This window comes from Mus musculus, chromosome 1 (genome assembly GCF_000001635.26).
Source record: "Mus musculus strain C57BL/6J chromosome 1, GRCm38.p6 C57BL/6J".
Classification (NCBI taxonomy): domain Eukaryota; kingdom Metazoa; phylum Chordata; class Mammalia; order Rodentia; family Muridae; genus Mus; species Mus musculus.
Genome location: NC_000067.6, coordinates 141,916,960 through 141,989,048, shown reverse-complemented (window position 1 = coordinate 141,989,048; position 72,089 = coordinate 141,916,960).

Sequence of the window (72,089 nt, the reverse complement as noted above, 5' to 3'; positions counted from 1 at the left end):
CCACTGATAGCCGACTAGGCCATCTTCTGATACATATGCAGCTAGAGACACGAGCTCCGGGGGGTACTGGTTAGTTCATTTTGTTGTTCCACCTATAGGGTTGCAGATCCCTTTAGCTCCTTGGGTACTTTCTCTAGCTCCTCCATTGGGGACCCTGTGATCCATCCAATAGCTGACTGTGAGCATCCACTTCTGTGTTTGATAGGCCCAAGAATAGCCTCACAAGAGACAGCTAGACAGTTCTTTCAGCAAAATCTTGCTAGTGTATGAAATGGTGTCAGCGTTTGGAGGCTGATTGTGTGATGGACCCCAGATATGACAGTCTCTAGATGGTCCATCCTCTTATCTCAGCTCCAAACTTTGTCTCTGTAACTCCTTTCATGGGTGTTTTGTTCCCAATTGTAAGAAGGGGCAAAGTGTCCTCACTTTGGTCTTTGTTCTTCTTGAGTTTCATGTGTTTTACAAATTGTATCTTATATCTTGGGTATTCTAAGTTTCTGGAAAATATGTCCACTTATTAGTGAGTACATATTATGTGAGTTCTTTTGTGATTGGGTTACCTCACTCAGGATAATGCCCCCCAGGTCCATCCATTTGCCTAGGAACTTCATAAATCTTTTTAATAGCTGAGTAGTACTCCATTGTGTAAATGTACCACATTTTCTGTATCCATTCCTCTGTTGAGGGGCATCTGGGTTCTTTCCAGCTTCTGGCTATTAAAAATAAGGCTGCTATGAACATAGTGGAGCATGTGCCCTTCTTACCGGTTGGAACATCTTCTGGATATATGCCCAGGAGTGGTATTGCCGGATCATCCGGTAGTACTATGTCGAATTTTCTAAGGAACCACCAGACTGATTTTCACTTTCTATCTTGATAGACTTAAGAACAAGGATCTGCCACATATGTCAGTGGAACATGAACTATAAGGAAATGATAAAAATGTGGGTAACTTCTCCAGATTCTCCTGTTTTAACACTTACCCATCCCATTTGGTAAGGTAATTCTCCTTTAGAAAAGAGAGGCTAACATATACAATGTGTTCTTTCACACATAAATGTTGTCAATATTCTGGCCAAATGATCTTAGCATTGAAAGAATCTGCAATATAACTTTTAAAGTGAAGAATGTCCGTAATGAAGATTTAAATGGATTCTATCTGATAGGATGTAACCTATACTCCACTCCTTTTCTGCCTCCACTGAAGCTTCATTTCCTATATAACATTATAACACTACAATTATTACTACAGCTACTAATAATAGTAATTATATTAATAATAATTAATAATATAAATACTTCTGAGTCAGGATCTGCATTATTATTCCTCTTCTTACATGAACACTTTTGAGCATCTTGTTTCATATGGTCTTAGAGTATCATGGACACAGGCAGGTGTTCCAAGACATTCAGAAATCCTGCCAGAATCACTTGCCTTGCACATCATCTTTTTTGTTGTTTTTATTTTATTTAGTTACATTTCAAATATTTTTCCCCTTCCCCCTTTCCCATATGCACCACCACATCCCATCCTGCCTCTCCCTTGCCTCTATGAGGGTTCTTCCCCACCCTCTCACCAATTCTCCCCATAGCTGCCCTAGCATCCCCCTATGCTAGGGCACTGAGCTTTCACAGGCCCAAGGCCCTCTCCTCCACTAATGCCAGATGAGGCCATCCTCTGCTACATATGCAGCTGGAACCATGGCTTCCTCCATCTGTACTCTTTGATTGGTGGTTTAGTCCCTGACAGCTCTGGAGGGTCTGCTTAGTTGATATTGTTGTTCTTCCTATGGTGTTGCAAACCCCTTCAGCTCCTTCAGTCCTTCCCCCAACTCTTCCATTGGGGTCTCTGGGCTCATTCCAATGGTTGGCTGCAAGCATCTGCATCTGTATTGATCAGAGCCTGGCAGAGACTCTCAAGGTCAACTATATCAGGTTCCTGTCAATAAGTGCTTCTTGGCATCAGCAATATTCTGGGGCTTTGGTGTCTGCAGATGGGATGGATCCCTGGGTGGGGAAGTCTCTGGATGGCCTTTCCTTTAGTCTCTGCTTCACTCTTTGCCGCTGTATTTCCTTTAGACCAAAACAATTCTGGGTTAGTTTTTTTTTTTTTTTAGATGAGGAAGCCATGTCAGGCTCCTTTCAGCATGCAATTTTTGTCATCTACAATAGTGTCTGGGTTTGGTAACTGTTTATGGGATGAATCCCCAGATGGGACAGTCTCTGGGTGGCCTTTCCTTCAGTTTCTGCTGTATATCTCCATATTTGCTCCTGTGAGTATTTTGTTCTCTTTCTAAGAAAAACTGGAGCACTCAAAACTTAAGTCTTCCTTCCTCTTGAGCTTCACGTGGTCTGTGTATTTTATCTTGGTTATTTGGAGCTTTTGGGTTAGTATCCACATATCAGTGAGTGCATACCATGTGCATTCTTTTTCTATTGGGATACCTCACTCAGGATGATATTTTCTACTTCCATCCATTTGCCTGGGTGTTTCATGAAGTCATTGTTTTTAATCACCACATAGTACTCCATTGTGTAAATGCACCACATTTTCTGTATCCATTCCTTTGTTGAAGGAGCCTTACAAATACTGAGGTGGATGCATGCCATTGAACTGAGTGTGGGGTCCTCAGTAGAGGAGTTAGAGAAAGTACTGAAATAGTTGAAGGGGTTTGCAACCCCATAGGAAAATCAATAGTAGCAACCTACCAGACCCCCCAGTACTCCCAGGGACTAAGCCATCAACAAAGGACTTCCAGCTGCATAAGTTGTAGAGGACGACCTTGTCATGCATCAATGGGAAGAGAGGTCCTTGTTCTTATGAAGGCTTGATAGATGCCCCACTGTAGGGGAATCGAGGGCAGGGAGGTGGGAGTGGGTGTGTGGGTGGAGGAATACCCTCATAGAAGCAGGGGAGGGAGGATGGAATAGGAGGTTTCCGGGAAGAGGGGAAAACTGGAAAGGAGGTAATATTTGCAATATAAATAAAGAAAATATCCAAGAAAAAGAAAAGAAAAAAGAAAACTTATAGAGCAAAAAAAAAAAAAAAAATTGAGATGGTTTGGTGGTCCCATCCTTCAGTCTATTCACTGGATATAGTCTCTACTGGTTCTATCTCCCCTTTATTGGCTCTTTTGGCTAATGACATCCTACTGGATTCTGGGAACTTCTTGCTTCTCTTGCTTCTGGAAGTTTCTAGTGGCTATCCCCAGTTCCCCATCTCACACTGTTCAATTTCCTGAACCTCTGTACTTTTCCCGAGTATCCTCCCACACTTGATCCTATCAGTTCCTATAGACTTTTTATTGAGAACTGATTTAAAAGTTTTTTTGGCTGTCCTGGAACTCATTCTGTAGACCAGGCTGGCCTCGAACTCAGAAATCCACCTGCCTCTGCCTCCCAAGCGCTGGGATTAAAGGCGTGCGCCACCACGTCCGGCAATTTAATACTTTTAATGTACTTCTGGTATAGTAGCAAAGTAAACAAGGCCGAATAATCCCAGAATGTAATAACTCTTTGTTAAATAACCTCATGTTGAAATTTAGTTAAAAAACTCAGAGGGCAGTGTATTTGCTAGCTACTTTTAGTTTTCTTGGCACAGAGCAATGAAACTATGTACAGCATTTACCCTATAAACAGAGGTACACATTTTGCTTAAAGATTTTATCGATAAATTGTATATCAACTAAGCATGAATTGAGGCATGGATTTATGTATTTTCATTTTTGAAAACATAACGATGAGGTAGAATCATAATATGGTATACAACATATGCATATATATTTATATACAGAGACAAAAATAGAGTGACAAATTTAAAAAAAAAGAGAGAGAACTTTGCATTTTCCTTCCATTATTTCTCAGTGAGTTTTACCCATAATGAAGAGTCAGTCATGTAAGTATTCAACTTTTGACTCCTAACTGATTTAAACAGCAAAATAAATGTCACTGAGCATTGAATTCAGAGTTCAACAGCTAAGCTCAAGATTTATCATAATTTTTTCTTTTGTATGACTACTACTTTGTTTTATTCAAGGTAACCTCTGAATTTAGATGGAAACATGAGAACTAAATAAGACATATCCTTTATTTAAGGAGTTTGACTTTGTTTCCATGGAAACATTTTAGCAATAGGTTTTGAAAAAGAAAATGACTAAGCATTTGCTTCCTTGTTTAATTGTTTTTTAACGTTTCCAGTTTAAATGATTGAAATCTCAATTGTTTGGCTGAACTTCCTACCAACCTAGTACTTCTGCATGAAACGTATGAACAAAGTCCTATGTGGTTAACTAAAGTTTCATTTTAGGAAGCTTTAAGATTAATCACAGGAAATTAATCCAAGGGAGTTCTTTTAGTGTTATTGTATGATTTATATTTTAGTCAAATCTAACTATTTGTACTCATAAATAATACCATTTAGAATTTCATGGACATCCATTCTGTTTAATTTTCTTTTGATTTAACATTTTGAAAAGAATATATTGACATTACAACTATTTCTACATCATATAAAATAGTTTGATCCCAATAATTTATATTGAAGGATCTTTGGGAATTAAGATTTATTTTGAATTTACATTTCTCCTTTCGATATAACAAAGGCTAATATATACTTAAGTCAACATGATGGACCTTGGGGATAAGTTACTTATGTCAAGTTTGAGAAAATGAAATGTCATGAAGTCTGTAGGAAAATAATCTTTGTAATATGATAACAGTGGACACAAGCCCAAAGATGAGTATAATTCAGGTTCCTAGAAGGTTTGAATTATTATTTTATTGCAAAATCACCATTAACCAATTATACAGGTTTTGTATGCTATAATAAAAAGTAATGTATAGTAAAAATATTCTTGTTGCAGTAAACAGTGTGAATTAAAAAGTAGTTCCTTTTAGGTGCAATAAGGCTTTGTAAGTACAACAGTGTAGATGATTTAGAGAGGGGTCAGAGCTGATGCTATGATTGTAGATAATGAGGTCAGAGGACAGCTTTCGAGTTCTGTCTCTTGCTTTCCATCTTGATTAAAAGTGTATTGTGTTGTTTCTGTCTTTGTACCCCACACTTTAGTGGTCTTGGTAACTCAATGTTCTTCAACTGATTCTTTTATCTTAGCAACAACTTTCTCGCGGAATGAAGAGATTACACAGCATATTATTATATTCAGCTTTTCATGTGTATTCTATGGATCTGATCTAATGTCATCTGTTGTAGAAAGCAAGTGATTTTATCTTATGAGTCATTTTCCATGGTGTAAGAGAAAATTTCTCACTGATTGAATTTATATCTTCGATCATTTTAGATCTTTACTAACATATGAAAAATAATGAATTTTATATTTCTCCAGTAAAACAATCAGGTTTTTTTTTTTTTTGGTCTTTCAGGACAGGGTTTCTCTTGTAGTTCTGGCTGTCCTGGAACTCACTCAATAAACCCGGCTGATCTTGAACACAGAAGTCCTTCTTCCTCTGCTTCCCAAGTGCTGGGATTAAAGTTGTGTGCCACCATTGCAGAGCAACTTGTCATTTTAAAAATATCAAATATTATGTTTTTATAATTAGTATTTCAAAGCATGCATCCCCATTTATAGATTCATCATATCAGATTGTAATGATGGCTTTACATATTAAGTCAAAATACTGGCTATGTCTAATGCTATTGAAACTCTACATGTTATTCTCCAACAATAATGTGAAAATATTTATCATAAAACAAACTTCAGATATATTATATAAAATGTAACCTATATTTACTATTATAAGTAATTATAAATAGTTAATAAATGCTAAAAATACAGCACAGCTTATACTGTGAATTTTGCATTACATCCTTTGTATTTTAGAGAGGATTTTCAAATTATTTACATGATACATTTCTAAATCTTAGTTTCAAAACAGCATTACATGATTTCAGAATTAATTGAATTATTCTCTACTTATTCAAAACAATGTCCCTCAGACGCCTTTCACTTCTACCTGCCTCTACCTTCTTTCCTTACTCCTCCATCTCTCTACTCTCTCCTCTTAATTCAGTCCCCCTTCACCCTTCTCACATTTCTCTCATTTTTCTCCCACAACTGGTTCTTGTCAAGCAATAAAATATATTTTATTTCTTCCCTGCCCCAGAGAGATCCATGTTTCCCTCTGGTCCCGTCCTCTACACCTACCCTCTCTGGATCTATGGACTTTATCTTTGTTATCATTTATTTAGCAGCTAATATCCATATACAAGTGAATGAACACCATATTTATCTTTCCTGTTGTGGGCTAACTTTCTCAGGATGACTTTCTTCTAGTTCAATTCATTTGACTGTAAGTTGGAAATAACACCATATTTTAAAAGGTAAGTAATACTCCATTGTGTAAACATAGCATCCTGTTGAGGGATATCAAGGTTGTTTCCAATTAATGACTATTATAAATGGAGCAGCATGAAACATGATTGAGCAACTGCCTTGTAGTAGGACACAACGGTTTTATGTATCCATGAGGGGTATCACTGGATCTTGAGGTATTTTGATTCTAATCCTTCTAAGGAAACACCATACTGATATTTATAGTGGCTATAGAAGTTTCCAATCCCACCAGCAATGGAGAAGTGTCCGTATTAATCCATATCCTTGCTAGCACGAGATGTCACTTTTATGACTGACCTTAGCCATTCTTACAGTAAGAAGATAGAATTTCAAAATAATTCTGATTTTCATTTCCTTAATGGTTATGAGTGTTGAACATAAAGCCAAATACTACTGAGCAAAACCAAAATGACAAAAAGTGATCACTGATGATATTCTGCTATATTCATACATCAGTGTCTTATTCAACCGTGGTCAGAGAAGCTTCCTTCTAGAGCAGACTTGTACAGATACAGAAACTCACAGCCAGACATTATCCAGAGAGAAAGAGAAATACCTTGGAACACACAGCTTTAAAGATGATTCCATCAACTATGTCCCCTCAGAGCTCAGGGAAACACTGTTAAGGATACAGAGAACAAATGAGAGCCATAGGAGCCAAAGAATAGAAAACATAAGGAGAATAAGGCACTCTGAATCAACTGAGCAACACTATTATGAATCTATAGAGACTGATAGAGCATGCATAGGGGTTATACTGGCCTGCACCAGTTCCTCTGTATATATATTATACCTTTTAATTTAGTAGTTATATGGAATTCCTAAATACATAAATGAGATGGGCTCTGATATGTGTGGCTGCTTTTATGTTCATTTTCCAAGTTCTATATGATTTCTTTATCTTATTATACTTTACTTTGTTATGTTCTGCTGTGATCTCTTAGAAGCCTCTTATTTTCTTTTGAGACATAAAAGGAGTTGATCTGAATGGGGAGAGGAGATAGAGAGGAACTGGAAGGAGTAACAGGATGGAAGTTGTATTCAAATTATAGTGTATGAGAAAGGAGTCTATATTAAATAATGAACAAGTAAGTAAATAAAGAAATAAATTGAAATCATATTAGCTTACACCAGAGTTATTTTTCCCCCAGGGTTGCTGCTTGGAAGTACATAACATAGCATAAAGATGTATTCGATAAATGAGAATATATCTACAAGACAGACTATCTTCTCATTTATACTGTCCAGAAGTAAAATGCAAATTTATTTAAGTATTCCTCAGCTTCTCCTGTCTAGCAATAAGGATGAAGGCTAATCATTTGTGATGACTTTGAAACTTATCAGTCTGCCGCTGTTACCTAAGGAATCCACTTACCATATTTTCCCATTTCTTCTCCATTTATTTAACTTCCATATCTTGCTTTATTATTTCTGTAAAATTGTGCTTTCTTCTTTAAGATGTTATGTGAACCAGCACTCTAGGCCACCTCTGAGCATTATACATTTTTACTTCTATACGTTTATATAATACTGATTTTAGTAAAATGTTTCTGATTAATCTGTTACTTTAGCATTCTCAGAAGGAACTTAGATGTATGTAGGAGACACAATGACTGTCCCTCATATGACTGTCATGATGCTATTCATAATAAGACAATGAAGCAGACTTTTGGCATTTTAACAGAATATGATAATGAATTAAATTCTTAAGTGTTTGCTGACAGAGCAAGAGAACTTCAATTCTGATTTTGGGTATCCACGTAAAAGCCAGGTCAAGTGGCAAGCATTTGAAATCCCAGGGCAGGAGAACAGAGAAGATCCTCAGAGCTCACAGGTCAGCCTGCTTAGCCCAAACATTAAACTACAAATTCAGTAATAAATGATGTCTGAAAAAAATGAGAGAAAGCATGAAAAAGGAAGTCACCTATCATTGATCTTTGCCTTACATCCCTGGATAAAAACATACATGCCAGCACCTATACCATTGGGACTTCAAATTAGGCTCAAACCACTCAAAGGCCAAGTTGTCAGCAAAAAAGAGACTTATTTTCCCTAAAGGGACAAAGGGCAGGGAAAAAGTGACCAAGATAGGAGTTGGAAAATGAGGGAAAAAGGAACAGGAACAAGGGAAAGGAGTAAGGGATTTTGTCCAAGAGGAACAAAAGATTGCCTCTGGATGGAGAGAAGACAGATATGGCCCTATAGGCAAGTGGCAATTTATAAAAGTAAAATGGGACACCCCTTGATAATGTAAGTTGGATAGTTTTGATTGGGTATGTTGGTTAATGTGAACAATAGGGGACTTTGTTGTTGGATTTCAATATTTTAATATCGGAACCCTGGGAGTCAGCCTCAGGGGATGGGAAATTGCTAAGAAAATAACATACTTTAGCAAGGGAAAGGAAAATGAGTAAATTGGCAAAACCTGTCCTCCATGTTAGCCATGTTCACGCCTATTAACAGAGGATGTCCTAGTAGGCCATCAATGGGAGGAGTGGCCCTTGGTCTTGTGAAGATCATATGCCCCAGTACAGGGGAAATGCCAGGGCCAGTAAGCGGGAATGAGTGGGTTGGGGAGCAAGGCAGGGGGAGGGTATAGGGGGTTTTGGGGATAGCATTTAAAATGTAAATGAAGAAAATATCTAATAAAAAAAAGAAGAAAAAGTTTCATTGATACTCTCCTTGTACACAGAAATAAATAATTTACATTGAGTAATGTTACAAAGAAACAATGAGATAAGACTTTTGAGACCTCAACATCTTGTAGAAGTAGTGTACTAATAAAGTATGGCATGCTAAGAAGACTAGCAGACTTTGAGGGGACTGGAGACAGAAAGCTCCTTTAAAATAGTAAAACTCATGACTGAAACTGTGGAGCCCATATTGCTGGTGAAAAGAATGATAGTCAATTCTTCTTTCTGGCCCTGGGTGAAAGCATGAGATTCTGAATTGTCTACAAGAGCATTAATGGATACCTATCCAAACTTTGTAAGAATAACTCTCTAGATGGATGTTTTCAGGTAAAAAACAAAGATATACCCTTGTCCTCTCCTGTAAGGTTCAATCCAAATAGGCCTGTCAATCACCTGAACAAAACACCCCTGAGGAAAAGCTGTCTGTTCTACAGGCTTTAGAAATAATTAAAGTCCGTGTAAAATATAGACGAACACAATGGTCCCCTTGGCCACTGCCAACTCTCAGACCTTGAGCGAGCTTGCTTATGCTCGATAATAAACTACTTTCTACACTAGGCTGTAGATATTGCCTTTGAATTATTGAATGGAAATCAAAAGGATCAGGAATCCAGAGTGAGAGTCCAATGACAGTAGATAGTACAGGATTTAGGTTAACTCTCTTTTACTCTTTTGGGATCATTATTTGCCTTTTCACTCTGAATTCTAAGCAGTTGGTCTGTACCTGGCAAACACAAAATATTCAAAATTATTTAAGGTTTTCTAATATATAATTTGAGTAACATAAATCATGTTATTTGTGTACAAGTTACTTTGGAAATATTTCTAAAGAATAGTAAAGACAAAAAGTAATATTTTATGCTAACATAAGTGAAACTAACTGAATTATTTGTATAAGAAATGAAGATGTCATGTTGAGTGAAAGATACAATTTTGGCACTTGTTCTTTGATTTGAATATCTACAAAGTAATTATTATATTTATTATAACCTCCAATATTGTATTAAAATTAATTTTGAGATACATTGTATCATGATCTATTATATTATATCTATTGTTATATTAACTATTGCTTAATAACATATGAAACTGATGAAGTTTTTCTCTCAATGTCATTCTTGTCACATGTATTAATTTGATTGTTTAATTTCTGTTGTATATATATAGTGCAAATTTTAGTTGGCATATTTATACTGAATTTTAGTTTGGTATCCTTATACATAGGTTGCATTAAGATTATAATTCAAACTTTTAAATCATACTATATTTTCTTGTGATTTACTTAATATCCCATTTAATGAGTTACAATATTAAATTCTCTTCACAATTATTTCTACTCAAAAATTTTGCCAATTAAGTAAGTAAAACTAAGTGTAGCTAATATGTATCAACAGAGGATCTTGTGCAAACACTAAATAGTAATGTATAAACCTTAATAATAAGGACAACTCCATGAAACTTAAACCCACACACCGTCTACTTTCAATTGCCTCGTTTAAATTAAAATCATATAAAGATTTTAGCCTTTTATTATCTCCGTGTTCTTAAAAATATAATTTTCAGTAGTAAATTAAGTAAATATTGAAGACATGGCAACTCCTCTCTAGAGTATAGATAAGTGGATCAATGGCGTGTTGTGGAAGTTTGAAAATCATATTTAATTTCATTCCCTCATATGCAGAAACATGAAGTCACCTATTCATAGATCAGTCCTACTTAGGCAACCGTTTTGTAATTCCTTAGTCAGAAAGGTTAATCACAGCATGGGAATATTTATCAGTCATAATTAAAGCATTGTACATTGGGGACAGTTTACTGTAGGCTTTCAAACAGGTGTCCTCACAAAGCTATCAGTACATAAAGTCCAGTCATATTGTCATTTTCTTTATTTTGTCTTCCAGTCATCAAATACTTTTAAATAAACATCTTTACTTTGGAACACAATTCAACAACAAAGTCTATTATCAACCTGCCAACTGCTAACTACATTTTACATTATTTGGTTATTTTTATAACAATTCAAAAATATATCAACCAGATGGGTGGATAAATTACACATGCATATCTCTTCATACTGCTGTAAACACATATAAAATATATATGTCTATAAAGGCAGGGAAACACACGGTGCTGAGGAAATATCTTTGGGTTTTGCTCAGCTTCCACAGTCACTTCCCAGGAGGTATTAGCTGCAGTAATCACTTTTCAAAGTTTGATAAGAGTACTTTCTCTATAGAACATCATCAGATTCATTGGCATGGTATTTTCATAATTGTCAGTATATTAATAATTCAGAATATTCAGAGCACTAAAGGCCAGAATTAGTAAAATATTTAGGGGATATCTATGTCCTACTGAAAGATTTATATAGAATTTACTTTTATCAACAGTAGATATCTGTAAAAATATATGCTGTGATTGCAGACAACTGTTTCAAAGGAGGAAGGTTTGTGTATGTGCTTAGCTTATCAGATAGTTTTGCTTATCAGCTAATTTTGGTTCACAATTTAGCATTAAATTTATCAATGTTGCCTCTGTGATGCAGGTAGAGGTCAGTTGCCATAAAGGTGATTCTAGTCATCGTCCCATTAATACCACATTTAAGAATCAGTTTCCCTTGGCCATGTCTACATAGAGAACCTATCCTAACATGGTATAAATAATTTTCAGTATGAACTGGTGATGCATTCACCTATCTTCAGGATCAGCCTGAAATTTAAATATCTACCTCGAGAAACAGAATTATTTGGTAAATGATAAAGTTTCATTTAATGTCTATAATTAGTCTGTATTAAATATTCCATTAATCCCACCTATAAGTTGGAGGAAATGACTTCTGGTAAGTGTTTGAATCTACTTAAGACCTGCTTCTGACTTTATAAGAATTAAAAATAACATGTTTAATAAATATGTAGTTTTCATAAATAGAAGTTATGGAAATTTAGCTGTTAGAATGAAATACCAGAAGACACTCCAAACTGTCGATGTTTATGCAACACAGGGAATCAAACCTAGGGCAACTCATAAGACCCTGTACACATGCTAGGCCAGGACTGAGTTCTAGCCTATGCCTCATTACAAGCTTAAATGTTAGAACACTGGGAAATGGATAATGACATAGGGGATATGTTCCATATGTGTAGTTCTTATCTATGCTCTATATTTTTCTGAAAAGTATCCCCTGTGAAGTGTGTTAAGGATGTCCACTGTTAACTATTATCAGACTTCCTTCTTTTGTATATACTCTCAGTAGGTTCCTTTTTGTCCTGCATCATATTTCGATGTAGTCTTTGTGTCAGTTTTCACATAACAAAGGAAAACATACAAAATATGTCTATATTAGAACCCTTTGTTTTGTGGACCCTCCTTGCTTCTTTTGATTCTTTTTATCATTATTGTCTCTGCACTGGCTCATAGGTAATTTTTTTGGAATCAGTAAAGATTTAGAAATATATCATTTAGTCTATTTTAAATTTCAAATATGATAGCATAATACTTGCTCCAAGTTGTTTCCTCTTCTATTTTTTTTTATTATCAAGCATATTGGACATTGTAGGAAAAGATCTTTAAAAGCAAATGAACAATGGATGGGGAGAGGATGAGGAGAGAAAGAGATTGATATTCCAGCATAAAGACTGTATTCACTTCTAGAACACAGATACAAAGAAAGCTGTAATATTAAATATTTGTTATGTTCGTCCTGGTGGAGGACAGAGGATGGATTTCCAGAGCTTGCTCACTAGCCAATCTTGCCTACCTAGTGAGCTTGTCTTAAATTTGAGTAAACAACAACAACAAAAAAGATGGTTTGTGAGTTTATTTTTTATGTATATGTGTGTATGTATGTCTATGATATGTGTTTATGTGTGTGAGTAGACATGAATGCATGCATGTGCTTCAAGACCAGAGGACAATATCTGGTGTCCTGCTTTAACACACTCTATCTTAATTCCCGAGAAACAAGGATTCTCACTGAACATGGAGATTGCTCTTTTGAGATGGACTGGTATCAATAAGCCCCAGTGATACTCCCACCTGCCCCCTAATGAAGTTCATTTATAGGAAGAGATGCTAATACCCAGCTTTTTATTCATGAACTGATATTTGAACTTAGGACCTCATTTGTTTTGAGTAAATGGTGTTTTCCTCTGAGTTACCACTTTAGTTCCATAATCTCACTTTCAGATCTACAGCTAATTGATGTTATAGTAAAATATTGATAAAGATTGGTAAAAATACAACAACTATAAGGTTTTAGTTACCCCAATATTTTGTTAGGATAATATTTGTGAACTAGAAACATACATAGAAAATTGAAACCAAGTAAAATAACAATTCAGTTTATTAGATAAAGAAAAACTATGAAAAATTTCTGGCTAATAAAGAGAAACATATCTCAAAGGCTAGTTCATTTTTATTTCACCATAAGCATATCATAACAACTGCATTTTTAAATGGTCAGTCACTAAGTTTTTCTATGAATATAAATTATAAATTATTTATAAGTTAATGATTGATGATTCTAATGCAAATACCTCATTTAACATTTAGAATTATCTTTAAGAGTTTCAAGTGTCCAAAATATTTTAAATTTTTTTCAAAAGCCACCATTTTCATATCTTCATTTAGAAGTTGTTACATGCAAAGCTATAGACCCATATCTCCATGGAAACTGAGCAACAGCACTGAGCCTGGAGTTCATTCTGAACTTGGTAGAATGCATGGTTATTCTATCCACAGTGGATGATGGCATCTGCTTGTTAGCATCAAGCCAAGTTCACACACTTCTCTCTCCAACAGAAGTGATCCACTACGTTTGGTAGAAGCTTATTATTTGCTTAATGCATATTTTTTTATTTCTTCATTATGAATGCTTTAATTACACTCGCTAATCCAGTTCTTGCCCATCATATACAATGGTGCACTATTCTCCAGTTACTACTTATCACACTATATATTTTGTTTTTGTTCTCTTTACTTTTTCACTGATTGATGAATTACTGATTTTTTTCTTTCACTGTTTTACATCACAACAAGATTATTTAAAGCCAAGAAATTCTACTCTATCTTCAGGACCATTAGTGATGTGTGGAGCACACATAGGCATGAAACATTGAGTAGATCCTGATTGATGCAAACCCCACAGCAGTTTGGCTAAACACTGTAAGAGAATAGCCAAGATTGCTAGGAATGGAGAGATAGCATCTGTTGTTAAGGATCAAATATGAGAAGTAGATAAAGGGAAGGTTCTTGTAGTTAACCATATGCAATGTTTAGGTTGTGTCACTGGGGAAGCATGTTGTTTTTAAAAAGGTCCTGCTGATCTTGAGGAGGAATAATTCCTGGTTTAATATTGACCTACATATGCCAGAGTTTTAGGCTTCTGGCTTCACTATACCATATCCCAGTTACATTTGTCTTTGAAACTATAAAATGACTTTCACACATTTAAAAAAATCTTCAGGAAGGAAGTGTAGGTTGAAAAGCATTGAGCTTTTCCAAAGACATTTAACAACTGTGGGATTTATGATGGGAATGGTGAGTGGCAGGAAGTGGTATATAACTGAAGAAGCAGAAGAATAAGGTTAAATATATAATGTCCTTCATGTGCATGATAAGTTTGCTGTTGTTGTTAAGAGATTTTTAACATCTTATATATATTTTTAAACTTTTTAATACTCATCAAGATTGGTTTGAAGTTCTCTTTTTTGGTTGGATCCTTGTGTGGTTTAGGTATCAGAGTAATTGTGGCTTCATAGACTGAATTAGGTAGTGTTCCTTCTGTTTCTATTTTATGGAGTAGTTTGAGGAATATTGGTATCAGGTCTTCTTTGAAGGTCTGGTAGAATTCTGCACTAAATCCATCTGGCCCTGGCTTTTTGTTTGTTTGTTTGTTTGGAGGGTTTTAATGAATCAATGACTAAAATTAGCTTTGCAAATATATATTTATTTCATGCTTAGAAAATAATATCTGTAAAATAACGTCCTATCTTTCTAAATCAAGTATTGAAGAAAGGTATATTTAAGAGAAATGTTAAGGAATTTTATATAGTTTTTGAAGAGAAGCAAAAAATGAATTTAGGATATATTGCCACTGAAAGATATTAAGAAAATAGCAACAATTTTAGTATACAAAAATGAATTAGCAAGGTTAAAATTGTGAAGTTGCCCATCGTCTCAAAATGCAACAGATTCAAGAAACCTCCACCAAAGTAGCAAGTAATAAAACAAGAGTACATGATTTTACAGAGAGCAATGATAAGTACATGGGAGCATTTTGGGGGAGGAAAAGAAATGGAAAATGTTGTAAATATATTATTATCTCAAAGATATCTCAATATAATTTTCAGAGATAGAAAAAATACAAAATATTCAAGATAGACAAAGAGATACTGAAAAATAATAATAAATAATTTTTAAAAACTGTGTGTTTTATCATCTTATGTGTCAAGTAACACTGTAGTTTTAAGAACAAATTTTTGAAACAGTATGATACTAATGTAAAAAACAGGCTCATTATTAAATGAATAGAATTTAAGACACATATACACACTTCTACACTTCTACAACAACCAGATTTTTAACAACAAAACCAACAATATACATTGAAGAAGAGATAGCATTTGTTTTTTATTTACATCCCAAATGCTACCTACTCTTTTGTGCCCACGCACAGAGCCCCTGTTCATACCCACTCTCCCCTTCTACTCTGAGAGGGTGGGGACTTCTAGGTATCACATTACTCTGGCCCATCAAGTTACTGAAGAGTCCAGACAAGGCAGCCCTGTTGGGGAACAGACACTACAATCAGGCTACAACTTTAGGGGAGAAGACATCTTTAATAAGAGGTCTGTTACATAAGCAACTAGTTGCATGTGTAACAGAGGATGGCCTAGTCACATATCAATGGGAGGAGAAGCCCTTGGTCTTGCAAAGATCATATGCCCCAGTAAAGGGAATGCAAGTGCCAGGAAGCAGGAGTGGGTGGATTGGGGAGCAGGGCAGGGGGAGCATATAGGGGGCTTTGGGGATAGCACTTGAAATGTAAATCAAGAAAATATCTAATAAAATTAAAAAAAAAAAAAAGAGGTTCCGGTCATTCTGGATAGGATCTAGAAGAATGATAATGACTCTTTTTGTTGTTGTTGTTGTTTTTGTTTTTGTTTTTTGGGTTTTTTTTTCAATTTTTTATTAGGTATTTTCTTCATTTACATTTCAAATGCTTTCCCAAAAGTCCCATATCCCTCCTCCTGACCCTGGTCCTCTACCCACTCACTCCCACTTCTTGGCCCTGGTGTTCCCCTGTACTGGGGCATATAAAGTTTGCAAGATCAAGGGGCCTCTCTTCCCAGTGATGGCCGACTAGGCCATCTTCTGGTACATATGCAGCTAGAGTCATGAACTCTGGGGGTACTGGTTAGTTCATATTGTTGTTCAACCTATAGGGTTGCAGACCCCTTCAGCTCCTTGTGTACTTTCTCTAGCTCCTCCATTGGGGGCCCTGTGTTCCATCCAGTAGCTGACTATGAGCATCAACTTCTATGTTTGCCAGGCACTGGCATAGCCTCCCAAGAGACAGCTATATCAGGGTCCTTTCAGCAAAATCTTGCTGGCATATGCAATAGTGTTTGTGTTTGGTGGAAGTTTATGGGATGGACCCCTGGGTGGGGCAGTCTCTGAATGGTCCATACTTTCATCTCAGCTCTAAACTTTGTCAGTGAAACTCTTTCCATGGGTATTTGGTTCCCAATTCTAAAAAGGGGCGAAGTGTCCACACTTTGGTCTTCGTTCTTCTTGAGTTTCATGTGTTTTGCAAATTGTATCTTGGGTATTTTAAGATTCTTGGATAATATCCACTTATCAGTGAGTGCATATCATGTATGTTCTTTTGTGATTGGGTTACGTCACTCACTCAGGATGATACCCTCCAGATCCATCCATTTGCCTAGAAATTTCATAAATTCATTGTTTTTAATAGCTGAGTAGTACTCCATTATGTAAATGTTTCACATTTTCTGTATCCATTCCTCTGTTGAGGGACATCTGGGGTCTTTCCAGCTTCTTGCTATTATAAATAAGGCTGCTATGACTCTTCATTTCTCATGCTTCCAAAATATTTAGCTCTTAATAGATCAAGGTCCTCAACATGAGATAAGATACCCTGACTCTGTTTTAGAAGTAGGCATAGAATATTTTTGAACCCATTGGCACAGAAAAATAAAACAAATAAATTAAAACATACATACAAATAAAAAAATCAAAAGAAATCTTTGTAAACAGAGCCTTCTTAATTCAAATATTAATACTAATTATTAATAAATTGGACCAAATTAAACCTTTAAAATGGTTGAATAGCAGAAAACTCCATCTTTTTAGCCAGTACACAGAATGGAAAAAAATATGTTTACCAGCTAGACATACGACAGAGCATTAGTATGTAGAGAAAATAGAAATTAAAAATTAAATAACAAAACAAACAACTATATTAAAATATAAGTATAGAGTTATACAGACATCTCTCAAAATGTGAAATACAAATAGATAAAAAGCACCTTCAAAAAGATTCACCATCTTAGCCACTAGGAAATACAAATTAAATTTTCCCTGGGTTTTCATCCCCTTGTTCCAGTCAAAATGGCTAACATTAAAAACATGAATGACAACAAAGTTTGGCTTGGGATGAGGAAAAGTGGATGATTATTCCCTGCTGGTCAGTATGCAAATTGGAAGAGTCTCTATGTAAATCAGTATGGCAGCTCTTCAAAAAGCTGAAAGTAGATTTGCCATAAGACACAGCTATACTTCTCCTGAGTATACTGTACCTCTCCATATCACCTAAATATCTCCATATCCTTCTTTACATGTACCTGACCATCCATATTCATTGTTGCTTTGTTCTATAATCGCCAGAACAAATAAACAGCTAGGATGTTTATTAACTAATGAATGGATAATAAAAAGGTGGTTTATTTTCACAAACGGGTATTACCCAGCTCTTCAGAAAAATGAAATTATATAATTTGCAAGTAAATGGATAGAAATGCTAATTATCTTATTTTATAGGCTAACACAGATGCAGAAAGATAAACGAACATCACCTTTTATTTCATTTGTAGATATTAGTTTTCTTTCTTTTTTACTCTTTTTATGTTTTATTTACTTTGTGAATTTCACTTTACATCATGCACCCCAGTCCCACTCTTCTCCATATTTCATATTTGCCCTCTGCCCTTTGCAAGCTTTCCTTCAAAATAAAATAAGATAAGATAGAATTTAAACACAAAAGCTTGTGGAAATTATAATGTGTCACAGTGAGTCACACTATCGCTTTTGTCCCCACACCTTTTTTTTTTGCAAATGTTCATTACAATGAGTCCTTGGTCTCTGTAGTGGCTATTCCTGGTTGTCAACTTCACTATATTTGGAATGAGCTACAATCCAGAAGGTTAAGACAGGGGAGATCTCCAAGTTCAAGGTCATCTGGGATTAAAGGTGTGGTGGACCACACCTCTAATCTGGGCTACACCTTCTGCTAGAGACCATATAAGGACATTGGAAGAAGGGAGCCTTGCTTTTGCTCCTTAGCCTGCTTGCCTTGTGGGACTGAGTAACTGCTAGATCCTTGGACTCCCATTCATAGCTACTACTGAAACATTGTTGGGAATTGGACTGCAGACTGTTAGTCATCAATAAATTTCTTTACTATATAGATATTATTCATAAGTTCTGTGACTCTAGAGAACCCTAACTAATACAGTCTCTTTCAAGTCCTCTAGCTTCTGCTACACTATCAACAATAGATCCTCAGTTGTGGTTACTCTGCATCATGGAGCTCATAAAGCTTCTGATCTGTGGGACCAGTTTTTTCATGTGTTTCAGGAGTTCATGGATAGGGTAGATGTTGACGTGGTCCAATTCAAAGCCTCAGATAGCTGAGGTGGTCAGCCCACCAGCTCTCCTGCACAGGCCACACCTGCCTGAGCTGTCCAGCACTGCCTCATCTGGTATACCCAGTGCTGTAGCCTGCAAGTGGCAGGATCTGCTCTCTTGCTCTCATGTTCTCAGGGACAGTTCTCCCATGCCCATGCCCCCAAGAGCCAGCTCTACTGTACTGCCCATGTGAGGTGAGGGCCATGTCTCCTTAGTGCTGCAGCAGGTAAGGGGCAGGGGCAGCTCTACTACTTTCATGACTTCTTGACCTACACTTCGACGTTCTTTAGGCTATCTGGTCCTGGGCTTCAGTCTGGACAAGTTCTGACTTTTCTAAACCTACTAATGTTGCTCAGCAATCTGTGCAGAAACCTATGATATCAACACACCACTAGACATAAAAAAAAAAAAAAAAAGTTTAGCTCTCAGTATTTGTTCTTGTGGAAATAGGACTTGTGATATTTTCATATTGGACTGCATACAAAAGCAGTGAATTTTATACAAAAGCAGTAACTTTGATTGGTAAGGAATGGTGGCACATGCCTTTAATCCCAGCACTCAGGAGGCAGAGGCAGGCGGATTTCTGACTTCAAGGCCAGCCTGGTCTACAAAGTGAGTACCAGGACAGCCAGGGCTATACAGAGAAACCCTGTCTCAAAAAAAAAAAAAAAAAAAAAAAAAACAGAAATAAATAAATAAAAATAAAGAAAGAAAAAGGAAAAAGGAATATACCTCCATGAATGACACCCAAGCCATTGTTAATCAGCATGGAAAAAAAATACAAAACAAACCAAGACAAGACAAAACAAAACAAAACAAACAAAGGAAACAACCAAAGATGGCAGGAGCAGCTCTCAGTCCATGGACAAAAGACAACTTTACAGGAATCACATTGAAACCTGACATTAAACATATACACATGAGTGTAATTTATAAACATTTAAAATTTGGAAGTTATTTTTGAGGTGTTAGCACTGATCTACTTTGAGATCATGAGGGACTTCTGACCAAACATAATGGAGACAAAGCATCTCTAGGATGGTCTTTGCCTTCTTCACTCTGATATTTATAACAGGAAATTAAGCATATAAAGAAATATCCATTGTTTGGAAAACAGCCAACAATGTTGGGCACCTGGCAAACAATCTTTAAATCCAGATCTGTGTAAGTAGAAATATGTCACTGGCTTTGTTAGTACATCCATTTTTTGTCATAAAAGAATATGGATATGTATGCATTAAAATAAAGCAATTATGCTTTACTTTTTATGTTTGTATGTGTATGGATTTTTAAAGCTCACTATAAAAGGAAGTCTGCTACACTAGACAAAAAAAAAAAATGTATGTTGATTAAACTTCCCAATTAATTCCAAAGCCAGAGATGAATTGTGATTAATCAGCATTACTATGTAGAAGAGAGAGGCATTATTCATGTGGAAGGCACTCACGTGTTTTATATGTGAGTTCAAATACTTTCCCTTGAGTTACAAATTCTCTAGTTCCTCTCATTTCTCCTACAAATTTTCTTTAAAATATTAGCTTCAATTGACTTCTGTTTCCACTATCTAATTTTTTCTTGGGAAGAAATGTCAGAATTCTAGTTTTGGATGGTTTGCCATCTGTCTGAAAAAATTCACGATGACAGTTAAAATTCTTAGTCACAAGATTAGCTGGATCTGGCTTCTTTCAACAGATGAGTTCGTTAAAAAGAATATTGTTAGTTTACACAGAGGGCTGACAATGAAATCATGGTACAAAGAGCCAGAAGTACTATCTAAAGCACCACAAAAAACTTGACTGGCATAAAATGCTTCTCGTCTCTAAGTTCTAAAATGTGTATTTTCTACACTGACAATTCTGGGCTAGAGCCTCCTGAAATTCGCAGCAACAATTCACATAACTGTGGCTGAAATGCAAATTAAACTCCTGTTTTTTACGTCAGTGCCATCAAGTAAAGTCCACAGAAAATTCAGCTGCAGATAGTATACACATATCTACTTCAACATATATGACATCCATAAATCAATGATTTGACTATGAAACCATGTTCAGCTAGAACTCCAATGATTGAAAACTAGTGACAATATTATATGTAATATGATACAAGAACTGATATGTGACACTTCAATTTAAAAGATGCAGATTTAATGTTTGCTGTAAGAAATTTCCAATATTCATGCTTGTGTCTCTTATTCCCTTTCACCTGTCCCTACCTCCTTTGTCCTTAACAGTCTGTCTATATAATGTTAAGAGGAAGGCCATTCTGTGTTCTGGAAAAAAAAAAAACTGCACACAAAATAACGAGATTCAAATACAACTGCATCACCAAAGCCCATCCCAGCATGGGTGGCAGTTCACAAAAGCTCACTGCACAGCCCACAGGCTGCCTTGTCTTTTCAGGTGCTGGTCTGAGCCTCTTACAAGCAGAACTGCTGTTCTTTGTTTCCTCTAGAGCAGTGGTTTTCAACCTTCCTAATTCTGCAACTTTTTAAAACAGTTCTTCATATTGTGGTGACCCCCCAACCATAAAATTATTTTCATTGCTATTTCATAACTGTAAATGTGTAAAGTAGAGTTTAAATAATTAATAAAATGAATTTTAATTAATAAATACTAATATAAATATCTGTGTTTTCCAATGGTCTTAGGCAACCCCTCTGAAAAGGTCTTGGGGGTTATGACAACTACCCCTTCCACTACACATCTCACTGTTTGAAATCAATGTTGTGGCTACTTTCTTATATCAGAACTCTACTTATAGTGATTTTACATAATGACAGTTATAAATGCTCAAACAATGATGTAAATATGAAAATTAAATACTGTTCCATAGAGGCATAAAGAAGAGTTGCCCAATCAAGAGCTTCTATCCAAAGGACACTTGTTCACCAGTATATAAGCTAGGCTATGATGACTTTAAACACTTAGACACTGGTAACGTGTAATAGATGGACACTCGTTACACATGCTGATGAATGTGTCAATTTTGGAAAAGAAAATAACCAGATTTCTGAAGTACATATGACTTGGCAATATTCACCCCTCTCCCCAACTCTTCTCCAATTTGATCCTCGTTGCTATGCATCAAACATTGTGATAGTTTTTGTTGTTGCTGCTGCTGTTCTTTCTTTTTCAATAGCAATCTGTGCAGCTCAAATATTCTTGGATCTTTTATCTTATGCTGGAGAGCAGTCAACTTGGCAGGGGCTATACTCTTAGAGAAAATGATCTCTCCATTTCTTAGCTCACTGGTTCTATGATTTGGGGTAGAAGTGTATGCCCAACTTGCTTGCTCCTTGCTAAGTTTTGGTCTGGTTTGGACTTTTGCAAGTTGTGTATATGCTGTTATGACCACTGTGAGTCCATCTGTGCCGAGAGATAATGTTTACTTACAATAATCTACATACTCAGGCTCTGACATTCTGCCTGAACCCTCTCCTGAAATAGAGTCCTGGGAGAGTTTACATCATATAGTTCCTTTTATAACTGAACTTTTAGTGTATTCCAAATAAAATGCAGATATCTGAATATTACAATCTAACATCTCATGCTGGGTGGGGAGGCCAGAAGAAAGAGAGCTAAGCTCCTGCTACCAGGAACATGACGATGGCCAAATGTGTGATGGAGAGATGGGAAACATGTTGTATATGATGGAGAGATGGAGGCTAAAGTGAAGCTGAGGGGTTATTATAGTGGGAAGAAGATGGAACTGGACACTCAATGGTAGTGAAGGACAGGCAGGTATAGGAGGCCATGGCAAGATTCTGACCCAGCATGTAGGGGTCCATGGACCTACTGCAGCTGCAGTCTATGTTGATGTCTATGGCCTGAATTACTACCAAATGGCCAAGAAGATGCCTATCATCTGGTCTGCTACCTGATATCCTGGATATCTCAGGATCATGCTGCTACAGGCTGATCCGAGTGACCTGTACTGCCTTCTGAAGGCATGGGCACATCCATGCCTACATTGCTTCCAGAGAGAGCCGTTATAGGGTCCATGGTCCTATGGCAGCCAGTGCCTCTGCTGATTCCCCAGGCCCATATTAGCACCAAAGGCCATGCAAATGTGGCTGGTCTGGACTATTACCTGAGATGCTGTGCTAAGCTGGCCTTACCTATCACCTGCCACCACAACTGAGAGAGCTCTGGCAAGAATTTCTTAACTAGAACAGCAATAGCACAAGTACTAACTGTAAGTTTAAACAGATGGGACTACATGAAAAAAATTTTTTTTCTGTAGAGTCAAGGAAACAATCAGTAATGTTGACACAGCCCACATGATGAAGAATATCTTTTCCAGGTCTCTTTAGACAAGGAGCTAATATCTACAAATTGCAAAGACATTTAGAAATAAACACCACGCAAATAAACCTGACAGTCAATAAATGAGAAAATAAACTGAAGAATTCTTTTTAATCATGAGCATAAGTATGTTTAATTTTTTTCAAAAATTTTTTACCCAACCGGAATGAAAAAAAGATCAAAGCTTCTTCAATTTTTTTCTGATAATTTCTTTTAGTTTTTTGAGATAATAATATAATTTTGTCATTCCCCAGTTTTCTTTCCCTTCTCTTCTTTTTTCTTTTCTTTTCTTTTCTTTTCTTTTCTTTTCTTTCCTTTTTTTTTCTTTTCTCTCTTTTTTTTAAAGCATAGAATAGAGTTTATTTAGATCATGGGGAGGGGAGATAAGAGGGTAGTAGAGGCAGAGAAGAAGAGAGTAGAGAAGTGGAGGCCGGCCATGACCACGTGAAGAGAGGGGGGAAAGGAATGGGGAGAGAGGGGGAGCAATGGGGCAAGAGGCAAGAGAGTAAGAGAGGCAACAGTTCCCCAGTTTTCTCTGTCTTCAAACACTCCCATACACTGATCTCTGCTCTGAAATTTAAGTCCTCTTTTGCATTAATTGTTGTTATATGAATTTATGTACATGTATAGACATTTGGGCTCCCAAATATACCCTCAGTTTGTTTAGTGGTAAGTTTATGTATTGGGTAACTAACTGATGGCCCTTAATGAGAAAGATTGTTTCTTTGTTTCCCAGATAGACAAACTCACCCCAGTAAGCATATCTATCATCACAAATCTAATAACAAATATTTGAGAGAATGTGGAGGAATTTGTACACCACTGTTGATGGGGATAGCAATTAACATAGCCACTATGGAAATAAGTTTGAAGACTTCTCAAATCTAAAATTGACTCCCATGTGATCTAGTCATTTCAGTAGGCATAAACCCAGAAGAGTCCATAGACCACTCTAGAGATATTTATCACCCTCATGTTTATTGCTAAGGAATTGGAATCAACCTAGCTTTTCATCTAAAGAAGGAATTTGAAAATAACAGGAAAATGGATGAATTTCACATGATCACATAATCTCATAAAACATGTGCTATTTCTTTTCTGCTAAATTTATCTAATACTCTATGTACACATGTAAAAATGTACATGTGAGTGCAGAATAACATGAAGAAAAATGAAACAAGGTTAAATATAAAGCAAGGAAGAAGCACTTAATTCAGTTAATTGATCTGTATTATAAAAGAGGGTATGAATCTAATATCATTTTAATTCTAATTGTAATGGATGTATTTCATCTGTTTGATGGATAAGTGCTTAAAATATATTTGCATGGGAAGATATAAAATTTAGTGTGATGCTTCATAGGTTGCATTCTGAATATGTCTTCTAATTACAAGAATCTGTTGCGTTCCTTGGCTCTTATTCATTTTTATTTGTGATGTTTTCCAAGACACTAGTAATAAAATTATAAAGAAAAATAAAAAGACATTTATTGTAAGAAGCAATGGGATTTGAACTGCCAAACTGAAGGTGAATTAAACACCTACTCAAAAAGACTTTGCTCAGTTAGTTATGAGCTTCAAAGCCTCATCACTGAATGATGATACTTGTATTTTTCTATAGTTTAACAAGAACTTTCTAGTAGTTTCCATATTTATTGCATTAAAATGTGCTATTTATCGCTGATCACCTAGATCCTAGTGTTTATGTACAGTATTATATGTTTAACAAAAGAAATATAAGTTGAAACATTTAGGAAAATAGAGCATAAGTATTAAAAACCATATTCAGGTTAAAATTAAAATCTCTATGTTGTAAGAGCTAACCTAATATCATGGAAAGCTAAGAGTATAAAATGTTATTACATTCAGAACTGGTATATTTTAATATCTGTATTAATGCATGTATAAAAATATATTTAAATCTGAAAAATGTATAAATATTTTGGTGACATTTTCTGCATATGAGTATATAAATCAATCAAAAATTTTATTTTCACCAGTAGTTTAAACATCATAAAATAATATTCATGGTGAAACTGTAAAGCAAGGCAGCAGTGCTACATTATCAGTGAGAATATGAATCATCATTGTCTTGAGAAAACTGTAGGAAACATTCAGCTCTGAGCTTTATGACATACACTGTTGACCTCAGCATGCACATGTCAAGGCAGGCAGAACTTTTTGAGTTCAAGGCCACCCTGGACTACAGAAAGAGACTCTCTTAAGGAAAAAAGAGCAGGGGGAAGAAAAAAATGTAATACAAATATTAAGTAACCTTATCATGAAAGTCTTTAACATACATCTTTTTTTACAGATTTATTTATTATATATAAGTACACTGTAGCTGTCTTCAGACACTCCAGAAGATGGAATCAGATCTTGTTACAGATGGTTGTGAGCTACCATGTGGTTGCTAGGATTTGAACTCCGGACCTTTGGAAGAGCAGTCAGGTGCTCTTACCCACTGAGCATTCTCACCAGCCCCTTAACATACATGTCAAATCACATGCTAATGAATGTGGTGAACGCTGATGACTGATTTATTCCGTTTCCTCCCAGTTATGGCTGACATGCAATATATGGTATCTGTGATATTTGTGATTATAGTTGACTTTCAAATTACACTAGTGAAATACATTTTTGTCAGTTTTGATCTGCTACTGAAATATTCAGAGATAAGAGAATTTAAGAGTAAATTCTTATTCTGCTATTGATTGTGAAGAAATCAGTACAGCTCTGATCTCTGTAATGGGCACTTCCTAATTCTAAATTATAGACTATGCTGGCACTTCTTACAGAGAAACAGTCCTGGTTTCTAATTCAAAATGACTAAGGTGTCTTTTAAATGCAAAATAGGTGTACTTTGGCCTTCTGAATGATTCTGGAATCTCTCTCTCTTTCTCTCTCATACACACATACACATACACACTCACATGCTCAAATACATTTTAATTGATATCTTTTTATGCAAGTAACCAATTTGTTATATGTTTGCTTACATGTGGTTGAGAACGTTGTCTAACATACTATTTGAGATATTAAAAAAAAAAAAAACAGGATCAAGTTTGGCTTTCAGATTTTGTTATACAGGCAATATGGATCCAATTTTATTATAGGTCCTGTTAAGCCATGTCATTTCATACTGGATCTTTAGATACAGATGTAGTTAACAATTGCCATAAGGAATTAAATGGTATTGAAGTATAGTTAGTCAGAATGTCACTGGAAAAGAATGCAAGTATAAAATCAAGATCATGAAAATTATTATATTGAGATTTTGCTTGTCTGCTTTTATCTAGTGGGTTGAAAAGTAACAGTGTCTTAAAATACATCTATCATAGATTTATAAAAGACCAAGGCAGAAAACCTGAGGGCTGACACAGCTGAAATAATAAGCAACTCTAATATTTGTTATTTAAAGAATTATAACTCAGGTATTACATACAGCTTAACACATCTTTCGTTTGTTGATTTTTGTGTAGCAGATATTTAATTAGAAGAGAACAATCAACCAAGATCCCGACTGTTGATATTTGATGGGAAAAAACTCTCTGAGCGCCAAAATTCTCCAATTCACCATAAACTCTGACTAGCAATGGTAACTTTATCTTTTAAGGAAATTCTACTTGCTCTCATGCCAGAAGACTGTACCCTCTATCAGTTTACAATTAAAACCAAATTTATATTCCAAAATACTTCAAACAAAAGCATAAACAATTATTAAAATTGTAGTACTTTGGGGCTGGAGAGATCTGAGATTAATTCCTGTACCCACACTGGCTGACTCCCAATCACTTTTAATTTCATCTACAGAATATCAAACGCCCTCTTCTGGTCTATACGGGTACTGCACCCCTAATCACACCCTCACAGGGAAAAACATACATATTCTATTTTTTAATGTAATACTTTGACAATATTCTTATTTTAAGCAAAAGTAATTCAGTATAAAGGCATGTAAGCATTTATTATTTTCCTGTTTATTCAAAGTCTTGAATAACAATGAATTTGGGAACTTATATATAAACAGTAGAAAACTGTCAATTACAGTTATTTTCTTATATAAAAATAAATATTGACGCTTACAATTCTTTTTTATACTTATTATTTTACTATGAGTCCCTATCCATATATTGGTTTCCAGATTTCTATGGCTATAGTACAGTGCTTATGCAAGTAAACATTATCGTATTAAATACACGTATTTATGTGTTCTTATTTAGGGAAATCACGTTGTTCTAATAGTTGTAGATCCAATATGCAAATGCATACATTTTTAAATCATGCTCCCATATATTAATTCAGATATAAGGGATCTGGAAAACATTTATATGTAAGATATTTGAACTCTTACCATAAACTTGTTGAGAAACATTTTAATCTTCTTTTAATATGTCCACATACTATATCAGAATGACTGAAACGGCTAAATCTTTAGACTGCAAAATGTATAAATATATATTTTCAAATTTGTTGTTAAAGCCATAAAAAGTAGTATTTGATGGTTAAAGTCATAAAATGTAGTTTGTAGTGATTATAGAAATGTAATCTTCTGATTCTTATCCTACTTTTATTTATAAAACTTTTACAGTTTTACATTTTACTACCGTATAGCATTATTGTATTCGAGATGTAGTCGGGAAAGAATAAAATCTCCCAATACCAAAATTCTCCAACTCCCCATAAACTCTGACTAGCATTGAAAATTTATCTTATGAGGAAATGTTTCTTCCTCTCATGCCAGAAGTACATACCCTCTATCAATTTATACCTAAAATCAAAATTATATTCCAAAATACTTCAAACAAAATCATAAACTAGACATGTATAATAATTTCAAAGTACCATTTATGTAACACGTCATTGCTTTCTATGATTAACATTGATAAGACTAATGCAACAGCAAATTGACTGATTTTTTTTTCCCCCTAAAACGGTTTCTCTGTGGCCTTGGCTGTCCTGAAACCTACTTTGTAGGCCAGGCTGTCCTTAAACTCACATAGATCTGCTTGCCACTGCTTTTCTAGTGTTGGACTTAAAGGCATGAGCCACTAATGTCCACATACTAGACATTCACAATTTTTGTCCTGTAGGAAGAATCATGGTCACCACAGATACCTGGTCATGGATAATGGTACCGACATCAACATTACAAGACCTGCTGAGAACTTCATTGAGTGTACTTTATTAGTCTGGAACTTCCATTAACAAGATGAAACAGACAACTCTACTGAGACCAAAGGTAGTTCTATGAATTCTGACAAAATATTAAAACAAAATCTATAAATAATGTAACAAAGAATACAGATGAAACTAATGAAGGAAGATTTGTATTCAAATTTTGGAAGACTGTTTATTTGAAACATGTATATATATATATATATATATATGTATATACATATATATATATATATACATATTTGTCTATAAATTATCATAAACATCATGGTCATGGTGAACTTTGTTTATTATGCTCTGCCAATTGCTAAAGAAAATCTTGGAAACACAGTTGCACGACTTTTAAAGCCACTTATAATGTTCATCTTCATTATGAATATATATACTTATATATCTCCACAAATAACAGACTAAGTGATAATATCCTCTCAGTATTATTTATGCTTTTGATTATGTAGTATCACCTCTTAATATATCATTTGCTCCCTGGTGTCTGATCTGACATTTGCTGTCTATGCTTCCTTTGTTACTTGATATTCTCGATGTACATTTTATAACATTATTTTCAAAATGTTTATTTTTTGTCATTTTTGCTTGTGGTATTGGGGATTTTGTACATCAGTACATCCTAAGCATGATTGTCTTGCTAAGTGCTAATACCTGTGACCTACCTTAAGTCCAAAAGTAGAAACTTCAGCCAGAATTTTCCTTCATTTTGACGAATCTAAAACATTTAGACAAAAGTAAAATGTTTGTAGTCCATTTTTCTTGAATTGGGAACACAGGTAAAATATGATGCTTCTGTTGCAGGAAGGGGAGAGTAAGAAAGAAGAGGGCAATTCTAAGGATAAGATATGGAAATTTACATTATTTTCCTCCAAGATTTTAGGTCCACAATTTTCTTTCCTTTCACTGTATCATAAAGACCTAGTTCAGTTTTGATAATATGAACACTGCAGTATTTTTATATAGAGGATCTCAAGGATAAATAAAAAGGCTTTGATCTAGTTACACCAAATATCTAGTGTGTGAGAAGGAGAAGAGTGACATAAGTCTTTACAGAAAGAACTTGCATAGAACTACATTAAAATGAAATCAATGTGAGTGGTTTCAGTAGGAAGTCTACTTATAATTATTGTGTGAAATGCATCTCTCTAAGAGGAAATATTCATTAAGAGGTTAGTTTTGTCTCAATTAGCTCAGTGGTTGCTTTATGTCCCAATCAATAAATTCAAATATTCCATACAAATTAATCAAAATAGTCTTTGTGCACTGGTGGAGAAACACGTTGCTAAAGCATTTGCTTGATGGAAAGGAGCTGGCTGTCCGTAAAGATAAAAGAATACAGTGTGGTGATTATCATGTAAAGAACTGACATACACTATTTAATAGAATCTAAAACAATACAAAACCAGGATTGTAACTTGCCAGACATCTAAAGTTCTCTAGACCACCGCTCCTTTCAGCGAGAGGACGGAGAGTTCTGAGGACATTTGGAGGAACATTTTACTAAGTGGAATCTCATCAGGAAGCACTTCAAAGAAATGCTTTGTAATGTTCAAATATAAATGTACTTTGAAGACCTTTCTTTTATCCAGTTCACTATTAAAATGCTCCCCTAATACTTCCTTCCCCTAAGCCAAGGCTAGTTAATCATATGATCTTGCTGAATAAACTTTGATCCTACATATTGATTTAAGTCACATTTTTACATTGAGGCAAGTTTGACCTTGGAAAAAATTATAAATTGCACAAAAAATATCAGTGTCTCTTCCCAAAAGGTACATGTCTGTTTTCGCATATTGATTTTGATATTACTAATTGTCTTCCTCACTTCATGTTTGTGCAATCCCTATGTATGCTCTACAAAGGTTGTTAATCTCAGACACTATGAAATATTATAGGACATATAATATTTTTCCACCTCCTTTTCTCTGAATATTGTGAATTTAACTTGATCTGTACCTCTTTGGATTATTTATTCTTAGATCTTTAATTTATTGATAAGAGCATTTTGGAGAATATCTTCCCTATAATTTTGATGTATTCTTATGTCAATCTTGTATTTTCCTGTACATATAATATATTATACACTGTATATGATGTTTTATGTATGGCATTTTTAATAGAGTACACTAATGTGTAAGCAGTTTCTACTTTTGACCCTTTAGGTTATTTTTGGATAATTGTTTGAAGAGCAGATAGTGCAACGAATCCTGTAGTTGTGTTAACTTGACTTTCTTGACAGAAGGATCATTTAGGAAGCACTTTTTGAAAAAGAAAATGAACACATTTAGAATTAAATGGATAACCAATGCAATTCTATACCATGTATTTTCACCACCTTCATTATGGATTCTACTTAATAGAAATAATTCCCTTTTCTTAATGGGAAGCTAGCTCAGTCACTAAACTGTCATCTACATCAACACCTGAATTGGTATCTGCCAAACACATGCACAAAATCAAACTGGGGATGCTTATATCCATGTCATTGGGAGGAGGGGCGGCAGGGGGGGGGGGGTGCAAAGAATCAGGCAGATCCCTGAAGCTCACAGTCTCATCAGAGGAGTTGGACACAACAAATTTCAATAACTTAGTTTGTAACACAATGCCTGCATAATGAATGACAATACCAGTTGACTTTTATTTTGCATTTTGTATTTCCCTTTTTATTCGCTATTTTCTTTACTTACATTTCAAATATTATCCCTCTTGCCTTGTTTCTCCACTGAAAACCCCCTATATGTCCCCCTCCCCCTGCTTACCAACCCACCCACTCCCGTTTCCCTGTCCTGGCATTCCCCTACACTGGGACATCCAGCCTTCCCAAGACCAAGGGCCTCTCCTCCCATTGATGGTCAACAAGGCCATCCTCTGCTACATATGCGGCTGGAGCCATGGGTCCCTCCATGTGTACTTTTTGGATTGTGGTTTACACTCTGGGAGCTCTGGAGGCTACTGGTTGGTTCTTATAGTTGTTTCTCCTATGAGGCTGCAAACCCCTTCAGCTCCTTGGGTCCTTTCTCTAACTCCTCCACGGGGGACCCCGTGCTCAGTCCAATGGTTGGCTGTGAGCATCCAGCTTTGTATTTGTCAGGAACTGGCAGAGCCTCTCAAGAGACAACTATATCAGGCTCCTGTCAGCAAGCAGTTGTTGGCTTTTCAATAAAGATGTCACAGCTAGATTGAGAGCTAAGAGCAGATAAGCAATCTATCCTGACAAAGGAAGGATCAGTTTTCTCCACAGAGAAGATTCTGAGAGGTTATCCAGTTCTAAGTGGTCACCTGTAAGCAAATGTATGTACAAGCATCACTTAATTGTGTCAGAAGATTTCATATTTCCACACATACACGGGTAGGTATATAAATATTATAATTAAAGATGAAGAGGTAATTAATATGAGAGGGATGGAGTGGAAATGGAAGGAGTGGGAGGGAGGTCAGGGAACGATTGAAGTAGCATAAGTATAATAGTGATGTAAAAATTCTTAAAATTAACTAATGAATATATTCTTAAAATTTTCAACTGATAAACGAAAAAGATTAGAATTTTCTGATAGAAAAATAAAGCAGCTATGTGATATAAAGAGAAGTATTTGTTGAAGGATGTTGAACTATCCATAAAGCAAAAGAGTCCTATATGGCCTGGGTAGAGGGGACCATTCACCCAGGTAGAGGCTCTATTGTCAAAATTGTCCAGTTTTAATCTAAGAATAACGTTATAATCCATGTGATTTTCTCTGCTTTATAATTTGAAAGTGAACAAAGAGTTTGTATCTAATAATTATGGCTTATGAAATGTTTACAGTATCTATAAGTGAATCACAAGTATAAATTTAGCATTTTTTTAAATCTGTTTCTAGTTACTCCAATAATATCTTTGACGCTGGGTAGTTATAAAGAAAGGAGAAGCCAGGCATGATGGTGCACATCTTTAATCCCAGCACTCAGGAGGCAGAGGCAGGCAGATTTCTGAGTTTGAGGCCAGCCTGGTCTACAGAGTCAGTTCCAGGACAGCCAGGACTATATAGAGAAACCCTGTCTTGAAAAACCAAACCAAACCAAACCAAACCAAACCAAAACAAAACAAAACAAAACAAACCAAAACAAAACAAAACAAAACAAAACAAAACAAAACAAAACAAAATAAAACAAACAAAAAACAAAACAAAACAAAAACAGAAAGAAAGGAGAGGGTTGTTTGCTGAACACATCCTTTGGGAAGGTAGATTTTTAAGTAGCATTGGTTATTTAATTTATTTACATTTTAAATGTTGCCCCCCTCCTGGTTTCCCCTCTTCAACCCCCTATCCCAATCCTCCTCCCCTTTGCTTCTATGAATGTTCTCCCCTACTGACCCCCATTCATGCCTTACCTCTCTAGCATCCCCTTAAACTGGAGTATCAAGCCTCCACAGGACCAAGGGCCTTTCCTCCCACTGATGACAGATAAGGGCATCCTCTGCTCCATATGTAGCTGGAGCCATTGGTCTCTCCATGTTATATGTAGCTGAAGCTAATGCGGCCCCTCCATGTGTACTCTTTGATTGGTGGTTTAGTCCCTGAGAGCTCTGGGTAATCCAGCTAGTTGATATTGTTGGGTTTTTTCCTATGGAATTACATTAAGTTACTGTAAAACAGTTTAGAATAGAAGGTACTGGAAGTACAACTGGAGAAGAACGAATGGGATTCTGTATAAAAATGTATGAAACTCAGAAATAAACCATACTTCATATGCAACCCTCCAATATTTCATATTTAATTCAGAGAAGGCATAACTTTCTAAAGTCAGAATTGCTTTGCTCAAATTAGTAGTAACAAATACATATATGTGTAGTTATACCCACTTATTTATATATAAACAAGCTCACAAACTTTATATTAGTTTCTCCAGAGAGATATTTCATGTCTATAACCCCAGTGTTCTAGGGGCCGATGATTGGAGTTAGTTTGAAAGCAGCCTAATAATAGTGAGTTAAACGCAGCGTAAGATTTAATCTCAGAGAAGCTAAAGAGGAAAAAAAAAAACAGTTTCACTTTAAATCTCATATTTAACTTTCCCCTTTCTTAACAAATATAAATAAATTAAACATTTATACCTCAAATAATAACTAAATAGTAAAGTAAAAGTAATAATGTATTACTTTTCTATTCTTAATTCAAACTAATGGCTTAAATAGTAAGTAGTGCCATAAAAATTATTTGACTAAGCATTTATACTTTAGTATTATTCCTATACAGCTAAGATTTCTATTTATTATAAAACTTTTGTTTCTAACTGAATGGTAACATACATGATATCAGTATTTGAGGAATGCAACATATTAAGAAATGAGGCATAATGTTTGCAGGTTGTAGTTGTGGCTCAGTGCTAGAGAAACTGGAAAGGTCTCCTGAGACTTGGCATTCACTCTAAATAAATATTATTAATCTGTGTCTATTTCTACACATATTTGGAATAAGGACATTGTAATTCTACTCACCTGTATAGAATCAAGTAAAACTTTATAGGAAATGTTTATGCAATAAACATTATGCCATGAAAATTCGATTTATATTATGTCTATTTATTTTGCTTTGTAATTACAGCCTAAATTCTCTACTGTTCCTTATAAAGGCTTTGATTAAAATTGCAGGCAAATAGTGGATCATTTAATGCTGATTAGCTGCATTTCAACAATTTAATCTATGTCATTAAAAAAGATATCTTAAAAAATAATTAACACCAGTTTAAAAAAAATTCCTGTACACCAAGCCGTTGTAATGGACAAAGACAACTTTAGAAAAAGCTATCTGTATTTCACAATAAAACATTATGGCAATAAAGCCTTGAAAAGGTATACAATATTCAGAAAATTATGTCCATATGGCAAGTTGGTTGGTGACTCACCGTCCATAATATCACTCATTTTGCATGGCTAAGCAACTAGCCAAATGTGCAAATATAATTAGCTACAAGCCTCATCTGCAACAGGGTGTCTTGAAAATGAATCTGGTTCATGGAGTATAGAAGGCTCATTAACTCTTTGGGACCCTTTGGGTGCCATTTAAAAGGCATTTGCTCCCTACTATAACTTACATCCAGCTCTAGTGGCTGCTCTTGGGTACTAATTTACTTGCAAGACACCTATGCAGTGGATGGGGGAAAAAGAAAATTTCTTTTTTAGTGTGGGATCTACTCATCATTCCAGTGTATCTCATAAATCACTTTATCTTTCATTTTTAGAAATATCTGCATCTAGGATATCTATACATTAATGAATATCTATTAAATCCATTGGCAGTATTTCATGCATTGTTATAGTTAGGATAAGACAAATTTATCTTGACAGTAGAGATCTCAGATATCTAGGAGCTATTATGTCATACTTATTTTTTTGTTTGCAAAACAAAGCCACATCCTTTGGATCTTTGCATTTTATTTCTAAGATAGCTTGAACTCAAACAAGAAATATATACTCTACTGCAAGTAAATATGTGTTCTTCAGTTCTGCAGAAACCAAGGTGGATGTGTTAGAGCTGACTTGGCCAGCCAGATGTGAAACTGTTACTATTTAAAAGCCAGAGAAGAGAATATCAAAGCTGTTTAAACACTTGTCATTGATACTTTTTTTTAATAAGAAAAAGATTATTAGAAAAAATTGCAATGTATTTCACAGTTTTATTTTTGTTTTTAAAATATGCAAAAGGAAATTACATTTTACTTGCTGACCAAATAGAGACACTATTTTAGTAATATTTGAACCCTTTCTCCTTTGAATTTTATAAATGTGTATTTTTAATATTTTTATTATTATATGTCAAGCACATGCCTGTCAGAATTTGCACAAACACTGAAGCCCCGTATAAGTAAGATGTTATCAAACCCTGGATTGTTGGGGTTACTGTTATTTGGATCCAACAGGCATGGGTGTGGGGAACCGAACTCAGGTTGTGTGCCATGACAGTTCATGCTAGTAACTCTTGAGCTATCTTGTAAACCTGTCACTTGAAATGAAAATGCGTGACTTTTGACTTACATATGATTATGAGTTTTAGCTGTCATATTATTTGTATCATTTATTTTTGTTCTACATTGGCTTCATGCATGTTTGACAAGCACTCTGTTATTCAGGTGATCTATTTACCATGCTATTATAATTTGTTATTTTAATATTCATAAATTTTATTTCACCTGTATAAGTGTTTTGCATGTATGTATGCATGCATGTATGTGCATATGTGTACATCTGTATCTGTGTGTGTGTGTGTGTGTGTGTGTGTGTGCGCGCGCGCGCTAGATGTGTCGCCAGAGGTCAGAAGAGAGAAAAGAGTACTAAAAAATTGCAATTACTGGCAATTGTGAGGTACCATGTTAGTTCTGGTAACAGAACATGAGTCTTCTATGAGAACAGCAACTGTCTTCAACCACTTATCCATTTCCAAGTCCCTTAAAATTCATCAAACATGTACTGTCTCTACATTTCTCAGTGTATTTCTCCCTAAAGATAGCATGAGTCACTGATTTTGTACAGTTTGATTCCATGTATTTGTTTTCTTTTGTGTTTTAGAGAAACATCTCCAGCCAGGCATGTATTTGAAGGGGGTTTTCTGCCACAATGAATCAATGTTTTAAAATTAATTTTATTCTTTGTAATTAATAATTATTCAGCAACATTCTATAAACACATTTAAGATCATGTATGGCTTTGTATGAACTGCCCAAATCAAAAACTATTGAGAGAAAAAAATCACTGGAATTAAAATAGCAACAACTTTAATAGCATAAAGCATGATCCCGACACTATCCTAACTCTGTTATGGGGTTATAACATTGCAAATTCAGTAACCAAGGTCCAAGTTGCTTACAATACTTTAACATAGTGAAATTCAAATTCCACTATAATCAGAGAGATGGACCTTCAACTTTCTATATTTTTCTTATATCTTTCTCATTTATATGCTATTTCTGATTTTCTACCAAATATTCTTTTTAAATTGGTGTGTGTGTGTGTGTGTGTGTGTGTGCGCGCGTAGCACAAATAGCATATACATATGTTGGAATTTGCATTGACAAAATTTCCTTATTTAAAACATGGTTATTTTTATGGGAGGTGAGTTGAATACATTGGTGTATGTGCATTGCAAATCATGTGCATATGCTCTGAAAGAACTCAGCTATAAACTACTATTTTGTTCTGATATTTGTGTTGTCATTCTGTCTTTTAGGGAATGGGTTGTGAGGTTTTCTCTGATAAACACTGTAAAGGTAATTTTATTTGGCAGACTTCATCTTGGAGTTTTGCGGCTGAATAAGTTCATCCTTTCTAGTTCTTTCTGAACTCTGGCTGGCTGGTTCAACTCAGCTGTTGTGGCTCATACTCCTCTCCAAGATGACTGAGTCAAACTGGCTTCTCTGGGCTTTTCACTGAGTTGCACTGCTTGAAAAACCTGTCTCCAAATTCCAGGAACTGAACTGCACTGACTCCACAAGATTTAATAAAATAAACAGAACTGCATGAACTCAACTGTGTTGAACTGAACTGCACTGAATTGAATTGAACTCACCTGAACTGTGTTGACTGATCTACCCTGCATGGAGACCTTATTGTTTGGGATGAAAGGTGTATACTAAGGACATACTAGAGGGATCAAAGGGGTCTGTACTCCAGCCAGGACAGTCCTGTGGCTGGATTAAAATTCCTACACAAGAGCCTGATTGTGTATAGCCTGGTACAGATACAGAGCAGGCTACATGTATAGACTTCAATTCAGTGTTAGTCTTTCACCAAATTGAACCCTCCTGAGCAACTGTTTTATTGATAGATTTTTTTTCTTCAATAGCTTCTTTTCTGTTTTACAGTAACACAAAAGGCACAGGTTGAATCATTTTGTTCTGACAGAGTTGAATCTTTTTATATTTTATCATTAATTTATTTATTTATTCACTTAACATGTAGAATGTAGTCCCCCTCCTCCAGATAGATAGATGAGAGAGAGAGAGAGAGAGAGAGAGAGAGAGATTTATTCCTTTCTTTCACTTAAAAATGTAAATAATATTTAAATAGAGGTCTAAGGAGAGTATATATTTGTTGAACAATTTCCTTTTATCATTATTTTTTAACTATTCCCCTTTAAGTACCATGCTGGCTACAGCACACATCACACACACACACACACACACACACACATATTTGATTTTCAGAAAGATGAGTCTACTCTGGAAACAGTTTGAATTTTTCTCCAATGATGACAAGTTTTGTCACAGTAACAGAAAATACTTAAAATATAAGATACTTAAAAGTCAACTTTGTTTGCGGCTGCAGACATGGATGAGAAGTTAATATCACTTGTTCTGGACTGTGACTATTGTTTAGGTCCCAGTAACTCAGTGAAGAGTAGATGGCTTTTCACCAGAAACATGGTAACTTCTGCTCCAATATGAGCAGTACATGGGAATCACTGGAGCTTGTTGGTTTTCCGGCCTTGCCAAGGATTCTCAGGTCCAGGTTGGCAGGGGAGAAATCTACCTCAACATCTTAGGCAAAGAGTGCTAAAGAATGTATCTTTTGTACGTTACTGACATCCACACCTATACAGAGTTTTGCATCCACATATGTATACACTCAGACAGGCACATAAGTACAATAAATAAATAAGAAATAATTCAATAAACATATACATGCATGTATGCATACATACATACATTTGTACATATGTACATATATACATACACAATGCAAATGATATTCTAAATATTACTATGTTAAATTTCTCTTTAAAATGTGATATGCTAAGAAAGTGGGTAAAGAAGAAACAAACCTGTGTTACAAGACTACTCAAAATAGCTTTGTAAAATTAGTCATGAGTTACAATATATGTTTCTATTGACTAACAATATTGATGTATTTTAAAATATTGAGCAGTATGCTGCACCCAGTGGTTGAGTTACTGTTGTTTCTGAACTCAAAAAAGAAAAAAAAATAAGCCGTATACATTATATGAAGTTCTTTATCTGCCTGGCAGATTAGAGCAGTGTTCTATGTGCAATGGTGGGCCAATCAAAGGATCCAGCTGAGTTAGCTTTGGGGAGATCTTTAAAATTGCATAATAGTAGATAAACTTTTACTATTCTAACATGTATGTATTTCTTTCCATTTAATCCTGTGATATCTAGGTATATAGACCAGCTTTGGTCTCTTTCTACTTACTCTTTTCTCAGTTTCTCCCTTGTCACTACTTTATTTTTTTTTCTTTCTTCACAGCTTTCCCCCATTTTCTTTGTTATTTTTATAACAAACTTACAAATTATTTTACTGCTGTAGCTTCATTAGAGGTTCTGATTTTGGCTGTGTTTTCAGTTCCCATGAATTTTGGATTCATGTTTATGTGAAATTTAGAAATCATCTGATCTCTTCATTTGTACGCTGGTTGGCGGTTTAGTCCCTGGGAGCACTGGAGGTCTGATTGATTGATATTGTTGTTTTCCCTATTGTGTTAAAAACCCTTTCAGCTCCTTCGGTCCTTCCCCTATCTCCTCTAATGGGGTTCTTTTGCTCAGATCTATGGTTGGCTGCATGCATCCACATACATATTGGTTAGGCTCTAGTAGAGCCTCTCAGGGGACAGTTATACCAGGCTCCTGTCAGCAAGCACTTCTTGGCATCAGCAATAGGGTCTGGGTTTGTTGTCTGCAGATGGGATGGATCTCTAAGTGGGGTAGTCTCTGGATGGCCTTTCCTTCAGCCTCTTCTCCATTCTTTGTTCCTGTGTTTCCTTTAGGAAAGAGAAATTCTGGGTTAATATATTTTAGATGGGTGGGTGGCCCAATCCCTCAAACATGGGCTGTGCTTAACCTCTGCATATGGTCTCTATATGTTCTCTCTCTCCTTTGTTGGTCATTTCAGCTAATGTCATCAAATTGAGTCCTAGGAGATTTTGTTTCCTGCCATCTAGGATTTTCTATTGACTACCCAATGTTTCCCATTCCTTGCTGCTCTGTTCAATTTCCTGACCCTCTGTACTTCTACCCTATCTCCTCCAATACCTGATCCTGCCCCCCTTTTCCTTCCCCCTCCTCTTCCCTTCCAGGTACCACCCTCTCTCAAATTCCCATGATTATTTTGTTTTCCCATTTAAGTAGGATTTAAGCATCCATACTTGGATCTTCCTGCTTCTTGAGCTTCATATAGTCTGTGAATTATATCATGGGTATTCCAAGTTTTTTACCTAATATCTACTTCTCAGTGAGTACATACCATGTGTATTCTTTTGTATCTGGGTTACCTTACTTAGGTTGATATTTTTCTAGTTCCATCAATTTGCCTTTGAATTTCATGAAGTCATTGTTTTTAATAGCTGAATGGTAATAAATTGTGTAACTGTACCATATTTTCTGTATCCATTCCTTGGTTGAGGGAAATCTGGGTTTCAAATAAAATTAAAGTTATTTGTTCGGTTAAAACAACAACAACAAAAAAAAAACTTCTATAACTGTCTAAACACAACAAATCTTATATGGTCTTATCACCATACCAAAATAAAATATATTTGATTCACAACTTATATGAGGTTCTTCCTCAACATGATGGAGGGAAAGAATGTCCAGTGACCAGCCCAAATTGGAATCTATCTCAAGGGGAGGTTCCAATGCCTAACACTATTACTAATGTTATAGTTTGCTTGCAAAGAGGAGCCTAGCAAGGCTGCTCTCCAAGAGGCCTAACAAGCAGCTGACTGAGACAGAAGCAGATACTTATACACAACTAATGGAATGAAGTTGAGACATATCATAACACAAATTCTGTTTCCAAAATGTAAATGTCTATTTTATACTATAAACTGAATATGTAGTATTCCTCTCAAAATATTAATGGGTTCCCATAGAGGGCCTTTTGAAAAGTAGTTGGCTATTGAAAACCTATTGTGTTATTAGGAGTTTTAGTCTAGTATCTCACATGTCACACCAAATACATGCCTTTTAAAAGTAAATCACATGTACTAGTTCTACCTCCTCCCTTGCTTTCTAAGTGACCTGAAGTATAGTGCATTTACTAACCTAAAACTTTTTAAATGAATGAGAATATTTCTTACAGAATTAAAAAAAATCCTTTATTTTTAAATGAAAGAATAACAACAGAATTTTATGTCAAATTATTTTTCATAACTCTGGAAATAAAATTAGTTTACTTGCAATGTAACAAACATCCTAATAAAATTTTGGATCTATGTAAATGTAATGCAACAAATTTTAATATATACAATCTTGGCTCTCTCTACAATTGATTGCAACATATACTTTGGTGAGTCCTTCAGTAGTTCTTTTCTAATTAAATACAAAAATATTGCAGCATACAACAGTGACTCAGATGAGATTACAAAAGCTTTAGTCATTGAGGAAGTAATATGTGGATAATGCTCTTTCAAAATTGTTTCTGTCTCGTAGACTTTAAAGTTACAATTTTTAGTCTTAATGAAACAGAAATAGTACAAGGAAAAAGATAAAACAAAGAACTATATCTAGTTTGACAGAAAGATTATTACTAGAATCAGCCAAAATCTGTTAGAATGAGAAGTAAAGTAGAGAGATTATTAGGAATTTGTACAAATTTTAAAAAGCCCAAATGATTTATCTGATAATAGACATCTAGTATCCTTCTTGTCTGAACCAGTGCCCTAAGCAGACCTTGGACTCTAACTCCATATCCAGTCCCACAACACCTAGAAGCTTGAATCTCAGTTGCTTTAACATGCCCAGGATCACAGGATCTCATAAAATTGGTCACAACAGAATTTCAGGATCCCAGAGGCAGCTTAACTCCCAGGAACTCCAGTACATCTAGGATTTCAGGAACACAGGATCACAAAATCAGAGGATCACAGAGATAGCTATACTCTGAGGAGTTCTAACACAACCAAGTTCACAGGGGGAACAGACTCCAGTCAGACAGCAAAGGCAGGTAGCTCAAGAGATAACCAGATGGCAAGAGGCAAGTACAAAACATAAGCAACAGAAACAAAGTTTGCTTGGAATAAGCAAAACACAGTTCTCCAACTACAAGTCCTGAATACCCCATTTCACCAGAAAAGCAAGATTCAGTTATAAAATGACTTTTCATGATGATGATAGAGTACTTTAAGAAGGGCATAAATAATTACCTTAAAGAAATACAGGAGGACACAGGTAAATAGGTAGAAGGTCTTAAAGAAATCCCTTAAAGAATTACAGGAAAACACAACCATACAAGTGAAGGAATTGAAGAAAACCTTTCAGGATCTAAAAATGGAAGTAGAACCAATGAAGAAATCACAAAGCGAGACAACTCTGGAGATAGAAAACCTAGGAAAGAGATCAGAAGTCATAGACACGAGCATCACCGACAGAATACAAGAGATAGAAGAGAGAATCTCAGGTGCAGAAGATAACATAGAAAACATTGACACAACAGTCAAAGAAAATGTAAAATGCAAAAATCTCATAACCCAAAACATCCAAAAATTCCAGCACAGAATAAGAAGACCAAACCTAAGGATAATAGGTATAGAAGAGAGTGAAGATTTCCAACTTAAAGGAACAGTAAAAATCTTCAAAAAAAATAAAGAAAAAAATCTTCCCTAACCTAAACAAAGATATGCCTATAAACATATAAGAAGCCTATAGAACTCCAAATAGATTGGAGGAGAAAGGAAACTTATCCTGCCACATAATAATCAAAACACCAAATGAACAGAAAAAAGAAAGAACATTGAAAGCAGTAAGGGAAAATGTCAAGTAGTATATAAAGGCAAACCTATCATAATTACACCAGACTTCTCACTAGAGACTATAAAAGTCAAAAGATCCTGGAAAGATGTCATACAGATTCTAAGAGAACACAAATGTCATCCCAGGCAACTATTTCTAGAAAAACTCTCAATTACTATAGATGGAAAAATGAAGATATTCCATGACAAAACCAAATTCACACAATCTCTTTCCACAAATCCAACCCTACAAAGGATAATAGATGGAAAATGACAACACAAGGAAGAAAACTACCCCCTAGAAAAAGAAAGAATATAGTCTTCTTTCAACAAACCTAAAAGAAGATAGCCACACAAATATAATTCCACCTCTAACAACAAAAATAACAGGAAGTAACAATCACTTTTCTTTAATATCTCTTAACATCAATGGATTCAATTCCCCAATAAAAAGACATAGACTAACAGACTGGATTTGTAAACATGACCCAGCATACAGGAAACACACCTCAGTGACAAAGAAAGACACTCCTTCAGAGTAAAATGTTGGAAAATAATTTTCCAAGAAAATGGTCCCAAGAACCAAGCTGGAGTAGACATTCTAATATCAAATAAAGTAAACTTTCGACCGAAAGTTATCAAAAAAGATAAGGAAGGACACTTCATACTGGTCAAAGGAAAAAAATCTATCAAGATGAACTCTCAGTTCTGAACATCTGTGCTCCAAATACAAGGACACCTACATTCATAAAAGAAAGCTTACTAAAATTCAAAACACACATTGCACCCTACAGGATAGTATTGGGAGACTTCAACACCACACTCTCAGCAATGGACAGATCATGGAAATAGAAACTAAACAGAGATTCAATGAAACTAACAGAAGTGATGAACCAAATAGATATCTATAGAACATTGCATCCTAAAACAAAAGAATATATCTTCTTCTCAGTACCTCATGATACCTTCTCCAAAACTGAACATATAAACAGGCCTCATAAAATAGGCCTTAACAGATACCAGAAGATTGAGATAATCCCATGCATCCTATCAGATCACCATGGACTAAAGTTTTAATAACAACAAAAAACAATGGAAAGCCCACAGACATATCAAAGCTGAACAACATTTTATTGAATGATATCTTGGACAAGGAAAAAAATAAAGAAAAAAGTTAAAGACTTTTTAGAATTTAATGAAAATGAAGACCCATCATAACAAAACTCATGGGATACAATGAAAGCAGTGCTAAGAAGAAAACTCATAGCTATAAGTGCCTTACAGAAACTTTGCAAATTTATGAGGTCCCATTTGTAGATTCTTGATGTCACAGCATAAGATAATGGTGTTCTGTTCAGGAAAATTTCCCATGTGCCCATGTGTTTTAGGCTCTTCCCGACTTTCTGGTCTATTAGTTTCAGTGTATCTGCTTATATGTGGAAGACCTTGATCCCCTTGGACTTGAGCTTTGTACAAGGAGATAAGAAAGGATTAATTTGCATTCTTCTACATGCTGACCTCAGGTTGAACCAGCACCATTATTTTGAAAATGATGATTACACACACACACACACACACACACACACACACACACACACACACACACTGGATGGCTTTAGTTCCTTTGTAAAAGATCAAGTAACCATAGGTGTGTGGGTTCATTTCTGGGTCTTCAATTCTATTCCATTGATCTTCCTGCCTACCTCTGTATCAATACCATACAGTTTTTGTCACCATTGCTCTGAAGACAGCTTGAGGTTAGGGATGGTGATTCCCTCAGATGTTCTTCTATTGTTGAGAATAGTTTTCACTATCTTGGGTGTTTTGTTATTCCAAATGAATTTGAACGTTGTTCTTTCTAACTCTATGAAAAATTCAGTTGGAATTTTGTTGGGGATTGCATTGTATCTGTACATTGATTTTGTTAAGGTGGACATTTTTATTGTATTAATCCTACCAATCCATGAGCAATGGAGATCTTTCCATCTTATGAGATCTTCTTTGATTTCTTTCTTCAGGCACTTGAAGTTCTTATCATACAGGTCTTTCACTTGCTTGGTTAGAGTCACACCAAGTTATTTTATATTATTTGTGACTATTATGAAGGGTGTTGTTTTCCTAATTTATTTCTCAGCATGTTTATCCTTTGATTAGAGCAAGGCCACTGATTTGTTTGATTTATTTATATATCAAGCAATTTTGCTGAAGTTGTTTATCAGGTTTAGGAGTTCTCTGGTGGAATTTTGGGGGTCACAAAAAATTCACAGGACCAAACATGGAGACAAAGTGTGGAGCAGAAACTGAAAGAAAAGCCATCAAGGGACTGCCTCACCTAGGGATCCATGCCATATACAGTCACCAAAACCAAAAACCATTGGGGATGCCAAGAAGTGCTTGCTGACAGGAGCCTGATACAGCTGACTCCTAAGCGGCTCTACCAGAGCCTGAAAAGTACAGAGGCAGATGCTGGCAGCCAACCATTAGACTGAGCATGTAGTTCCCAATGGGTTCCCAAAGGGAAGAGTTATAGACATGACTAAAGGAGCTGAAGGGTTTGCAACCCATAGGAATAACAACAATATCAACCAAGCAGATGCCCCAGACCTCCCAGGGACGAAACCACAAACCAAGTTATACACATGGAGGGACCCATAGCTCCAGCAGCATATGTAGCATGAGATGGCCTTTGGGGGCATCAGTGGGAGGAAAGGCCCTTGGTCCCGTGAGAGCTTGATGCCTTACTGTAGGGGAATGCCAGCGTGTGGATACAGGAGTGTGTGGGTGGGTAAACACCTCATAGAATCAGGGGGAGGAGAAATGGGATAGGAGGTTTCTGGGAGTGAGTAAACTGGGAAAGGGGATAACATTTGAAACGTAAATAAAGAAAATATCCAATAAAAAATAAAGACTTTAAACTTTAGCTTAAAGTAAATTCAACTAGATAATAAAACTGTTACTGAGCTGATAAGCAGACTCTGTATATTCATTCATACGTTCACACATATTATGAACTTAACTGCAGTGTCCTCTCCTTTTTATATATTGGACTCTTAGGAACATTTAATGGCATTAGAAGATAGTACTTCTGAACATAAACTAGAAGAAAATTTAGAATGGCTATGGGATAGATTAGTCTCTTTTTAAAAGAGATGTGAAAGAATATTTAATATAGGTATAGTTTTTCAGTGAGACAGTATCAGCCTACAATCTGAAAGAAGGTTCTTCCAAGAGACTCACCATGGTAGATACCTGAATTGTGAGAAGAAAAAAGTATGTATTTTTTTAAAATTATCAAATCTACGTTTTATTTAAAACCACCCAATGTTTAATATAAACCATGCCAACTGTAATGTTTTGTTTTGTTTTGTTTTGTTTGTTTTTTGAGACAAGATTTCTCTGTGTAGCCCTGACTGTCCTGGAACTCACTCTGTAGACCAAATTGGCCTCAAACTCAGAAATCTGCCTGCCCCTGCCTCCCAAGTGCTGGGATTAAAGGTGTGTGCCACCATGCCCAGATTTTGTAATGTTTTCTTAAAGTTACCCCATCTACAATATTTTGTTAAAATTTTCTCTATATTGTTGATATACCCTATCATATCTACAGTGTTTGTTAAGAAACACTCCTATATAGGGTTTTGTTATAATCAATAATGTCTTCAATGTTTTATGAACCCAATTAAACTTTTATTCATAAACCATCACATATCTAGTTTTCTATGATAGTGTCTGAAACTTTGACACCCACTTCTTAACTAAAATACAACATCAATTCGTACAACTATTAGGTTTAAGAAAACACCAAGAGTGTGAAAAGCATTGTGAAAATTAATAATTCTAGTTATATAAGAATGGATATAACCTAAGCATAATTGAGGCAGATGAGTAAAGATAGAGAAAAGCTCAGTGAAATAGTATAAAATACATGCTGTTTATTTAATATGAGATATTTATTGAAAAATTTGAAGAAAGCTCAGAACTCCATGTTAAAATGCTTAAAAACAGTAGTGCCTATGGTCACTGGGGTGATAGATTATAACTTGTAACATAGTACCAGAAGGTCAAACAAAAAATTGATAGTGATTTTAATATTTGCTAATTCAGTTTTGAAGATTTTGTCAAGAAATGGGCAGGTTTCTAAAAGTAGCATCGTTTGCAATCATTGCTGATAATGAATGCAGCTTAAAAAGCACTGCAATGTTTACATAGAAGAGATTATTCCTTTTTACTCCTAAGAAGTAGCATGCTGAAATTGTATGATAAATTGACAGTGGTGATTAAAGTATCCTAAGATTCATTTATTATTCTCTTGCCAAAGTTTCTAATTATGATTCTCAGAATATTCAATATTTGTTGGGTAGGTGCTCATGCTTTCAACTGTGCTAAAGGGGGTCAAAGAAGAGAACATAAAATTATGCCCCTATTTGAGGCTTGATTTGTGTGTGAAAAATGATCAAAATAATGTGTCATTTCTAATTTACTAGAAATGAAAATAGCAAGAGGAAAAATTTGGTGATTTGTATCTTGAAATAAATGTAAAGTTATTTTTAATCTATTAACATGGCTGCTCTGTCAAGGGATCACATACAAAGTCCTAAGTCTTTGTAATCTGGGTGAAATGTAGACAGACACTTTATATACACCATTAAGGTAAAGTTAGTTTGTAGAAAGAAGCAGCTATGTTTAAAGCCCTGGAAATTGATGGTAATTGAGTGACAGATAAAGTGATGAATGAGAGAAATATTGGAAAAAAAATAGGTTAGAGATAGGATATACCCAAGTCTCAGAAAAACAACATAGGAAAGAGAAGTGATTTAAGAGAAAAGAGACACCAAGAGAGAGAGAGAGAGAGTGAGAACAGAGACAGACAGAGAGAGACAGAGATGGAGAGACACCTCCCCGCACACTCTCACATACACATACACACACAAACACACACACACAAATACACACAGAGAGAGAGAGACAGAGAGAGAGAGAGAGAGAGAGAGAGAGAGAGAGAGAGAGAGAGAGCTTTACCTAGGCAGTTTTTCAAAAAATAAATAAAAAAAAAGTTGTATGGATTGTCAGAGTTATTTTGATGTGAAACAGGACAATTCAATTCAATCTGAAACCAAAAGACTCTAGTTTGACTCAGTCAGCTTGGAGAGGAGTTTGAGATATAACAGCTGTGTTGAACCAGTTAGCTGGAGCACAGCAAGAGCTAAAATGTATGACATTTTTTAGAAGTAATTCTCAAAGGTTGAAAATATCATAGGCCTGGACTGGATTGTAAAGTGTCTAGAAGATTCCAGGACTAGGCCTAGGTTACCAGACAGAGAAAATAAGCCTCTAAGGCAATTACTTTAATCAATTGAAAGTTACTTTTAAATCTGGAACCCAATGAGATTGGAAAAGAAAAAGCTCAACAGTATTATAGAAAGCTGAGGACATCTGACAGCAACATAGCTCACGACAGGTGACATCTGACAGAAAATGGAAGAGGAGAAATTCACATGGGATCATGTCTAGAAGAAGCATGAATTCTTCAAGATTGGTTAGATACACAGACAGACTTAGAGACTTGGAATCAGCAATGCAATGAGTCTCCAAGACAGTGATTTAGAGAAAGCCACCCCAAAAGACAAATTTAGTAATATAGACAGAATTTTCTTCCATTAAAATATGGGAAATTCCATGTCAGATTCCTTAAGTCCAAGGATAGGATTTAGAATAGAAAGTTTATTTTCAAAAGCCATTGTAGTACTTATTACAATTGTCATTATGGGAGTAAAGCCTTTCCTAATTTCAATTGCAATCTTTACATGTTACTTCTCAAAACAAGGGTTAAAAATAACTGTACAATAAGAAAAAGTAAGTATGATAGTACAAAGACTTTAGAGACAAAAGAGAGAGGAAATAAGAGAACAGGAAGTGCTTAATTATGAACCCATAATAACTAATAGAGTTGAGGATCAAGATAGACAGCCCATTGAATCCACAGTAACAATTAATAAAATTGAGGAAAGGTGACCATCTTCACTAGTATCCAAGTTACCCAGAAGCAAATGCCAGAAAATAGTAAAATTCACAAAATAAATAACTACTTTGGAATCCTGATATAATACAAGATCTTAAACATTTTAAATAATCAATAGTAACTTATGGGATACACTAATCCTTTATGAGAGAGATGTTAAACAACTATAACATCCAAAGCAGATAATACTCCAGGACTGGAAATAATTAGCAGCAGTTAATGGCCTACATGGAGGCAAAAGCATCTGCAGATATAGAAAATCATAGTAGATGTAAGGGTGTTAATATCATTGAAGGACAATTGTTAGGTGAAAGTCAGTTTGATGATTTAAGACAGCAGATGCAAACTGATAATTCTATTACTATACAATGTACTTTAGTTCTCTAAGAGTGTGGGATAAAGTGGAAGAAAAAAAGATCTATGTTAATCACAAAGATTATGCAAAGGCACAGAAACATTTACTTACTTTTTACATAGATTAACATCCATTAAAGACAGGGCAGTATTAGATATTTATAAGAGACAGGTATTAATTAGAACTATAGCTCTAAAAATGAAAAGAAAGAGTATAAAATGTTCTTATATTCCATGGGCACAACAATCAAAGAAAATATAAAATGCAAGAAGATCCTAACTCAAAACATCCAGGAAATCTAGGACACAATGAGAAGACCAAACCTACGGATAATAGATATAGATGAGAATGAAGATTTTCAACTTAAAGGGCCAGCAAATATCTTCAACAAAATTATAGAAGAAAACTTCCCAAACCTAAAGAAAGAGATATCCATGAACATACAAGAATCCTACAGAACTCCAAATAGATTGAATCAGAAAAGAAATTCCTCTTGACACATAATAATCAGAACATCAAATGCACCAAATAAACATAGAATATTAAAAGCAGTAAGGGGAAAAGGTCAAGTAACATATAAAGGCAGGCCTTCAGAATTACATTAGACTTCTCACCAGAGACTATGAAAACCAGAAGATCCTGGACGGATATTATAAAGAACCTAAGAGAACACAAATGTCAGCCCAAGCTACTATACCCATCAAAACTCTCAATTACCATAGATGGAGAAACAAAGTATTCCATGACAAAACCAAGTTCACACAATATATTTCTAGAAATCCAGCCCGTCAAAGGATAATAAAGGAAAAAACCAACACAAGGATGGAAACTATACTCTAGAAAAAGCAAGAAAGTAATTCTTCAACAAACCTAAAGGAAGACAGCCACAAGAACAGAGTCCCAACTTTAACAACAAAAATAACAGGAAGCAACAATTACTTTTATTTACTTTCTCTTAACATCAATGGAATCAATTCCCCAATAAAAAGAGATAGACTAATAGGCTGGCTACACAAACAGGACCCAACACTTTGCTGCATACAGGAAACCCACGTTAGGGAAAAAGTCAGACTCTACCTCAGAGTGAAAGGCTGAAAAACAATTTTCCAAGCAAATGGTCAGAAGAAACAACCTGGATTTGCCATTCTAATATCAAATAAAATAGACTTCCCACCCAAAGTTATAAAAAAAGACAAGGAGGTGCACTTCATACTCATCAAAGGTAAAATGTACCAAGATGAACCCTCAATTCTGAATATCTATGTTCCAAATACAATGCCAGCCACATTCATTTGCACCTCACACAATAATAGTGGGAGACTTCAACACCCCAGTCTCACCAATGGACAGATCCTAGAAACAGAAACTAAAAAGAGACACATGGACACTAACAGAAGTTATGAGACAATGGATTTAATAGATATCTACGGAATATTTTATCCTAAAACAAAATGATATACCTTCTTCTCAGCACCACATGGCACCTCCTCCAAATCTGACAATATAATCAGTCACAAAACAGGCCTCAACAGATACAAAAATATTGAAATTATCCCATGCATCCTATCAGATCACCACAGAGTAAGGCTGATCTTCAATAACAACATAAATAACAGAAAGCCAACATTCACATGGATACTGAACAACACTCTAATCAATGACACCTTGGTCAAGGAAGAAATTAAGAAAGACATTAAAGACATTTTAGACTTTAATGAAAATGAAGCCACAACATACCCAAATTTATGGGACAAAATGAAAGCAGTCCTAAGAGGACTAAGATTGTCTCCAAAAAGAAACTTGAGAGAGCATACACTAGCAGCTTGAGAGCACACCTAGAAGCTCTCTTGACAAAAGAAGCAAATCCACCCAAGAGGAGTAGAAGGGAGGAAATAATCAAACTCATAGCTGAAATCAACCAAGGGGAAACAAAAAGAACTATTCAAAGAATCAACTAAACAAGGAGCTGGTTCTTTGAGAAAATCAACAAGATAGATAAACCATTAGCCAGACTCACTAGAGGGCACAGGGACAGTATTCTAACTAGCAAACTCAGAAATGAAAAAGGAGACATAACAACAGAACCTGAGGAAATCCAAAACATCATCAGATCCAACTACAAAAGGCTATACTCAACAAAAATGGAAAACCTAGATGAAATGGACAACTTACTAGACAGATATCAGGTAATAAAGTTAGATCAGGATCAGATTAAAGATCTAAATAGTCCCACTTCCCCTAAAGAAATAGAAGCAATCATTAATAGTCTCCCTACCAAAAAAAAAAAAAAAAAAAAAAAAAAAAAAAAAAAAAAAAAAAGCCCAGTACCAAATGGGTTTAGTGCAGAGTTCTATCAGACCTTCAAAGAAGACCTAATTCCAACTCACCTCAAACTATTTCACAAAATAGAAACAAAAGGTACTCTACCCAATTCATTCTATGAAGCTACAATTACTCTGATACCTAAACACACGCTAAAGGGATCTGCAACCCTATAGGTGGAACAATAATTTGAAATAACCAGTACCCCCCAGAGCTTGTGTTTCTAGCTGCATATGTATCAGAAGATGGCCTAGTTGGCCATAATTGGAAAGAGAATACCTTCGGTCTTGCAAACTTTATATGCCTCAGTACAGGGGAATGCCAAGGCCAAGAAGTGGGAGTGTGGGGTAGGGGAGTGGGGTGGAGGAAATGGGGGACATTTGGGGTAGCATTGGAAATGTAAATTAAGAAAATACCTAGTGGGTGGGTAGGGGAGTAAGGGGAGGTTATGGGGGACTTTTGGGATAGCATTGGAAATGTAAATGAGGAAAAATACCTAATAAAAATATTAAAAAATAATAAATGAAAAAAATTAAAAAATGTTAAAAAAAATCCAACAAAAAATGAACTTCAGAATAATTCCCTTTATGGATATCGATGCAAAAATGCTCAATAAAATTCTAGCAAATCGAATCCAAGAACACATCAAAACAATCATCCATCATGACCAAGTAGGCTTCATCCCAGAGATGGAGGGACTGTTTAATATATGGAAATCCATCAATGTAATTCACTATATAAACAAGTTCAAAGACAAAAACCACATGATCATCTCGTTAGATGCTGAGAAAGCATTTGACAAAATCCAACACCAATTCATGATAAAAGTCTTGGAAAGATCAGGAATTCAAGGTCTATACCTAAACATAATAAAAGCAATCTACAGCAAACCAGTAGCCAACATCAAACTAAATGGAGAGAAACTCAACCAATCCCACTAAAATCAGGGACTAGACAATGCTGCCCACTTTCTCCCTACCTAAGTCCTAACCAGAACGATTCGACAACAAAAAGAGATCAAGGGGATGCAAATTAGAAAGAACAAAGTCAAAATATTACTATTTGCAGATAATATGATATATAAGTGACCCTAAAAATTCCACCAGAGAAGTCCTAAACATGATAAACAGGTACAGTGCAGTAGCTGGATATAAAATTAACTCAAACATATCAATGGCCTTTCTCTACACAAAGGATAAATGGGCTGAGAAAGAAATTAGGGAAACAACACCCTTCACAATAGTCACAAATAATATAAAATTCCTTGGTGTGATTCTATCTAAGGAAGGTAGAGATCTGTATGATAAGAACTTCAAGTCTCTGAAGAAAGAAATTGAAGAAGATCTCAGAAGATGGAAAGATCTCCCATGCTCATGGATTGGCAGTATTAATATAGTCAAAATGGCTATCCTGCTGAAAGCAATCTACAGATTCAATGCAATCCCCATCAAAATTCCAACTCAATTCTTCACTGAGTTAGAAAGGGCAATTTACAAATTCATCTGGGAATAATAAAAAAACCTAGGATAACAAAAACTATTCTCAACAATAAAAGAACCTCTGTTGGAATCACCATGCCTGACCTCAAGCTGTACAACAGAGCAATTGTGATAAAAACTGCATGGTACTGGTACAGCGACAGAAAGGTAGCTCAATGGAATAGAATTGAAGACCCAGAAATGAAACCACACACCTATGGTCACTTGAGCTTTGACAGGGGAGCTAAAACCATCCAGTGGAAAAAAGACAGCATTTTTAACAAATGGTGCTGGCACTACTGGCAGTTATCATGTAGAAGAATCGGAATTGATCCATTCTTATCTCCTTGTAAAAACTCAAGTTTACGTGGATCAAAGAACTGCACACAAAAACCAGAGACACTGAAATTTATAGAGGAGAATTTGGAGAAATGCCTCAAAAATATGGGCAATGGGTAAAATTTCCTAAACAAAACAGCAATGGCTTGTGCTATATGATCAAGAACTGACAAATGAGACCTTATGAAACTGCAAAGCTTCTGTAAGGCAAAAGACACTGTCAATAAGACAAAAAGGACATGCATAAGTCTTATAATGTTTGTTGTTATTGCACAAAACCTAAGATTGTATCAGACAACTGATGTATGGACTCTCACAACCAATTATAATTCCACCTCCAGGAAGGCCAACATATTCTTGTGGCCTCTACAGTCACCCTCAAACATACAGATACAGTAATTCACAGAGATTTATAAGTATTTCTTAAATTAATCTTCACAAGACCAAGGGCCTCTCTTCCCATTGATGGACGACTAGACCATCCTCTGCTACATATGCAACTAGAGACACAAGCTCTGGAGGGTACTGGTTAGTTCGTATTGTTGTTCCTCCTATAGGGTTTCAGACCCCTTTAGCTCCTTGGGTACTTTCTCTAGCTCCTTCATTGGCGGTCCTTTTTTCCATCCAGTAGATGACTGAACATCCACTTCTGTATTTGCCAGGCACTGACATAGCCTCACAAGTGATAGCTGGATCCGGGTCCTGTCAGTAAAATCTTGGTGGCATATTTTAACCTTGTGTCCTCACAGCTAAGAACAGCAAAAATAGGCCCAAATTATACTCCACTCACCCAGAATTTAGTTAATGTCTCTTTAACAGTACATACAAGGTTATACTTTTCTTGAAACCTATGGATAAATGGAAGACACAGAATAAAATTTCCACAAATTCTCAGTTCATTCAAAACTTTTGTTTATCTAGAGCACAATACTTCAAAAATCTGAGATTTCCTTGGTTATAAATGTTGCAGTAATTTTCACTAAAATTAAAACTTTAAGCAAAACTGAAAAGTGTATATTTAGTAGTTTTTCAAACATAAGATTTAAGCAAGGCGGCTTACATCATTACACATATACATCATGGTGTCAATCAGCTATCATCTTACAGCATATCCATTCTCTACTTTTTTGGTACAAGTTCTAAACAAAATGTTTTATAGACAGATATTATAGGGAAATGATTATAGTCATTTCATTCCATAAAACTATAATGAGGGAAATATTCACAATATGTCATTGGGGTATAATCATTGACAATAAAACAATAGATAGGAATATAAATATATTTGAAAGAAAGGTTGAATGCATTGTTACTAATTAATTTCAGTTTACTTAGATGTGCTGATATGTATATTTCACAATCTTCCATGCCATCTTTCTCAGTCACTATTTTAATAGTTTTATTACTTGAAATTCTGAATCATTTCTTTTTTTATTTATTTTTTATTAGATACTTTCTTTATATACATTTCAAATGCTATCCCGAAAGTTCCCTATACCCTCCCTCCGCCCTGCTCCCCTACCCACCCACTCCTGCTTCTTGGCCCTGGCATTCCCCTGTACTGGGGCATACAAAGTTTGCAATACCAAGGTGCCTCTCTTCCCAGTGATGACCGACTAGGCCATCTTCTGCTACATATGCATCTAGAGATATAAATTCTGGGGGTACTGGTTAGTTCATATTGTTGTTCCACCTATAGGGTTGCAGACCCCTTCAGCTACTTGGGTGCTTTCTATAGCTTTTCTATTGGGGGCCCTGTGTTCCATCTTATAGATGACTGTGAGCATCCACTTCTGTATTTGCCAGGCACTGGCATAGCCTCATACGAGACAGCTATAACAGGGTCCCTTCAGCAAAATCTTTTTGGAATTGTGCAGTAGTATCTGAGTTTGGTAGCTGATTACAGGGTTGGATCCCAGGTGGGGTAGTCTATGGACAGTCCTTCCTTTCGTCTTAGCTCCAAACTTTGTCTCTGTAACTCCTTACATGGGTATTTTGTTCCCTATTCCTAAACAGAACAGCAATGGATTGCGCGATAAGATCAAGAATTGACAAATGAGACCTCATAAAATTGCAAAGTTACTGTAAGGCAAAAGACACTGTCAATAAGATAAAAAGGCCACCAACAGATTGGAAAAGGATTTTTACCAATCCTAAATCTGATAGGGGACTAATATCCAATATATACAAAGAGCTCAAGAAGCTGGAATCCAGTAATTCAAATAATCCCATTAAAAATGGGGCACAGAACTAAAAAAAGAATTCTCAACTGAGGAATACCGAATGGCTGACAAGCACCTGAAAAAATGTTCAAAATCCTTAATCATCAGGGAAATGCAAATCAAAACAACCCTGAGATTCTATCTCATACCAGTCAGAATAGCTATGATAAAAAATTCATGTGACAGAAGATTCTGGTGAGGATGTGGAGAAAGAGGAACACTCCTCCACTGCTGGTGGGATTACAAGCTTGTGCAACCACTTTGGAAGTCAGTGTGGAGGTTCCTCATAAAATTGGACATAATACTACTGGAAGATCCAGCAATACCTCTCCTGGACATATACCCAGCAGAAGTTCCAACTGGTAATAAGAAAACCTGCTCCACTGTGTTCATAGCAGCCTTATTTGTAATAGCCAGAAGCTGGAAAGAATCCAGATGTCCCTCAACAGAAGAATGGATACAGAAAATGTGGTACATTTACACAATGGAGTACTACTCAGCAATTAAAAACAATGGATTTATGAAATTATTGGACAAATGGAGGTACCTGGAGGATATCATCCTGAGTGAAGTAACCCAACCACAAAAGAATTCACTTGATATGCACTCACTGAAAAGTGGATATTAGCCCAGAAACTTAGAAAACCCAAGATACAATTTGCAAAACACAAGAAAATCAAGAAGTGGGAAGACCAATGTGTGGATACATCATTCCTCCTTAGAAAAGGGAACAAAATACCCATGAAAGGAGTTACAGAGACAAAGTTTGGAGCTGAATCATTTCTTATATGTGAATTTTCTATTATTGCATCTATGAGTTACATGTTTCAAAATCACTCAGTTTCCTACTTATTAATTGGACTCATTAGCTCCGGAACTAAGAGAAATCTAGATATTAGGTAGAAAACACTGAAGCATCGTAAGCATGTCTGTAAACTTGTGTGTTGAGAAAAATCTATGTTTTCGTTGGCAGTTTGGTAACATTTTTTTTTTTTGACAATGGACTTTGGTGTCCTTGATCCAGTGAATGATCAAATAAAGTCAAAAATAGTAAAAAGGTGAACATGTTTTCAAATCTTGAGCTGAGATGTTCATTTTCTTCATTTCTTTCTTTTTTTATTTTTTTTAAATTTTTATTGGATATTTTCTTTATTTAGATTTCAAGTGTTATCTCCTTTCCTGGTTTCCCATCTGCAAGCCCTCTACCCCATCCCCCCCCCCTCCCTACTTCTATGAAGGTGTTTTCCCATCCACCCACTCCCACCTCTACACCCTGGCACTCCCCTACACTGGAACATCAAGCATTCACAGAACCAAGGGCCTATATTCCCATTGATGCCAGATAAGGCCATCCTCTGCTACATATGCAGCTGGAGCCATGGATTCCTCCATGTGTACTATTTGGTGATTTAGTCCCTGAGAGCTCTGGGAAGTCTAGGTGGGTGATATTGTTGTTCTTTCTATGTGGCAGAAAAGCTCTTCACCTCCAGCAGTCCTTTATTTAACTCCTCCACTGGGGTCCGAAGCTCAGTCCAATGGTTGGCTGTGAGCATCCTCACTTGTATTTGTCAGGTTCTGGCAGAGCCTGGAGATGTCCATTTCCTCATGCCTTTATTGTTACCTTCCTTATTCCAGGACCTTGGGTTGGCAGTTACACCATTCATAATTCTGTTTTTCCAATTTATAACAGAAAAAATATCTTAGCTTATATAACAGTGGAAAGTATAATCCAATAACAACACATGTTATTGGTTCTGATTTTCCAGAGACAAAATTTCTTAAAACTCTAAGTGCCATGCATCATCTTGAGAAATGTTTTTAAATCTGGTATAGAGACAGACAAGTAGACCAATGGAATAGAATTGAAGACCCAGAAATGAACCCACACACCTATGGTCACAAGGGAGCTAAAACCATCCAGTGGAAGAAAGACAGCATTTTCAACAATTGGTGCTGGCACAACTGGTTGTTATCATGTAGAAGAATGTGAATCTATCCATACTTATCTCCTTGTACTAAGGTCAAAACTAAGTGGATCAAGGAACTTCACATAAAACCAGAGACACTGAAACTTATAGAGGAGAAAGTGGGGAAAAGCCTTGAACATATGGGCACAGGGGAAAAGTTCCTGAACAGAACAGCAATGGCTTGTGCTGTAAGATCGAGAATTGACAAATGGGACCTAATGAAACTCCAGTTTCTGCAAGGCAAAAGACACCGTCAATAAGACAAAAAGACCACCAACAGATTGGGAAAGGATCTTTACCTATCCTAAATCAGATAGGGGACTAATATTCAACATATATAAAGAACTCAAGAAGGTGGACTTCAGAAAATCGATTAACCCCATTAAAAAATGGGGCTCAGAACTGAACAAAGAATTCTCACCTGAGGAATACCGAATGGCAGAGAAACACCTGAAAAAAATGTTCAACATCCTTAATCATCAGGGAAATGCAAATCAAAACAACCCTGAGATTGCACCTCACACCAGTCAGAATGGCTAAGATCAAAAATTCAGGTGACAGCAGATGCTGGCGTGGATGTGGAGAAAGAGGAACACTCCTCCATTGTTGGTGGGATTGCAGGCTTGTACAACCACTCTGGAAATCAGTCTGGTGGTTCCTCAGAAAATTGGACATAGTACTACCGGAGGATCCAGCAATACCTCTCCTGGGCATATATCCAGAAGATGCCCCAACTGGTAAGAAGGACACATGCTCCACTATGTTCATAGCAGCCTTATTTATAATAGCCAGAAGCTGGAAAGAACCCAGATGCCCCTCAACAGAGGAATGGATACAGAAAATGTGGTACATCTACACAATGGAGTACTACTCAGCTATTAAAAAGAATGAATTTATGAAATTCCCAGCCAAATGGATGGACCTGGAGGGCATCATCCTGAGTGAAGTAACACATTCACAAAGGAACTCACACAATATGTACTCACTGATAAGTGGATATTAGCCCAAAACCTAGGATACCCAAGATATAAGATACAGTTTGCTAAACACATGAAACTCAAGAAAAATGAAGACTGAAGTGTGGACACTATGCCCCTCCTTAGAAGTGGGAACAAAACACCCATGGAAGGAGTTACAGAGACAAAGTTTGGAGCTGAGACGAAAGGATGGACCATGTAGAGACTGCCATATCCAGGGATCCACCCCATAATCAGCATCCAAACACTGACACCATTGCATACACTAGCAAGATTTTATCAAAAGGACCCAGATGTAGCTGTCTCTTGTGAGACTATGCCAGGGCCTAGCAAACACAGAAGTGGATGCTCACAGTCAGCTAATGGATGGATCACAGGGCTCCCAATGGAGGAGCTAGAGAAAGTACCCAAGGATCTAAACGGATCTGCAACCCTATAGGTGGAACAACATTATGAACTAACCAGTACCCCGGAGCTCTTGACTCTAGCTGCATATGTATCAAAAGATGTCCTAGTCGGCCATCACTGGAAAGATAGGCCCATTGGACATGCAAACTTTATATGCCCCAGTACAGGGGAACGCCAGGGCCAAAAAGGGGGAGTGGGTGGGTAGGGGAGTGGGGGTGGGTGGGTATGGGGGACTTTTGGTATAGCATTGGAAATGTAAATGAGCTAAATACCTAATAAAAAATGGAAAAAATAAAATAAAATTGTTTCTCAGCCAAAAAAAAAAAAAAAAAACTCTAAGTGCCCAACAATGTACAACAAAATAAATATCATATACTTTTGTAAATATCATATACTTTTGTTTGGTTGGTAGCATATATATCCCAAATGCCAGTGTTTTTACATGAAGCTAGTTATTGTTCTCAGATTAAAGTACATCTCTACACACAATATCACCGAATGTCTATTAATAGAAGTAGAAAACAAACAAATTCCCATAAAGCATGAACATTAAAAATATTATAGGCATGAGAGAAATAACAGCACATTTTCTTGCACAAACCCTTTCTAGCCTATCGTAATATACTTTCAGCTATATTGATCAATGGTCAAGTAGGGGACAAAGAGTCTTCCCAAACAAGAATGTGTTGCTTTGACATAGAAAATAATTTGAAGCTTTGCCAAGTTGAAGCAAACCTGGAGTTTTATTAAAGATGTTTTAATAAGATTTATGTACAAGTGTTGGAAAAAGAGAGGCACTTAAATAGAAAAACAAAAGAATACAGAGATAGTGGATATGTGTTTCTCTGAAAGAGTACCCATATGTAAAATATAACCAAAGGGTTAGCATTGTCTTCACATTAGCCATATATGCCAATTTGGTGGAACAAGTTCCATCTCAAAGGGTTCCTAAGGTCCCTTATTTTTTTATCCTTTCTGACTTTGATGAACAGTAGATAGGTGAAGTGTCTCTGAAGTTGCCTTTGATGGAATTAAAATTGGATGAGATAAAATTGGAAGATACCAGGCTTTAATAGAAGGTTTTTAGTTTGTTCTTTCCTCAAGAAATGGTTTCTAGTGAGAGTCCTAGAAAATTGCAGGTTTCAGGATTGAAATGGATAAAGGCTGTTACATTCATTGATGGTGCTGGAATTTCTGCTTTTGTGCTTGAGAAAGCTCTCAGATGGGTTTCAAGATGAGGGACTCTACTCTTAAATCATGTTCCCTGTATTCCCTTGTGGTTCTATCATGTGTCACATCTTAGGAGGTACTTTTACATAGTGTGTACTATAGGACACTGCTATTATAGTTTGTAGTGGTGATATTTCTAAATGTGTAGTAGACAATGTCATCTTTCTATACATAAGGTTCATTTTGAATGAGAATAGTTGAAAAGCAAACACCCAGAATATGTAACAGCTATTATATATATATTAATGCCAAAGCTATAAGTTTAAAATAGGTCATTTCCAAAAATAATGTACCTTATGTCATTCAATGAAAGTGACAATGGGAAATCCATACCCAAGGAAACATAGAGGAACATGGAAGGGTATAGCAATTTTTAGGATGTTTTATTCAAGTCAAGAGAAAATAAATGCTATCATCTTATAAGAAAAAGTGAGATTCTTGGAGGGAATCACAAATGATAACACTCTGGGTGCACCATGCAAAGGCTGTGACCTCTAAAACACTTGGTTCCATTTCTGCCTATAGTAGAGAACATAATTGTTTGGAGATGAAGTTCCTTGATCATATTGTGAGGGCTACCTCCATACCACTGGTCTGATTAGCCTATTGATCAGGTTAGAGTAATTTGCAAAAACCAGCTGAACATAATTTTCCTTACATTACAGTATACCTTTGGCAGTTAGCACTCCCCTGTAGGTATTAGAAAAATACTACTCGACATTCATTTTGAAAATTTTATATTTACACTCTCCAAAATCCTCCCAGCAACTATCAATTACAAAAAATCCACTTACATTTTTAATTGCTTTTTTTGCTATGCAATCTACCCTCACTCACATTTCATTGCAGATTTTGATCTCTAGCTTTTATTTGTTGAAGAAAAACATACTGTCTAGGAATTCTAAAAACTTTATACATTTAAGGTGTTCATCTTCTACCTTTCTGTTCCATCTCAGTGCATATGTGAAATGAAGTAACATTCTATTTCTAGCAAGAGACAGTGAAAGAACAAATGTAATCTATAATCACACTTGTACATGTTTTTTTTCTTGAGTATTCAAGATAATATCTCTGTATGTTCAGATATATTGTGTCCAGGTGGAGTTAGAAGAACTTACGCTTCTTCATTTGTACTATACCCAGTTTGTGGAGGAATCTCGGAATCTTGGAATACTCTCCTAGAAGACTCCACTTAGTTTTTAACAAGAAATATGCATAGCATGAAAGTTTCAAAACCAAGAGCCATGTGCTGTGCCTGTCTGATGGGAGATTTCCACAGGTTCCAATTCACATCCTCCATCACAGAGGCATCATGTTGCCATTTGATGTAATTGCAATGTACACAAAAGTCTAAAGCGCAAGTGAGCTTCCTTTTGTTTGGTAATTTAATTCATAAGTCAGAATCAATTAAATATCATGTTCATTCCATATCTTAGTAGATCCTTAAGTATTATGCTTTATTTTAGCTGCAAAAAATGAGATTTGTAATAGGCCGTTTTCAAACTAAGTTACTCACTTTGCACAAACACAAATTTTATGTTAAAATAAGCAAAATTTATTATTAAATCTTGAGGTCTTTTAGTGACTTAATCATTCTCAAAATGCTACTGAAATAACAGACATGCAAAAGAATAAAATTTGCAATCTATTAAAACAGAATTCAGTATATTTTCAAGGCAGGATTTGAAAATGTGACAAGAGGAGAGGTATAGTATCTTCTTGAATGTATGCCCTAGAATACACATGTAGCCTTCCAAGTATCTTAAGTATTCCTGATTTCTCAGAATTAGAATTTGAATGTTGAAATTAAACATGCATATTATAGAGTTAAAATGATGCTAGAGTGACTGAAATCTGAATTTACAGGTAAAATTCAGAAAAATTATAATTATCAAAGAAATATATCTATGCCATTTCACAAAAGCATTTTAAAATCACATTTTATATATTGTATACATACACCACAGCGAAACATCCATACATGATATTGACAGAAGCTAAAGAATGATGAATATGTAAAATTTTTAAAAGAACTGTTAAAATTATTGATGTTCAAAAGAAAACAAGCAGATATGTAAGAACTTTATAAGTGAAGAATCTAACTATGAGAAGCCTTTTACTAGTTGAGGTGAAATAAAAGTCTGTCAATATTAAGAATTAGAGTCATGTGCACTTCACATATTTCTGTTCTTTTAAATTGCTTAGTTATTTAGTTCATTTTGAACACAAGTTGAGATATTTACCTAAATTTATTCACATTGATAAATTGTAATATCCCTTAGAATATAGGAGGAGTACACAAGAATACAAGAAATATGCACAGAATCACCATTAGAGTTACCAATAATTAGAAATACCCTATACTGTTTAGTGAAGCTAGAATAAATTGAGGGCTTTATAAAGGCAGGATGCAGACTTTGCTAAAACCTAATGAAGCTTGATCAGAGAAGCATGAACAAAAGAGGGACGAGAGAGACACAGAAGAGAGGAAGGAAATGGAAACAGTAAGAATGAGGTCTGAAGGCTGAGGTGTGAACAAAGCAATATAAAACTTCCTTTTAACTCTGGGGGAATCTTCCTTTGTTACTTCCTGTCTGTCACTGTACTGAAAACAGTGATTCATAAATAGTGTATTAGGCTATGAATAATATAAAGTACTGTTTGTTATGGAATTTGGTGAGCGAGCTTATTTGCGCTATATTTAAATTTCATAAAGTGGTGCTTGAAAGTGCGTGTTATGCCAATTTTATAGTAAATTACTTAAATAGGATAAAGAGAATATGTGGATCGTAATGCCGCGGTGAGAGAATGCTTACCTTTAATAACTCTGCTAAGGGAATGATTAAAATCAAATGCTTTCCCCTTTCATCCTCATATTTTTTTTTTCAAATCTGAGTGAGAAAAGTCATTTCCATGATGAACTACTAAATGCTAAGGCTTTGCGAGGTTATTACAAATGCTAATAGAATGCCTTCCCTCCACACATTCTTAGGAGAATAAATCCACAGGAAGCTGCTGCAGAGGCAGAAGTTGATGTGTTTTAACTCATTAGTCTACTTTATGTGTCTGTGGTGCATAAGATCTGGGACCAATGACTGAGAAAAGAGCCTTTGTCTCATAGGCTGCCCTGAAGTTTATGGTGAGGCCTACTGAGAGGAGATATTCCTGGGGGGATATCTGAAGCAGGGAGAATGTAATGTACTGTGAGGAATAAGTGGCAGAGTGGAAGTCATTACGCTAATGTAGACTGTAATCTTTATGATTTTGTTGCTTCCTGACAATTCCTATTCTGTTATCTGTATCCCTTTTTTTTTTTTGTTTTTTTTTTTCCATTTTTTATTAGGTATTTAACTCATTTACATTTCCAATGCTATACCAAAAGTCCCCCATATCCACCCACCCCCACTCCCCTGCCCACCCACTCCCCCTTTTTGGCCCTGGTATTCCCCTGTACTGGGGCATATAAAGTTTGCAAGTCCAATGGGCCTCTCTTTCCAGTGATGGCCGACTAGGCCATCTTTTGATATATATGCAGCTAGAGTCAAGAGCTCCGGGGTACTGGTTAGCTCATAATGTTGTTCCACCTATAGGGTTGCAGATCCCTTTAGCTCCTTGGCTACTTTCTCTAGCTCCTCCATTGGGAGCCCTATGATCCATCCATTAGCTGACTGTGAGCATCCACTTCTGTGTTTGCTGGGCCCCGGCATAGTCTCACAAGAGACAGCTACATCTGCGTCCTTTCAATAAAATCTTGCTAGTGTATGCAATGGTGTCAGCGTTTGGATGCTGATTATGGGGTGGATCCCTGGATATGGCAGTCTCTACATGGTCCATCCTTTCATCTCAGCTCCAAACTCCGTCTCTGTAACTCCTTCCATGGGTGTTTTGTTCCCAAATCTAAGGAGGGGCATAGTGTCCACACTTCAGTCTTCATTCTCCTTGAGTTTCATGTGTTTAGCAAATTATATCTTATATCTTGGGTATCCTAGGTTTGGGGCTAATATCCACTTATCAGTGAATACATATTGTGTGAGTTTCTTTGTGAATGTGTTACCTCACTCAGGATGATGCCCTCCAGGTCCATCCATTTGGCTAGGAATTTCATAAATTCATTCTTTTTAATAGCTGAGTAGTACTCCATTGTGTAGATGTACCACATTTTCTGTATCCATTCCTCTGTTGAGGGGCATCTAGGTTCTTTCCAGCTTCTGGCTATTATAAATAAGGCTGCTATGAACATAGTGGAGCATGTGTCCTTCTTACCTGTTGGGGCATCTTCTGGATATATGCCCAGGAGAGGTATCGCTGGATCCTCCGGTAGTACTATGTCCAGTTTTCTGAGGAACCGCCAGACTGATTTCCAGAGTGGTTGTACAAGCCTGCACTCCCACCAACAATGGAGGAGTGTTCCTCTTTCTCCACATCCTCGCCAGCATCTGCTGTCACCTGAATTTTTGATCTTAGCCATTCTGACTGGTGTGAGGTTGAATCTCAGGGTTGTTTTGATTTGCATTTCCAATACCGAATGGCAGAGAAGCACTTGAAAAAATGTTCAACATCCTTAATCTGTATCCCTTTTAACCCCATTTCATCCATCTGGTGAGAAGAGTATTGGACGGGGTGAGGGAGGTAGAATTGTGTTTCTAGTTTGTGAAGACAGTTTCTTTTGTTTTCTTATCTATCTATCTATCTAACTATTTATTTATTTATTTTTACTTATTCACTTGATTTCCCACTCACTGCACCCTCTCTCTCACTCCCTTCCACAGTCCTCCCATGTCTCTTCCCCTACTCCTCTTAGTGGGTGAGGCCCTGCTATGTATTCCCCCACCCTGGCACATCAGGGCTGTGAGGCAAGGTAAATTCTCTCCCACTGAGGCCAGACAAGGCAGTCCATATAGAAGAACATAGCCCATATATAGGCAATAGCTTTTGAGATATCTCCAGCTACAGTTGTTTGGGATCCACATGAAGACCAGGATGCATATTTGCTACATATGTCTGAGGAGGTTAAGGTCCAGTGTGTATATGTCCTTCTGTTGGTGGTTCCATCGCTAAGAGGTCCGAAGGTTCAGGTTAGTTGGCTCTTTTGTTCTTCCTGTGAAGTTTCTATCTCCTCCGGGGCAGTGATCAATCATCCTATTCTTCCATAACAGTCACCAAACTCTATCCAGTCTTTGGCTGTGGATGACTGTATCTATCTGAGTCAACTGCTGGGTGAAACCTCTCAGAGGACAGCCATTCTAGAATCCTGTGACATGACAGAGAATCATTACTGTTGTCAGGGATTAGTGCTTGCCCATGGGATGGGCTTCAAGTGCTTTTCTTCTTCTTTTTTAATTAGGTATTTTCTTCATTTACATTTCAAATACTATCCCAAAAGTCCCCCATACCCTGCCCCCCACTCCCCTACCCACCCACTCCCACTTCTTGGCCCTAGTGTTCCCCTGTACTGAGGCATATAACGTTTGCAAGAACAAGGGGCCCCTCTTCCCAATGACAGCAGACTAGGTCATCTTCTGCTACATATGCAGCTAGAGACCCGAGCTCCGGGGGTACAGGTTAGTTCATATTGTTGTTCCACCTGCAAGTCTGTGTGCCCTGGGCTTATCAGGTGCCACTTTGTCTTCAAGCCTTTTCATACAGTCATGTGTATCATTAGCACATGGTACATTTCTCCTGCTTCTGAGTACTGATCGATAAATATTATCATTCATTGATCCTATGATTTTCTATCATTTGGGACTTTGTCCCACAAGCCAAGAAAATTATTTAAACATAGTTGGTTTTGAATCCCCCTTCTGTTTCCCCTTCATCTCCTTTCTTCACCAATTAGGTGTTGCCCTTCTACATATAGTATTGCTCTTTCAATGTTTACATCATATGAATTCTATTATCTTCCACACATCGGTCTCTCAGAGTCTCATTCCCTTCTCAAGTGTCTATTTCTTACTCCCTAGTCACCACTGTTGATCATTCACACAAAGATACTCTATTGATACATTTTATAAATCAGAATCTAGTATTCTCATAGAAGAAACAATGTGATATATGTTCTCTGAGATTGACTTACCATTCCTAACAAGATATTTTAGCTTCTGTAAATGACTATTTAGTATGATTTCATTTTCTTGGTATTTTGAATCATACATTAGTAACCTGAATTTGGATGTTTCTCTGTGATAGCATTCTGAATACTCTGGGTATATTCCATGACTGTGACAGTTTGCTGTCATGTCTCTGCCATCTGTACCTTTCTTCTGAAGCATATACACTCTTTTCCATGGACACTGCACACACAAATAGTTTACCTTTTTAGTGTTTATGAGTAGGATAAGATGAAAATGGAAAATTTTACCACAGTTTTAGAAATTTGTATTTTAAGTAAGGGAAGTGAAGTATTGAAACTGATGAGAGTAACTCAAAATAACATGAGGTATAGTGTTTAGTGGTTAGCTCAATCAGAAGTATTGTACCACTTGAAAGGGTGTCCCTTGCTAAACACAAGGGGAGTATTTACAGCACCTTGGAAAGGTACCATGATAAATTGAGAAGTAGGGAAATGGAGTGTTTAAATATAGAGAAGGGTGTAGGCAGATGTGCAGGACAGACATTTACATCAGGATACCTTCCTCAGTTAACACTCTCTCATGTTTTTTATTTGTATTTATTGTGCATATGTATATATATGGACATACATGAACATGCTATAGCACACATATTAAAGTCAGAGAATAACTTGCAGGAGTTGGTATCTGTGTGTCAGCACAGATTTTAGATACCCATGAGTACCTTTGATTATACACACACATGCACATGTGTGATCTAAAGGCAATCATCCTGGTACAGCATCTACCACTGGTTTTGTAGCAGCAGCAAGTAACAGAGAACATGTGGGCATGTATAAACACATTAGAAATATAATGCTATGTTGATTTTGTGAGATTGTTTGACACCACTTCCTACTATACATTCTAAGTCCATTACTATTCTACATTGTAAAATGCTGCATAATTTGTGTTTTCACTTTTATTTAGAGCTGAATAGTTTTCTGTCACATATATATACACACACACACACATACACTCACACTCACAAACACATACTCACTCACACACACACTCACAAACACTCATACTCACACACATACACACACACGTAAGTGCACGCGTGCAGGTTACACATTTTCATTATGCAGTCATCTGTTCAGTAATTATATTGGACAACAATTTTGAAGCTATGCCCACTAACAGGGATAAACATGAGAGTACAAATGTGTATGATAGGCTGTGGAATTTTCTGAGTTTAATCTTTGAAATGAAATACCTGAATTATATTCTTGTTCTCATTTTACTTTTGTGAAAATCTCCAAATATATTTCCATAATTACTATATTAAATTTATTATCATCAAGAGTAAATATGATATCCTGACTCTCCACAAATCCTACAGTTGACCATTCATGAGAAGGGTACAGTTAAACTCTCCAACTTGAACTACAGAAATATGAAATGATGATTAATAGTTCTAATCTCATATACACTAAAACTTAATATAGAAGCATTAATATAAATTATTAAATAACCTACAAATATTTTTTAATCATAGCAAACCATATTTCTCAACACAAATGTCTTTCTGGTATTATGAATTTTTTAAACAAAGTACAATTTTCAATGTCAATTAGTGCAACCCTATAGGTGGAACAACAATATGAACTAAGCAGTACCCCAGAGCTTGTGTCTCTAGCTGCATATTTAGCAGAAGATGGTCTAATCGGCCATCATTGGGAACAGAGGCCCCTTGGTATTGCAAACTTTATATGCCTCAGTACAGGGGAACGCCAGGGCCAAGAAGTGGGAGTGGGTGGGTAGGAGAGTAGGGCAGGGGAGGGTATAGGTAACTTTCAGGATAGCATTGAAATGTAAATAAAGAAAATATCTAATAAAAAATAAAATAAAATAAAGAAAATACTAAGTACAATGTTTTAGAATTATAATGAAAATAATGTATAAAAATACCTAGACTAAGGAATCTCTCTTTGCTCAGTACACGCTGTTCCAATATTAGATGTAACTCATGATACTTGCTACAAGAAACCTAGTGATAGATGCCTTTCTAGGATGATCTTCTAACTTAGACAAATTACACTGAGCTTAGAATAGAAGACTTTGTAAAAGTATATTGAACACTTTTAAAACTACAATAGGCTGCCACAATGTTCCCAAAAGATATTGCTTTTGGTAAATTCACATGTCCAAGAGTGTCACAAGCAGGGAGAAAGAACCTGAAGAGACCACCTCCAGTGGATAGACATGCCCTCCAGTTGAGGGATGGGGCCACCCACCCATATCAAAATTGTTAAGCCAGAATGTTTCATCTGTAAAGGAAATGCAGGACAAAAAAATGGAGGAGAAACTGTCAGAAAGGCCATGCAGACACCTCTCCTACTTAGGACCCATCCCATCTGCAGACATAAAAGCCTGACATGATTGCTGATCCTAAGAAGGTCTTGGAGACAGGAGCCTGGTATGGCTGTACTGAGAGGCTCTGTCAACATCTGACTAAGACAAATGCAGATACACACAGCAACTGGTGGACTGAACCCTGGGATCCCAATGGAACTATTAGGGGAAGGACTGAAGGAGCTGAATAGATATTGCAAACCCATAGAAAAAACAACATCAACTAACCAAACCCCTCAGAGCTCCCAGGGACTAAATAAACTACCAGCCAAAGAATATACATGAGTGGGTCTATGTAACATAGGACTTCCTTATTTGGCATCAATGGAAGGGGAGGTGCTAGAGGGGTGAGGCAGGATTCTGGGGAGGGGAGGAAGTACCCTCTTAGAGGCAAAGGGGAGGGGCATGAGGGGAGGAGTTTGCTGAGGTGACACCAGGAAGGGGTCAACATTTGAAAAGCAACTAAATTAATGAAAAAAAAAAGGAAAAAATTCAAAACAGTACATGGCTTTTATTTCTTTTTACTCATTTTTTTTTCTAAAGAGTGTTTTGGCAGATTCTCTTGATTTAAATAAAAACAAGTAATATTCATTCTAAAGCCAATAGCCAAAGTATTAAATAAGATAAATGTCAAGAAATCTGTGAGCCATTTAAGTATTTTGGAAGTGGTAGGTAAATAATCAGTTTATGTCCCTCTGAGGCATAATCTGAGAAATTCCTGGGTTTTTTCCCAAGATATTTCTTTCAGCATCATGTCTTTTATTTCATTTTATACTTGTTTGACACAAACATATTTATTTTGTTTAGCTTGGTTAATGGTATAGCAATATAAAGAAGCAACTGTTAAAGACATTAGATTTCCTGACAAAGGTTAAAACATTTTGTATGTTTCTTGTTTCTTCCTACATTGTCAAGATTAGCTATGCATAATGATCTCTGTTTTGGCAAGAAAGGAGAACCTAAAATCATAACTGCTATCTTTTATTTCTGAATGGCTTTACTTATTTCCAAAACAGTACATTTTATATGTTAAGTGCACATACTCTTAGTCTGTTCCCTCTAGAACTCACACAATAACGAATGGTTGTTTTACGGTTCCTTATCAGGATAAATAATTCTTATTTTGTCTTGGGCATCTCCTCTTAGCAATTGTCTTACTTTTTTCTTCTATTGCAAAAATGTATCTAGGTGAAATAATTTTAATATTTGAAGTAAAACTTAAGATGAACATTCTATATATTCATCACACATAGGATATTGCATAGTACAATCAGAAATGTTTATAATATGTAATATATATTTGTATATGTTTTAGATATGTATGTATAAATGTTATTTTCCCATCCTATACTATATATTTTTAATCACTGAATCTAAATCTAACTTTATCATTTACTAATGACATAAGTATTTGGAAGTTACTTACAGTAGTAATGCAATGGATGTAAGTCAAGAATTTGACTGAATTTAATGATTAAGACAGAACACATCAATTTTCAAACGTTGTAAAATGATTTGAATTTTGAAAGTCAAAAAAGTAAGTATGTAGAAATTATTACTTCTTTTATGCCTGTATTAGCTGATTTTGAATATGTCACTAAATACATAAGTACACTGTATTTGATCTGTATAATATTATCTCCATGTATATTTTCAGGGCTGACAACTTGGTATTAGATAAAGTAATTGATGTTCTCCCACCAAGGCGAAAAATTTCTTCTTTTCTTACCATTTCTTACTTACCTGTAATTTTGTTTGTTTGTTTGTTTGTTTTTCTTTGTTTTTTTGTTAGTTTGTTTTGTTTGTTTGTTTAGTGCTGAGGCCTTAAGAGAACAAAGCAAAAACTCCTCTCAGTGCAAGGAAAAAAAAAAACAATTACTTTTTTTTTGTTTTAGTCATGGCAATCCAGCAAATTTGCTAACACTTGTGTGCAGGAGAAGTTATGTGCATGTAATAAGTGATGAGATTCTGGATGGCTTTTAGAGTTCTCAACCAGGATTTTCAAATACAAATTAATATCATTGAATACAAACCGAACTTAAGAGTTTCAATAAACAATATATTTATATATACAAATAAACTTAAACCTGTGAATTTTTTACGGTATCTCCATGCAAAACAAGTCTTGTTTCATTTCAGTTTTTGTGGTTCCTTTGGGTTCAATACAAATAAATGTATCACATTTATGGGATATTCCATATACAATGGAAAATACAGTTTATAATTACATGATATATACATATATTTGTATATGATGTATGTATATATGTTATAACATTGTCAAATATATGTTAAATATTCACTTGCAGAAAGTTACAAATTATGATATTCATATCAGTTATTTTACATCATGAATATTTAGAAATCTTGTATAATTTATATAAAATTCCTTAAAGAAAATTCTGTCATATTCCAGTTTTTGTTGTTGTTGTTTCTATTTGCTTTTTTAAGTAAATTTTAATTCAATCATAAGTAAAAATCAATAACTAATAAAAAGACACTATGAATCAATGTATTTAAAATGGTTATAAATAATGAGAGACTAAATCCTATAATAAAGCAAAGACCAATTAATTCCAAAGAGACTCTTCTAGTCTAGACTAAATGTCTGAGAGAAATTTTGACACTGAGTACAATGTTTCATATCTGCTGTATCCAGAACCAAAGATATACCTACTCCAAAATTTTAATCAAATATGAAGAGACACTAGGGACCAGCGTTATTTTATTGAACAACTTAAGTATATTCTCAATACTCATCTAAAGGAGGTTCAACAATGCAAATATAGTTACATCACTATTCAAGTCATGCTGAGTACTGTTCCCAATTTTTTTGTAGAACCCAGATTGGCTTATGTTCTCTATACCTGTTAGTGTCCTCTATACTAATTCACAATGAATTAGAGCCAGAGAAATTAAACTTCAATTTAAAGAACCTGACATTTATTGTATCCAACTGTTTCCAACTTCAATAATTTGGTAGTTCAAAAGTACCTTTATTGGGACTTATACACATAATCTGATAGACATGGCTGTAATGACATCTCTAATCATGATGGTATTGGTGGGGAGGGGGGCGGGGTAGTGATAGTTGTAATGGTCATGATTATGATAATTGTCATTATAAGAAGGATACTGGCAAGTTTTGCTTTTCTGTTTCCATTTTAAAATTTTATATTTCCTTTGTAAATTATTATATTACTATTTAATACATGATTTTTTTCATTAAGCTTTCTTAGCTATACCCAAGATTCTGCAGGTTTTCTTTAAGTTCTGCAAATTTGTCTTAACAAATTTTTTTATTAACACCAGAGTTTTATATCATTAATATACTGCCTTTTTTGTACTTCCTGACCCCCCCCCAAATCATTGTCTTCTTATTCTATATAAATGTATCTTCATACTGCTTCATTTAATATGAATTGAGTCAAAATATAGATGATAATACTATATTTTCATATTTTAAAATTTTTCTCTCTTGCCATTTCATTGTTTTGAAATGAATATTGCAAAGAGATATCCACAACTCACCACCTCCCAACTTAGGCAGTACTGGTGATGGAATCTATGGTCTCATCTATGTGAAACAAGCCATTTGCCAGTTATCTGATGTCCATTGTGTTTCCCACTATGTTGTAAACAGTTAGCACAGACGTCTATAAGAAAAACTCAAATATTTGTTTAGTAGTTATTTATTGTATTCTATTCCAAGTAATACATAAATATGAAAGAAAATTTCTTGTGTCCTCTGTGGTACAAACTCAGTATCTGTCTTCAGCATCTGTTACCCTAATTTCTATAGAACTACTTATTTCAACTAATCAACAAGTATTTATTAGATCTCTGTATATTATATATGCATATGATAAATAATTTTAGTATTATAAAATTCTTCTATATTATATTAATGTTCTCCACCCAGATTTAACCTTCTTGGATTTTAATGATAGACTGTGTTTATTAGCTATCTTTCTTTTCTTCTCCTTATATAAAAAAATTTGCTTTTAGACTTGTTAGTTTAATTTTTGGTGAACTATTATATTAAATTTATTTAGCACATACATGGCTACATTTCATAATTGCTTGTATAAATATATTTGGTTAAACTCATAATTTTAATGTTGCATTA